At 37.5% G+C, this 72,089-nt stretch overlaps 2 protein-coding genes across 4 annotated transcripts; one reads left to right on the plus strand and one right to left on the minus strand.

Annotated features, from left to right (window-relative positions):
• The first annotated feature begins 431 nt into the window (after positions 1–431).
• Positions 432–26,725, plus strand: DZIP1L (DAZ interacting zinc finger protein 1 like). Of its 2 annotated transcripts, none has more exons than XM_025170345.2 (16): positions 432–666; positions 5,707–6,285; positions 8,887–8,971; positions 10,231–10,343; positions 12,241–12,402; positions 13,393–13,530; positions 14,348–14,410; positions 15,124–15,264; positions 16,402–16,432; positions 17,738–17,788; positions 18,313–18,446; positions 20,056–20,242; positions 21,553–21,775; positions 23,327–23,544; positions 24,007–24,146; positions 25,625–26,725. In XM_025170345.2, exons 1-16 carry the CDS (start codon positions 508–510, stop codon positions 25,799–25,801), a joined length of 2,601 nt encoding a protein of 866 aa, XP_025026113.1. In that variant the 5' UTR covers positions 432–507; the 3' UTR covers positions 25,802–26,725. The 2 variants fall into 2 exon arrangements, with proteins under 2 accessions (XP_025026113.1, XP_087988200.1); XM_088132074.1 differs by having other exon boundaries at positions 23,327–23,457.
• Positions 26,726–44,438: 17,713 nt separating this feature from the next.
• Positions 44,439–70,302, minus strand: CLDN18 (claudin 18). Of its 2 annotated transcripts, none has more exons than XM_088132146.1 (5): positions 70,002–70,302; positions 50,133–50,297; positions 48,213–48,324; positions 46,423–46,533; positions 44,439–45,019 (listed from the first exon to the last, which is right to left on the minus strand). In XM_088132146.1, exons 1-5 carry the CDS (start codon positions 70,219–70,221, stop codon positions 44,878–44,880), a joined length of 750 nt encoding a protein of 249 aa, XP_087988272.1. In that variant the 5' UTR covers positions 70,222–70,302; the 3' UTR covers positions 44,439–44,877. The 2 variants fall into 2 exon arrangements, with proteins under 2 accessions (XP_087988272.1, XP_007434027.1); XM_007433965.3 differs by lacking the exon at positions 70,002–70,302 and adding an exon at positions 54,723–55,005.
• Between the last annotated feature and the right edge of the window lie 1,787 nt (positions 70,303–72,089).

Below are 72,089 nucleotides of genomic sequence, written 5' to 3' on the forward strand. Positions count from 1 at the left end.
CAAATTAAGGGACCTCTTTTTCCCCCCATTCATGGGCATTTTGCTTGTTTAACACGGCACACAGATACAGCTGAAGGCCCCAGTAGAAAGCAGCTCCAATCTTTGGAACTGTGTCCTCTCTGCTGCCGCGTGTTGAGACACCAAACCAGCAACCAAGAGACAGCTTTGTTATTCAACAAGCGAGGCCTTAATAGACCTCTGAGGGCCAATATTTTAATCGACTATGATTGCCCCATCCTCCCCCGTTCCACACTGTGGACAGATTGCAGCCAGAGTGAAGCTAAACAAGCAAGAGGAAGCAATCAGGTGCCGTGTTTTCATAAATTACTACAGCAACAGCTTGGCTTGGGGGACGGTTTACCAGCTGTTTTCAGCCCTCCTGGGAAAAGCTGCGGAGGCGCAGCAGAGCCACGGAATTGCTTTCAGGCTTCCCCTCTGACGTTGCAAATTTCGGGCAGAGAAAGTGATCCGTTGCTGTGGAGAACCGGCGCTGGGATCCTGGCCTGAATGGTATTGAATTTCCTGGGTGGGAGGGGAGAGACAGGATTTCAGCGCCGAGTTTCGTCCCCGAGCCGCGCTGTTCGGATCGGCCTTTTTGCGCGCGTGTGCAGACACACATTCACACACATACCGCTCTGCTTTACCAAATATGCCTTCTGCGGGCAGGTAAGGATTTGCTTTGTTGGAAATATAGTCTTGTATTTTAGAATCAAAAAAGCTGGAGAGGCGAGAAGGAGGGGGGAGGAGGAGGAGGAGGAGGGACTATGTCTCGCTCAAGCCAGTTCCCTCTTCTCATGCATATTTGCATCGCTGTCTCGGTTAACCATTACTAGCTTGTTCATTGTTGAACCTCTGGCATATCTGAACAATAATATGGGTTACTGAACAGTGAACGAAAGGATCTCCCTCTGCGATCCATTTTCGCCAACCCAACTTTTCTTTAAAAGCCGTTTCATTTGCAACCTCCTTAGGCCCAGAGAATCCGAGGCCCCTGGAGAGTACGTGGCTTATAGCTGGAAGGGGGGTGAAGGGAAAGCGAGGCAGCGCGTCGGGTACGGTTTAGTAACAAAGCAGCCGTCTGGGTCCCCGAATGACGCTTCTTGCCCGGTCTGAAGCCGCGTGTTGTAGACTCGTGGCCTCGGGAAGTTCAATAACTTGGAAGATGCTTGGAAAGACAGTAAGGCCCCGATGCCTTCCTGTATCCTTCTTTGTTGAGGCTTCAGCGCTTCTGAAAGTCCAGAAAGTGGGCCCGCGTTTCTAACTGGAAAGGAAAGGCTGATCAAAAGCTGGTTCTTTTTTATGGGGGCCAGCGAGAGACCCCATAAATTGAGTTGGGCAGACTGTGGCCTCCACCCAGAGATGGAGATGCACAGATCCTAGCATCTTGTGAGCCAAATACCTAATCCTCATGGGTTGCATACTAGTATTTTCAGGTTGGTGAGTAGTCAGGTCAAAACCATAGCTACTATATCTCATCAGTGATCTAAGGGATCAGGGCATGTATATTTTTCCACACCCCGAAACACACTTTTAGTCACACCTACCACAGTGTGCCTGTCCTGTTTTCTCCCAAAAATGATGATGTTGAGTTGGAGTTTTGTCATCTTTTAATTGTGTTGGGAATCCTGTCAATTTAAGCATGAAAAACTAATTGCTTTCCAAACCAGGCAGAATTGGCATAAGCCAGTGTGATCAAAAGGAGTATTAGGATTGCCAAGGTTGTCTAGTGAAAATGTCAACTGAAAGCCTGGGAAAGGAATAGTTTTTAGTAAGTTTGATTCAGAAGTGCTTCAGACCTGCATGAGCATGGGTACTTTAAAAATCACATTGGTGTTAATGAGGTAGCCTGAAAAAAAAAGGGTTGCTTTAATGAGTAGCAGAGAGATGTCATCCTCATGTGAGGTTCCAAAGCAGCTCTGAATCATTTTCAAAGCAAGCCTAGCCCTTACATCTGTATCCCACCTGTTTGTGTGAATATTTGAACTATGAAGTACTTTAGGTTCAATTTCCAAAAGGCATTTTTGGAGCACACAGAAGTATTTACATAGCACTTATCTACATCATTTCAAAAGTTGTGTCTTCTTTTCTGTTGCATAGCTGTTGTGGAATCCTAGAAAGAGTCTAGGCTGCCCTAAGGTGTTGCAGGCAAGTGCTACATTTCTGCCCCCACCCCCACTTCAGTTTTGCTGATTGTGGTGCATAGCCCTGGCTGCACAGGAAGATCTCTCCCAGTTGGAGAGATTCCAACAAGATAGTCACTCTTAAATGAGAGGAGAAGTAGTAGTTTTATTGAACATATCTTATCCATCAATCAACAAATGAGGATTCAGCAATACCTTGTGATGGGGACCGCTTCACGGAAAACCATGTCTGCTGTGGAGCTCTTGGATGAATCCCATGTCCCATACATTGAAGTAGGATTTTATAGGTTAATCATACAAAGTGTGCATGACCCAAAACCATGCTTCTTGCTTACAATTACTGTTTAGAAGACATAATTAACACATGCAGGCTTTGTGAAGGTCATGCATGGTTTTGTCATAGGTACAAATAGTTTGCTTCCAATCACCCCAAAAATCAGCTATTTCCCCTTCTCAATGATGGGGTTTAGGATGATCGTTAGGTAAACTGAATGACACATACAGAATCCCTACTAAATTTTTGTATGCAGTGTGTTCTGGGTAATTCCCTAAAATACAGTACAACCTCCAGTAAGTGGGCGACGTTCACACCTATGAGAAAAGTAAAGCACTACACCTGCCATTATAGTAAGGAGATGGCCAGTTCACCTTGACTTGACACAGCTCAGCCCTCATCAGTGACATCAGGTAAGTGGCATCAGTGGCATGCCACACTACCAGGAGACCCTGCAATACACAGATGCTGCATTTACCCAGCTTGTCCATCATTTTGCTTTGTGTTATTGTGCTTTGCTTTGTGTTATTTTTTTTATTTTTTAAAAAAACTAGCATCCATGATTCCATCATGCTGAGCATGATGTAAGAGCAGAATTTAGCTCACAGAGATCTAGGTGGGAGGAAGCAGGGTATTTAATTACAGAAGGCTTGATTCTCACTTGCCCAGGTTAAAGGTGTGAAAATAAATCTACACTCTTCTATTTATTTGTGATATTTTCCCAGTATTAAAAGTAATGGAAAAAGAAACATTTTTGTTTTTTGTGATGTATGCTGAACCCATGGTAGACCTGGCTTCTCAATTATCTGGCTCCCTTTACCTGTAGCAATAATAAGTAGATTTAGCAATTCCAGTTTATACAAGGCTAACAGATGCAGGTTATTTTAGGATTTCCCGTTAATGATTATTTTGACTGTTCATTATTTTATTGCAATAAAAAAATAGAATTGAGCTTTATGATACAAATACAAGCATCCATAACTCAGATTACCCAAGTACCCAGATGTACTAATGGATTCCTAGCAGAAAAGATGCTAGAAATCAGTGGGCCTTCTGCTGAACATTTTTCCATTGTTAAATGGCTTAGCATCTTTTCATTTGTGGCTCTACTCCTGGATAGTATTTTAATTAAATAAATGGTTTTTCCAAAACACTTCGAACACAATCACACAATGTAAAGAATGACTCTTTGACCACTGAGAGAGCATTCCATTGGACCATAGTATATTTGTGCTGCTATGGGCAGAACGTTGGAGTCTTGTTACCATCACATAAGACACACCTGGTAACTCACTGTTACTCAACACAACTGTCCACTGTAGATAAGGAACAGAACCAAGTTGATCAGAACAGCTATTCTGTACTGAAATCATGGTATGTATCATTTTGCAAACCATTTATCCCTCTTTTGACTGAATCCTACAGACAGTTATCTCACAGTAAATGTCCCTGAGTATAGCAAAATTTTCTTCTTTGTTAGCATTTAGGGTTGGTACGGTTTCAGTCCTGTGTAGACTTATGTGGACACTACTTCCATTGAATTTACTGAAGTAAATTAAATACCTTTAATTGTGCTGTAAAAGATAGCATAAGGAAGTTAATGAAATATTTACAAGCATTGTCAGATGTCCTTGTTTAAATTATTTTTAGATGTTACGAAACATTTTTTTATTAACATCATCTCAAAATTTACTGAGTGATAAACATTACTTGAAATTACTGAAGTCTTCATACCCAGACCTCAAAGTATCTAGCATTAGCCCTGGCTGATTATATACAGAAAAACAAATAAGATATACTTTTTAATTTTAAATATGGTAATATCACTGTAAAGTAATAGAAAGTCCCCATTTTATTCTATGGTGAACAGAGAATATTACTAGTGTTAATGTGATGGACTGGAATGGAGGAAGGGGGGTGAAAATGGTGCTCTCGTCTCCAGAGCAACGCTCTGGAGATAAGCGGAGAAAGCTGGCGCATCCCTAAACATTCCAGAAGATAGTAGAGAGTTGTGCCTGGGAACTGCTGGTCAGTCTGAAAAGATTCTGTAAATAAGCGCTAGCTAATAAACCTTGCTGATTGAACCTACACGGTCTCCAGGAGTTCCTTGGGCTAGGCCTGACAGTTAAATTATGTTTGTGTTTTAACAAACTATAACTCTCCCATACATTAAGACAACATGCTCTTTGTAGTCTAAACTTCTCATGTAATATTGAATGGACATGTTAGTGTTTCCCACTGGGGCAGTATCTTTGAAATGATCCCTTCTAAGTCGCATTCACAGTTCTGAAGTGTTTACATGCCTACATAGTCAATAGAGCTGCTTTTTGAATGTTATGGAAATTTTCATCATCAAGCTTATGGTGTGTCAACGTGTGTATACTTTGATTTTTCAGTATGCAGAGTTCAGTAGTGTTCATATTTTCTAACTGTGGATAGAAATATATATGGGACCCAAATATGTGCATTTCTGTAGCCATTTGAATGTCTGAGAGAACTATGTATAAATTTCTGGATAATATCTGTATGCCATTCAGCATCTAGATATGTATTTGTACCTTTTCAGTGTGAAAGCTGAAACATTTATCTTGATAACTAGTGTTAAATTTGAATGAATAATTAGAAAATGAATTATGTACATTAATTCACATACTTATCTTACACTTTTATTAATTGAGTTACAGTTGACTTTTGAGTTTACAATTGTGTTATCACATAAGTTAACATACAAGTCCTGGTAGATTCAGTGTTTGAATATTGGTATGGAATGAAAGCAAAAGTCAGTTTTGTAAAGTTCAGTACAGTATATACATATCAACTACAAGTAGTCCTTGCTTAACAATGGCAATTGGGACCAGAATTTCCATCGCTAAGTGATGCGCTCATAAAGCATGACATCATGTGACTGCACCTCATAATGATGGCAGTTCTGGTAGTCCCCAGTTACCGTTGTTAAGTGAGGACCACACATGACCATGACTTTTGACTTTCGACTTTCTGCCAGCTTTCCCATTGACTTTGCTTGTGGGAAGCCGGTAGGGAAGGTCACGATCATGTGACTGCGAGACACTGAGATGGTCAGAAATCCAGGCCAGTTGCTGAGCACCTGGATCATGATCATGTGACCACAGGGGTGTTGCACCAGCCGGAACTTCAAGGACTGGTTGTATCTACCACTTGTTCAGCACCACTGCAAGTTTGAATGGTGGACCACTTGTATATCTTCAAGTAAATATGTTATTGTTAGTTTGTTTCAGCTCTGATTCATCTGTATCCTCTTGTTTTTCCTAGCCTTTTGCTTCTAATATTTATTACCCATTTCCACTGCCTGCATCTCGACATTATTGGACAGATATGCCGGGTTCCACATTTCCTGTGAACTTCCAGCGCAACAGTGATCTTTTTGGCAACATGCTAGCCAGCCCTTCTGTAATTCCAGCCTTTAAATTCCAGTTGCGGCGAGAAACTATTGACTGGAGGCGATTCAGCGCCATTGATGTGGAACGCGTAGCTCGTGAGCTAGATCTTGCCACTCTTCAGGAAAATATCAGTAGTATCACCTTTTGTAACCTTGATGCAGAGAAGTGCCCCTATTGTCAGCAGCCAATAGATCCTGTTCTCCTGAAGGTTCTTAAGATGGCCCAGCTGACCATCGAATATTTGTTGCACTCCCAGGAGTACTTAAGCATGAACTTGGCACTCCAAGAGGAACAGCACCAGGCAGCCCTTGAAGACTGCAGGCGTATCAAGTATGATTTAGATAAGCAAGCAGAAGAATTGAAGGGGGTGAAGGAAGAAAGCAGGAGACGGAAAAAGATGATTGCCACCCAACAGTTGCTCTTACAAGCTGGGGCCAATAACTACCACAAGGTGAGGTTTAGGTGCAGGAGAAATTTATTAATTCTGCATTTTAACCCAAAATGTGCCTATTTTTTCAAAACCCACAGAAATTTGATAATTTTTCTTAAGTTCTCAATTCTTCCAGTGGAGAAAAAACTCTATACAAAAATGTATACATTAGTAAAAATGTACTCCATTATGGGGTACCACAGAGGTTGATTCTTTCCTGTATCCTGTTTAGCATCTACATGAAGCCCCTGAGAAAGGTCATTCACCATTTTACAATGAGGTATCATCAATATGTTGAAGATACTCAGGCTCACCCAAACAAAACAGAATGGCTATTCATTCAAATCCCTGTTAATTCTGGATAAGTACCAACTTTGGTTCTGATGGGATAGTGCTGTCCCACAGAGAGCAAGCTAAAAGCTTGGGGATATTTCTGAAGTTAGAGCTTCTCTAAAAGAGCAAGTGAGAGCCATGGCAAGGAAGGCTTTTGCCCAGCTCTGACTGGTGCAGCAGTGGCATTACCTAGAACAGGAAGCACTGAAGGTCACTGATTCATTTGTCATCTTTGCCTGGATTACTGTAATTCACTTTATATGAAGTTTCTCTTGAAGACTACCCACAAACTTCAACTGGTATAAAATGCAGTGGCCCATATGCTTAAGGGACAGTCATGTTACAACCATGTGTCACTACTGCTATAGGAGCTCCATTGGCTAATAGTGTGTTGCCAACTGAAATTGAAGAATGTTTGTTACTTATAAAAGTCGGTATGGCTCAAGGACTGGGTATCTGTGAGACTGCCTTTGCCAGATAGATTCTGCCTGCCCAATCAAAGCAAACAGAGTCTGTCTACTGAAAGTCCTCACTATTGTGTGGTACAACAGGAGGAGTCATGGAAGCAGGCATTCTCTGTGCAATTCCCTCTTTTGGAACAGCTTTCCCCTAGAAGCAAGGGAATCCCCACTCTTAATGGCTTCTGAATGTCATAAGAGCCCCTATTTTCACAGCCTTATAAAGGACTTTGGAGATTTATTACCATTGGTACTGAATGTGGGCTGTTTTAATACAAATTGTTATTTGTATATTATATATTTAGTGTATTGTTTTTAATATTTATATTAGTAAGTTGTTACTGTTGCTCTGATGTACATTGCTTAGAGCTGTTTAAATTGAAGTAATATATAAATCTTACAATAAAAACAAAGTAAACTTATTGATGTTCACTGGATAACCACTACACCTGATAGATATGTCCCTGCCTTTTATTAGGTCATTGCTGAGCACCTATTTAGTGATACCCTTTTTTGATTATCACTGCTACGTCATTCTTTTGTATGGACTCATGCTCGGACTAATGTATTATATAACCATCAAGTTAAAGTGGTCTACTTGGTCCACTTAAGTTCACCTGTATCTAAGACATTCAGTTTAATACGGTGTTCCTCAGCCTTCGCAACTTTAAGATATGTGGACTTCAACTCCCAGAATTCCCCAATCAGCCATGCACATATCTTAAAGTTGCGAAGGTTGAGGAACGCTGATTTAATACATTCTATCACACAAGTTTTCCTTGGTTCACGCTTCTCACAACCATTTTTCAATTCCATGTGTTCTGGTAAAGTGAGGAACTTTAATACTGTCACCATCAGTGATGACATGGCTTTGGACTGGCCATGTCATCATTTCCGGATCTACCTGTAGAAATTCTTCCCCAGTAATCAGAGCAGTGCCATTTGACTTGAGGGTCTCATCCTCTGGTACCCAAATTCATCTAAACATTGCAGCTATATGTATACAAGTTTCTTTGCAACCATACATAAATGGTTTACCATTGCCTTCTTCCAGACTGATGCTGGAATTCCTTATATAGTAAGTTCGTTTCCTTTATACCTGCAGAGTCCTTTCTAATCTTATCCTTCATGTGGATTAGTTCTTAGTTTCCTGCTCCTCTTTCAATCTTACGTTTTCAGCGTATCCAAGTACAGTTATTTGCACCTTTCAGCAGTTCATAGATGTAAATAAAGACACATTTAGACCCATTTAGCACCCTGTTTTCACAGCAAAGATTGTGCTGAAGTACACGTGCTTCTGACCACAATTATTCAGTGCTGAATGCATGTAGTCTTTGAACACATAAGCCAGTGTTTACCATTTGAGCAGTTATTGATAGAACAAACATTTTTAAAATTCTTTTTAAAGTAACCATAAAAAATAAACTTGAGGCAGTAGTTTATTAGGGCTTGACACCTGAAAAATAAGGACTGTCCTAAATAACAATTACATCTAAAACAAATGCAGTTGCATCATTTCAGGAAATATAAAAAATCTTTGCTTTTGTTCAAGTGCTTCAGAGGTTGGGGATATCAGTTTGGATAAAAGGCTTCAAATTATCTAGATGCTAATCTATCCAAGATTCAGAACTATATTAATTGCATAGAAAAGATGATCTGGGGTTAAGATTGGAATTGAACCAAATAGACTTTTGTCCCCTGTGTGTCTTACGGCCCTAGGAAAGGTAGATAAATGGGCAGAGAATGAACCACTTGGAGGAATTCTGCTACCCTTGGACTAGATGCTTAATCTGTCTATAGGTGACTTTTCATCCTTCTGTTTATTTCTTAGTGCCAGCTCTGTGACAAGACCTTCATGAATTATTCCTTTCTACAAGGCCACATGGAGCGTAGGCATCCTGAGGCCACTGCAGTCGGTAAGCACTAGGATTGCCTGAATATTTCTCCTATGGAAGGAGTTCCAAAGGGTCAAGTTTAGGGAGAGAGAGGAATTTTTATAAAGTTCACATATTAACTCAGACATTCAGAGGGTTGTTTATATCCACTTCCAGAATAAAGAGAGAAGAAGTGTTGCATGAGGTTAAATTAAGGCACATTTTAATATAACAAAGCATTTGCAATGAATCTGATACTGCCATAACGTCTGAACCACTATGTATCTATCTTTATACCAGGTTAGAGTGAACACGATGTGGCTCTGAGTTGGAAGTAATTGTGAACTTTCTGAGTCACTATACCCTCATCACATTTTTTATTTGTGATTTAAAATCTAAATAAAATTTTGGAAATGTAGACAAATGTTATCTGTTTCCAGCTTCTTGTCACCTTCTGTGTCGAATTTTATACTGCAAGCATCTTGGAGTACAAATATCCTCTTATATTTCCCACCCAGTCAGAGAGGGCATGTTGCAGACCCCATCAGCGAGAGAATGTTGGCTGGTGGGACCTAGGAGGAGAGCCTTCTCTGCTTTTGCCCCCGCCCTTTGGAATATTCTCCCCCCAGAGGTGTGGTGGACCCCTACCCTCCCGGTTTTCCAGAAAGGACAAGACCTGGCTCTGCCAGTTTGCATGGGGCGATAAAAGTTTTAATCAATCCTGGGGGTGGCTGGTACCCTGATATCACTCCTGAGTTATTCGCCAATTCCATCATTCTTGGAATTTATTATTTTTAAGATTATTTTTATATTGTATTTTAATTTATTTTACATCCCTTATAAACCACCCAGAGTCGCTTTTCAATGAGATGGGCAGTGACAAATTTGATACATACATACATACATACATACATACATACATACATACATACAAACATACATACTTTATAAATGCCATGAATATTCTTTTAATTTCAGTGGTTACATTGTTTCCCTCCCTCTTTTGTCTTGAAATAGGAAATGTCAATGGATTTTTGAAAAAAAGTGAAAGCGATTAAAAGTTAAAATTTATCTTGATTTTCCCTATATTGTGAATGAAGATGAATAAAAGTTTTCAACCTTTCACACAAAATATATCTCCATTCTTCAGAAATAATTTAGTGTATAAATCTAGTAAGAATTAGCATAAAAATCTAGTAAGAATGCAGGCAATACGTTCCTATATCAACTTCTATATACAGCTATACAGTTTGTGGTTCAGGCCATCACTAACAATGCCTCTTTTTGAATCAACTTGATAGAGAAATTGAAGAAGAAACAGGTGCAGCAAATGGAAAGTGAGATTGAAGAACTGAAGGTCAAGTTGAAGGAGACCCATGTCCAGCTGGAGGCTGAGAGTCAGCAAAGGGCTCAGGTATGAATTGATAAGAGTATGAATAAAAAGGAAAGCATAAAAGTCAAATGCCTTTTGTCAAGGTGAAAACTAATTATCTATATGTAGACAAAATGGGAATAATTCATGCTGTGTCAAAAATGTCAGCAATGCTACACCAACAGGCCAATCTTGTCTGGGCTCAGAAGCGAAGTGGGATCATTCTTAATTAGTAATTTAACAGAAGATCTCCAAGGAATATCAGGACTGTAGATTAAACTGGTAAATTGAAAAAAAAATCTAGAAGAGACAGCAGCAAAACGCTTCTGTAGTACTGGCTGTCAGCTACGTGGATGCATTCATGAATTCACCAGGAATTGAACTTGATTTAAAGGGGATGCCCCTTCATCTACAGTGATGGCCAGTTTATTTGCACAGATAAAACAAAATCAAATGATAACTTAGATAAGTTTATTACTATAGAATGGTTATTATCAGAGCTGTTTCTTCTTCGGATGCTATTACAAAACACAAGGGGGTTTTCTAGTTGTAACTTTCGAGCCTTTTTATTTCAATGTGCTTTTAGTTCAATTTATAGGGCAATTCCATGTATGTCAACCCTAAAATAAATCTCATTAAGTTCAATGGTGTAGGGTTGCAAACTTCACTCTCCTCCCTCCCCTACGGTGATGTTAATATCTTCCTGTCATTTTGAGTAAAGTTCTTGTAATTGTTTTTTTAATGGTGCCTTCTTTTAACTTATTCATGTAGGCTGTCTTGAGTAGCTAAAACACATACATAAAAAAAGAAAAATTATATTGAAAAATTATATCTATTGAAATCCCAGTAATACCCCATGAACTTCCCATTATTCTGTCTGTAGTGTGAAATGGTATCCATAAAGAGGAGCAGAACCATGAGGTTTCCACTCAGTTGTTCCTATAGTTCTGCTGGAATCGGTCTTTCATAGAATTGCCTGAACAGTACTGATGCAAGACCCAACATTTCCCTTCAGAACTAATACAATTTATTAGAGGTTTATTTTCTAACCAGTGCAAAAAAAATAAAATAAAAATCCACCAATGATCTACCCGTAAGCACATGAAGTTAGTTAGTACGTGAGACAGAAATTAGGAACCTATAACGTAAAGAGGCAACCAACGAAGTACTAGAATACACTGAAATTTTAATTATCATGTTAGAGAACAACTTTGCTGGAATATCTTCTCTAGAATGGGGTGGCCAGAATGCCAGTAGAATCTCTCTCTGTAGATAATGTTATTACAAATAACCTTTTCCAACATGATGCCATACAGATGTATTGGATTACTAGTCCCAGAATTCCCAGTCAGATTTAGAGGACACACTAATCCAGAATCTAAATAAGTATTGTCTATCTCAAACAAGGTCAGAAAACAACTGATCTTTGAGATGTAACTGTCCAGTGTCATCTCTTGGCTAAATTATATAACAACAATGTCATTCTCCTACTCTCAAATATCTACAGGCAGGTCAAAATGGCAAACAGTTGTCTGTACAATAACCAGGAGTCAAACTTGGCTTGATGGTGTTGGGCTAGTAACTCTGCATCTGCAAGACTGAAATGAAATCACAATGAGTTTAGTGGGACATAGACATGCATAGGATTGCACTGCAAATATCAGTGATAGAATAAACTGTATTTGCAAATTTTTATCATTCAATTTATCCCTTGCTCCAAGTCATTGATTAATGCAATTTTGAACATTCATCTGAAACTAGCTTGTCAAGGTCTGGGCCAGAGTCCTAATCCAATTTTTAATTCAGAATATATTTTGTTTAGTTTGATCACCTGCTGAAACTTCTAAAAATGTTTCAGTTTCCGGTATCTAGTCTTAGCTTTTTTTTTCTTTCCATAACCCCTTTATTTTCCATTTTGGGATTATTCTTTCCTTGATAGGAAGCAGAGCATGTTCGCCAAAGGGAAGAGGAAGAAAGGAAGAAATTTGAAAGATGGAAGGAAGAGGAGAGGACAAAGTTTCATAAAGAAATGGAAGAACTCAGACAACTTTTCCTCACAGAAATCAAGGACTTTTCCAACAAAAATTCTGCCTTGGAAGGAGTAAGGAAAATACATAGCTTAATTTTCCTGTTTTTTTGAATACTCAGCATATTTGCCATCATTAATTCAGCACTGACACATCACTATTCCTGGAATTAAGACATGAATCTGATAATAAGTATTGCTGCCTTATTTATACATGAAAGTGTCTGCAACAGGGATAAAAATCTCCTAATTCTTAGAAAGATGTTGGAAAATGGAGCAGAGTACATTGCATGACCTATACTGAATGCCCTAAACAAACCTGCTGGCTCAGGGGTGATGGAGGATGCTATTCCCCCAACTACTAATCCCATCATTTTTTTTTAACATAAAATAATGAGATGTACATTCTTCTTTCCTGCAGATAGCAAAATGGGTAGGGCCAGTCCTGGCTAAGAGTAGGAAAACAGTTATTCTGACTGAGGGGAGCTTACCCAAAATATTTGAAGCCTTATGAAAACCTTTCCAATATTACAAGAATAATAGAAGGCCATGCAGCTTCTTGGTGTGATGGAGAAATCTAGGCAATAAACATTTCATATCAAAGGTTGTATTTCAGTTTCCTCCATCATATTATTTTCTGGGGTTCAAGGGCATGTGCTCCTCTGTTCTTCCTATCATATGTAGATGGATCACTGACAGACCCAAGGAAGGATGAACAGCTGTATTATATGTGAGAAAGAGCAAAGCAACAGCAGGAAGCCTTGCAAAGATCTTTTTCTCTATTCTTTCCAGCATTGTTCATATGGCAGGAAGTAGATGTAAGTGATTGTGATAATATTTAGGCCAGTATTTTCCCAATCAAGATAAAACTTTGCTCAGAGACTTAAAGCAAGATGCAATCAGGAATTGTGACTCTCCTTACATATAGTCATGCCTCTATAAGGATGGTCTGTGTCATATGTAAGATGGTATATGTTACCTAGAGAAATATCTTAATTTAATTTTCTGGCAGCTGCAGCCTGCTTGAAGTGACACTTTGTCATAGATCACATATTCCTTCTGCAGAAACTTCAGGAACTGCAAGTCAAGAATGCAATAGCCTCACATCTTGGGACATTGCAAGATGATGATTCTTTTGAGAAACAACAGTGGACTAAGACTCAGAAAGAACTACAAGGGGTGAAGACAAAGATTGAACAACAGGTGGGGGGACCTAAAGGAACGGTGCAGCCTTCTCCAGTCTATTCTCCTTCAGTTGTATTGAGACAACAGCTCCAAGAATTTCCAACCAACTCAGCCATGACCATACTGACTCATTCTTCTGGAAATTGTAATTTTGATATATGGTGTTACATAACTAGATAGGAGACAACCATTTAAGACTAGTATCTTTTGTTTGTAGTCCTTTGAATTCGGTAGTTAATTTGAGCTGTGTAACTGTTGAAGCATCATCAGAACTACAGCGGACAGATTGTTCTGAAGTCATTTATACTGATGTTTCTGAGACAATAATACTTTCTAATCAGTAAAGTTATACAAGCTGCAATTTAAAATCATACATAAAAAGAAATGCTACTGAATTCAGTAGCATATTAACATGGGTAAGATTACAAAGAAAAATGCTTCTATTGCTGAATCCTGCAAAACTCACTTTTTAATAATTTGGTAGTTATGCAACTTCGAATCAGGTATTGTCCAGATATCTTTACTATGACTTCCAGCGTTCCTAACCACAATGATTCTATACCTAGGAATAGTCACCAGGAGGGCATCAGGTTGGGAAAGACTATTATGCACTAAAATGGGTTTACAGATCCCTCAGTGAAACATGAGGCCATTGTAGGACTGAATGCAATTCCCCATTCTTGCTAATTGGCACTCTGAATCAGGTGCATCAGAAAATGTGAAGACTGGCACTTTTGTAATCCTAACTAACTGCTAAATACTCTTAAGCAACTTGTGATAAAGAATGGCAAGAGGACTGTCAATAAGGCTGGGTACTTTTTCCAATATTTATCAGAAAACCGAGTGGGAGTGGAAACTCAGGAAACTTCAGAAGGAGAACCAGAAGGAGAAAGAAAATGTGAGTACACTGAATATTTGTGCAACTTTCTCTCCTAGTAGAAGAGTAAGCATAGTGTATTCTTATATAATTAATGCCAGCCAAGCCTATTCATTTAGGGCAGAGGGAGCAGGAGGAACCCCAGTGGAGAAGAAATTAATATCTTTATCATCCATCATGGACAAGGAGATTAATTGATGGCACACTGCAGAGATACCAGCATCTCCACTCCACCATGGTATTAGGAGGATCCTAGTAGCCATAGCAAGACTGAAGGCCCTATCTTTGGTATAGTATGTGTAGATGCCCTAAATATAGATGTTGCACATATATTATGCTAAATGCTCGTGAAGGAGAACAAATCTACAGATATAATCACATTCCCTCCACGCTTGCACTTTAATTGTATTTCAATGCAATGCATTATTGCTTTATTGTATGACTAAGCAATCAGATCCAGAACAATGCAGCCCACACTTGAAAAAAGCCCTCATTTTGCCATAACATCTGCCATTAATTTCTGCTATATCTCAGATAGAATCCTAAAAGAGAGAATATCAAGAAAAATTTAGAAAGTACTGTGTATATATATTTGAAATTGCATGCTTTCATTACAAGTAAGCCCCATTTAGTTGCAGCCTATATAGTTGCATTTCTGACCATTCTTCTCTACTAAAGAAGTGTTTAATTGAGTAGAACAGTCTTTATACCCAAATGTTATTTTTCTGTCTCAGCTAAAGAATGAGAATGAAAGACTAAGGGCTTCCTTGTCTTCTGATCAATGGAAGATGGCCGAATATAACAAGAAACAACTTGCCTCCCTTACTACACAACTCAGAGAGCAAGCTAGTATCATCCAATCTCAGGAGAATACAGTAAGCCGAATATGATCTGCCTACAGTCTTGTGAGAAGCTCTTTATTTCCTTCATGTGACACAAATTTAGACAGGAATTTGTGCTTGTTTTCAAACCAGAATAACTATAGCCATACCGTTAGTTCCAGAAATGCTGCCTCATGAGATTTACGATTGCCATTTCATAACTTGCATGGAAACTGCATGTCTGAATGTTCTCTTATAGTAACACTTAATCAGTTGGGATATGCGTGATCCTGAATTAAAGGACAAAATGCAATTTGGAGCATGTGTGGACAAGTGTATTATGACTGTTGAGAATACCTGAAATCAAAGGCATTGTCCCTGGATTATGTATCAGCTGTGGAGGCAGCCACTTAAACCCTGAAAAAGATGTAGCTGTTTTAAGGTAATCCCTGCAGTTGCTACCTGTGGACCACACATGTTCCAAATCACAATTTGTCCTTTGAATCCAGGTTGCTGCACAGCCCTGTTATTTAAATAATCAAAGTGCTTTGATGGTAAGGAACTTTCATGCTATAACAAGGTTTACACCAGAATGCAGTTTTGAAGTTTTGACTTTAAACCCCCAAAATGGCTTGATATATTAAAAACAAATGACAGGTCATGCACTCAGGCATACAGACTAAAATGACAGTGCACACAAAGGAAGGGGAGATGAGGATAAATAATAAATTATTATTAGTCAATGGCAGAATAAAATGTTGAACTTTAAGATGGTATTAATATCCATTTGGGATCATGTTGATCCTCCCTCAGTTGTGTTCCTGCCTGAATAATGGTTTGTGGTCTTGGCCCCTGGATTAAGGGAATGAGGCAAAAATGTGCTTTCCTTTAAGTCTCCAGTCAGAGTAGTAACTGAGTCTTGTATCTGAGAGAGAGCAGCAGAGAAAGTCCTCTGTAGCTGCTCCTTTTCTGGCCAGCGTAGCATGCCTGGTAAGCATCCCGCTTGCTATAGTGTTCCTTTTTTGGTGGTAGAAGATATAATAGAACATATGGAAATCATTTTACTTTGAACTGTGAGTGGTAAGTTTGTGAACTGATTAACATTATTATGTACCAGTCATATCAGGTAAGTACTTACTAAACCTTGTAAATAATAGCTGACTTATTTTGCAAACTTACGTTACCTTTCAGATTAAGCTTCTGACTTCCAGCAAACCTAGAGGTAATGACCAATCCCTATATTGAATAATCATCCATAGTTATAGTAGATTTTCTTTCTCTTTTAACAAAAGTATAGAATTCTCTAATAGCCATGTTTCTTCATTCAGAAGCATAAAGGCATGGTCACATGGCCTATCCAGCAGAGTCAGGGCAGACATCTCTAGGGTCTAGGGTTGTTGTAAATGTGCCAGTTTTGATGCTTAAAAAAAAAAGATTTCTCAGACATTTCATTAATTTAGAAAGTAAATACAACTCCATTCTGCTTCAACCATGGATTTTTTTCTCCAGGGAAAGTTTCAGATAGCTAGTCCTTTTTCTAGATCACATTTGTCCATCATGGATCCTTTATTACTAAAATATTAGTGATGCCCTGTAGGATCCACTGCAGAACACTATTTAATCTTTACTGAAGACTAAGGGGTTTTTTTAGGCAAAGTATAAATTGTATATCAAGGATTAATTATTACGATAGTAGCTGTAAGGATGCCAAAGCCTTGCTGGTGTAAAAGGCAAAATTTAAAGCATTTCTGTGTGTGGAGAGATGTGAGTTTCTATACTCAATCTTCATAATGCTACTGTGAGGGCAGAAATCTTGTTTCTAGAGATTTAATAGCCAATAACAACACTGTGCTATTAAAGTCCTTCTGAACTTCCTTTACACTGATCAGTGTGCAAGCATTGAAGCTTTTAATGTTGTTTTGTTATTGTTGCTGTTATTCTTATGTCTGCTAAGCATTTTACAAAGCTCAAGAAGACAGATCCTTGTGGTGAGGAGCATAAAATACAACATTCCACAGGACAACAAAAGAAGGCAAGAGAAAGGGAGAAGCAGGGAAAGAATATACAAATATTTCAGTTGCCATGCTGAGGCTTGCTTAACAACAGGTTGTAATAGGGTATGGTAATGCTTTTTAAACCTGTACCAAAACTTAATGTTCATTTACATGCTAATATTTCTTTCTCTCCCCCATTTTGTGCATCCAGATGAGACATTTATCACACAATATAAAATGCAGATTCATGAGTTTTGCAGCGAGTCCAAGTGATAGTATTTTCCATTGGCACATTCTTATTTTTTCCCTATCAGTTCTCTTACTGGGATAGTTCCATTGTGCTATTTGCTTCAAAATGCTTTTTCTTTCTTTTTAAAAGAGCTGGGCTGGACCCAGATTAAGGTTTACTTAGCTCCCATTAAAATAATGGCTAACTCATCATGTTAATGCCATGAGAATGTCTAAGGTGTGAATTGTGTTTTGGAATATGAATATAGTCTTTTTTTAAAAAAATACATGTTTTTAATTTCCAGAAATCCAGCAGGTACCCAAGACAGAAAAACTAGAAGAATCTAGTGAAGAAGGTATTTTTTATAAATTTCACCTGCCATTGTTCTTATATGCTAAATATTACTATTGCTGAGACAGATTCTAACCACTCCGAAGTGGTCTCTAAGATGCTGAGAAACTCCTATGGTTTTTCTAGGTCAGGAAAAGACAGTGGCTGGTCACTTAGTTTGGATTTCAGAAGAATTTCATAACTAATTCCAAAGAATGCCAGTGCTGAAATTGATAGTTATAGAGTTCTAGTTATGGTAACTCCTGATTACCACTACATTAAATCAAGTATATACTATATTTTTATTGGGCTGTCTCTGCAGTCCTGGGATGAATGAAGATGTTAGGACTACTTTCCTGCATTTTACAGAACCCCTCTCCTTCAGTGGCAGATTAAGTGAAGATGTTAGGATTCCATCTGATGAAGTCTGATGAAGAAGTTTTTTGGTTGCCTAAAACAGATGTTTAAGTGACAGTTTTGGGGTAGGGTATAAAATTTAAAGATTCCAGAAATAGGATTTTTAACCATCCTGTCCCTTGGTTTCTGTAGAACTAGATGATACTTTGGATAGGAAGAATAGAGTTCTGGAAACACTGCGGAAGGACCCAAATTTGTTGAAGCAATTCCGGCCAATTCTGGAAGAAACACTTGAAGATAAACTAGAGGCCATGGGAGTAAAGCGGGTAAGTCTCATGAGAAGAAAAAAGTAGAAAAGGAACATTCTTCCTTTTTTTATCCACTGGAGTTACTTTGAATTCCAACTCGATGCTATTCTGAAAATTGCAATGTATATTAATTTGTCTGGCAATAAAAAGTGACATAAAATTATACACATCTTTGAACACATCTTCAACACGTTCATATCCTTGACAGAAAATTGAAGACCACCTGAGCTTCCCATTCTTCTCCTCCTCCTCTAAAACTTTATTGAGGAAAATGGTTTGCCAAAGGAATTATGCTTTTTCTCTTGCCTCCAAAAATCATGGAGTACCAATTAAAGAATCTTCTTTAAGATTCGTTCTTGAGTTCTTTGTCTCAGTATATTGCAACAATCCAGTAAAAGACAAGGGAAGTATGAGACAAGTATATTTGGAAGAAATGCATTCTTGCTTGGCATATGACCTTATGCAATATAGCCATCACAGGTAGTGTGGAAATTCTCAGATTCAGACAGTCATAATCACAGTAGACACTAACCATGTCATGAACTAATTCAACATTTCCCTTTAACCATAATATTGCAAGATTTTTTTTAAAAAAACCCTCTGGATTGTCTGACAGTTACACTTTCACAGCTAGATAGATCTGTAACTGACATGCAACTAAAGCAAATAACCAGATCTTCAGGTCCCCCTCTTTTCTCTTGACTTAACTGCCATAGAAAGGTTAGAATGCAGTATAAATAATAGAATACTTTATAACTTGAATGGTCTGCTGTTCAGTAAATAACTATTTCCCTGTTGCAAAGTAATGCTTCCTTTGAAACCAGTGGGCCAAAATTACTGATATTTGCATAGCCATATCAAATTCCCTTTAGAGTTAATAAGTGGCTTTACATTAACTTAGCTGGTAACCTCTCATAGCACAATAGTGACATTCAGACCCTCTTCTTTCTTTGGAATTCTGAACAAGTTAGGCTCATCCGTCAAAGCATGGTCCTCCTCAGTCTTCAATAATCTTCCTCCACCCAGGGACCTTCTTCAGTGGTCTTCAGTCCATCTAGAACTGGCATATCTTTGGCAGCCAAAACTGCCTGAATCCCATTGGTTTGCCAGCCATCTTTTCTCCCTCTGAGTCCACCCACAGCTCCCTTTCTGCTAGCCACTTAGTCTATTTCAACTTCCTTCCCACTCTGCATGACAGTCCCTCTTTCTGTGTGAAAACCTTATCTGTTTCATTCCCAGATATTTTCTCAGCCTTGGTTTATCAACTCTGGACATAGCTCATATATCTGGGAGGTCACATGATAATTATGTCCCTTTTGTAATGGACATAAGGTTGGAATTTTAAGTTGCACAGCAACTTAATCCTCCTTGTTTCCATCCTTTCTAGTTGAGCAGCAAGTCTTGAAAAGAGTTGAACTAAGTTTTCCACCTGAATAGAGGCTTCCACTGTTCACATTCAGCCTAACATGGGATGAAGCCCCCTTTAGAATTGCCTGTTGTACCTGAAGAGGTTGAGATCTCAGGAGCTTACTCTCTGTATGAATGGTGGGTGCAGGGCTCACGCAGACATCTTTATGCTGATTAGAAACAATTGCCCCAATACTTGAATTGGTTTTATGTTTTATAGGGTACAAAAGGTATCCCTACTCAAACCTATACACATTTGAGAGCTTTGATAAAAAAGCAGCAGCAGCAGAAGGCTAAATCATTTCCACATCTGCTAACCTTGAGAAATAAACTTGAAAAAGAAGTTCAAAAGAAAGTGGTTCAGAAGGATGAAGGGAATGTGTCCTTGCCATTTTCTCCAATCTTAGGTAAGATGCTCAATTATATTATTTACAAATATAACATTTATTTTTATTTGATTAATATTTTATCATTTTATATAAAAACAGCAACAGTCTTAAAATATCTTAAAGACTAACAAATTTAGTGCTTAAATTGCACTGTGATCCCTGACTCTCATGTTATTATATTTTTTGTGTTTAAGGTTTACAATTTTTTCAAGATAAGATGAAATTAATCTAGAAGCTAATTTGTAAATTGGAATTTAAACACGTAAATGAATGAAAATTATTCACTACTACTTTTGCAGCAGATGGACTATATGAGTCCATAAGTATTCTTCCTATAGACTTTGATCATTCAGATTATGAAAGCACCAAAGTTCAGTAGCACAGCACATGTACTGTATCAGGTATAAAAGGGTTAGGTGCAAACTCCAACATCTCCAGTTATTAAGGAAATCCTAACCCATCTGAAATCCTTGGTTAGCAAGTTACAGTGAGTCACTGGTTTTCTGCTGTTAGGAGTGAACAGCACCAAAAACTGGCCAACCAAGTTCTTATATAGCGTTACAGATATTAAAGATAAGCACATGTAGACATTTTACCATTGACAAAAGATTGGTTTTCAACTGAAAAGGGGTACACAGGAATTTGGAGAGAGAACACTTTGTAGTGCAGGGTATTTAGTCTCCAAAAACTGGGAATGCCAACATGCTGGTTATTATTCTAACAGTTTGACTTTGCATCTTATTTTGAATGGGGAGAATTGTATGCATACTCATCAGTATCCTTGAAAATGTTGCAAATTATGGAAACACAAAGTTTGTGTATTCATTGATGCAAAAAACATTACAACTCCAGGAGGAAGTAGTCATGGCAGGTATATGGGGAGGATGGTTTCGCAAGTAAGGCTACATTGACTTTTACATTAAACAACAAGAAAAGGTAGATATATTCAGGAACCATCAGTGAGCCAGGTATGAGCATGTAGGAGACACATAGACCAATAAAAATTCTGTGCAGTGTTTGAGTCAGCTGGCCAAGTCATTAGTGGGATTTTTACTTAGGCTTCTTGCTTCATTTGGTTTCTGAGGCAAATATAAAACTTTTGTCATGTTTGAATTGCAAATCCTGCTTTTGTACTTACATTAATGCTATTCGTGGTTGTTTATGAAGCACAGGAGATATAAACCTTGCATTTTAAAACGTTATGAACTGCTCTGTGTTTTAGTTGTAATTGTTTTGATGTGGAACTCTTTTTAACAGTATTTTGTGAGTCCCCAAGTAGATACCAGTCAGGATGTTTTTTATCAAATGTTTTCAATTTTCTCCTTCAGGAAAAAACCAAAAAGCCCAGCATTCTCCACTCCAGGTTACACCTTCTAAGATTGGAATGCACCCAGTGGAAGTACCACATTATGCCCTCCAGACACCCAAACCAGCTCCTCGGAGCAAAGTTAGTTCCATGACTAGTTCACTAGAGATTCCAAAGGTACCATCTCCAAATCAAATTAGAAGCAGCTCACCTTCTCTTCAACAGTCTGCTGTTCACTTCCCCAGGTGAGTTCTGGATTATAGTTCTATATCACGGCTTTGATGTAGAATTGTTTTAACCTGTCTTTGATCTTATTATATGACATTTATTTATTTTATCCATGTATTCATTTATTTATTTATTGAATTTATGTAGCCACATCTCACTTGCATGTGACTTAGGAAGCTTAAGTAGTAGTTGTGAACTTTGACATTCACAGAGCCAGCCCATTTGAAGTACAGGCACATAGAATCCACATTCAGGAATTCAATGTGACACTGTCATGTACAAAGTGAGATTACTGCATCTCCCTTCTCTGCTAGAAATAGCACAATTTTAAAATTTCCTTTTAAAAATAAAGGAAGGAAGTTTCTGGATTGAGGCTGGAAAAGAGAGAAATTTAACATAGCTCTTGAACAGCCTCTAGTTAAAGTGGAATCTCCACAGAATTCTGGAGGAAGCCTCGCTAAATAAAGCAGAAGAATTTTTGCTGTGGGACATTGGTGATTTGGGTAAAAATAGGTAGCTGACTAGAAGGAATTTGCTTTAGATTTTTTTCTTTTTTCTCTGCGTTACGTAGCCAAGTTGAATTTCTATATTTCTCTGTGCAAGCTAGTGAATTCTGTATAATTCCAACCTTTATCCATTCTTCGTGTAGAATATGACAGTTTTAGTTGTTCTTGTGGTCTCTGAGAGAAAAAGTCCCTGTAGCATCTCTCAGAAGATGCTACCAGAAAACTTTCTATTTCTGTTCTATTTTGTAGCCATCTTATGGTATGCCTGAAGGACTATGCTTCCCTTTCCTACCTTCAGAACAACTTTTGTAATTTGTCCTCTTCATCATTGACTATTTTGCATTTTAATATTTAAATTCAATATCTTTTCCTCTTTTAAAATAAGGTTGATTTTGTTATCCATGGTGAGATTGGTCTATCTCCCAAGAAAGGGAGGAAGCTTCGGCTGAATCATCTAATCAAATGCCTCAATGCTACATACCCACAAGGTTTCATTTTACTATGTAATTGCCAGAAACACAAGACAGGTTATGATGGCATTTTCTTTCACACACTTAGGAAGATGATGCCAGAAGTGGCACCTCTTGGAAGATAAGTGGTGTTAGCAAGAATTACCAAGCACTTCTCCATAGTAGGAAATGGGGCTTCTGGGAGAGGAGGTTTGAGACCACCCATCTTCTACCCTACAAACTCAGTCAGTCTGTTACACTGATTTTTGTGCGCTATTTTCGTGTTTGTTTTGTAAGCTGTGTGAGTTTATCTTTGAAAGAAAAGTGGGGCATATTTTTAAGAATAGGTCATTGATATCTTGGCTACCCTGAAAGTACTTCAGATCCTATCAGAAAATTTGTAAACTTTCAGCATTCTTAGAATCTCACAAAGCAATCTCTCTATAATAATAGTTTATTTATTTTATTCAGTTTGGGCACCTCCTGTCTCCAGGTCGATTCTGGGCGGCTCACAACATAATGAAACAAATAAAATAGAATAAGATACAATATAAAATGGTTCACAATATTTATTCTTTTCCATTTTTCCTTCTATTGTGTTTCTCTTCTTCAGCACTTCACCTTTCAGCTCTGAGGCTGAAGAGTCTGAAGAAGGAACAAGCATTAGCTCTCCAAAAGTCACATCCCTCAGGACAGAACCAAAGGAGAGCAAAGCTGTTCCCAGAGTAGCACAGATGGAAGAGAGTGAGTGGGATTCATCTGACACAGATTTTTCTAAAGAGAACGTTGGTACAGGAAAGAGTTCTTCAGTTGTGGCGGGAACTCATTCAGGTGACTGTCAATTAATTGGTTTATTATTGCCACAACTTGTAGAAATGTAATTGTAAAAAAAAGCAAAACCACACATCCAAATACTAAAATATGTATGAACAATTGCAGCAATCAAATGACTCGTGTGAGCTGGGACAACATTTAACTTGTTATACATTGTTTATGGGCTTTGATGGCAGATAACTGAAATTTGGTAGTTGCTACTTTAATACCAGTGTTTATAGCTGTATTAAATACTGCTACAGAGATTTGCCACGGTGTGTTGCTATAATACAAGCTATAAAACCTGCATGTTTATTTCTATAAAATTCAGTAAGAAGACATGAATTAATAATTGTTTAGGCTAAATAACTTTTCAAATAAAATAAGCATCTCCTAGGAGACCCAGCAATATGCTGATAGGCTAGTACAACCACATGTCACCACTAATTCTGATCCTAACTGACGCCCTGCTTCATTTAGAAACGCTAGTGCAGTCAATGGCTAAAAGTCTGGAGAAGAAACTGAACGTACCTGGAAGGAAGCCTCCAGGTGGCGTGAAGCTCTTTGCCATCCAGAGCAAAGAAGATGCTAAAACCAATCACTCCACAAAAAAGCTTCAGGTATTTACATTAAATTCAAAACTTAAGACAGTAAGTAGTATTCTCTTAATTTTGTTTCTTGACAGTACAGTTCTTGTTCATGATTGATTTACTAGCAGCATAATCTCTGCATGTTTCTAAGAAAATTACATTGTATTCTATAGGCCTTACTAGTAAATGGGTTTAAGATTATATAAATTGTAAAGCGTCAAGATAGCCAGTATTTCAAAAATAAAAGTAGTCAATATGTTGTTATTGAAAGGATTGCACATTGTGTTAAGTCATAATGTGGTTTGGTTGCCTAAAGGTTATGAGTTCTACCAGATCTCAGCTGCAAAAAAACAGAGGGCCAACCCATGGCAGGAAAGTGATATAGAAGACTTTTTGATACTATCTACTTTTGAACTATTTTCTGGACTTCTGTAGCCTGGAACTAGTAGCCCCATTTTATAAGATCCCAGACATTAAAACGTTGTGTGTTATGCAAGCCAGTCAATTGTAGTTTATTGTAAAAAATATTAAGCTTAGTGTGATATCTGAACAATATGTTTCTAGAACCCATATTAACTTTATGTGACATTGATTATTATTTATCAAACACTTACATGCACACTCAATAGCAGACATCCTAAACCTAGGGCCTTCCATAACATTGGAAATACAACTTCTAGATTTCCAGGCATCAAGGCTCCTTAGATTGCCAACACAGATAGAGAACATCAGAAAGAGAAGGACTGCTGCAGATAATCTGAGAATATACTAAGGGACGATAAGCATGGACAAGATCTATCTATGTGGTCGCTAAGAGTCAGCAATGACTTAATGGCAAGTAATCAATCAAAGGTAGACCCTTTCAGTAGCTAGAGACTGCACTTATTTTTATTTTTTACATGAAAGGTCAGTGACAGCATGGGGCAGGGAAATGATGTGAAGCGCTAGGACTACATCAGCCATCCAAGCGGAACAGAGATTTTCATCCAGGGGCTGTGCTAGGCCTGTAGGCTTACAATGCAGTTTCATTTGTTTCTTACCTCAACATCATGGGAAACCATAAGTTGGTGGTAAATATGGAGGCGGCTCATGGGACTACAAGAAAGGGTTAGGGTTAGGGTTAGGGTTAGAGGCTGTCCGCCTTTGTATGATAGCTGGCTAAATTGTGTGAATGTTGTATGAATTCATTCATAAGTTATTCTTTCTTGTTTATACATTCGTGTGCAATGTAAAAACAGCATAAAAATTGCTTAGCAATACTTTTTAGAAATATATTTTAACAAGCTTTTACAAACACTCATCTAAGTAAAAAGTGTTATATTTAAATGTATGTTTCTAAATCTGTATTTTACAACATTCAGTGAAACATAAAATCTGAAGGGTAATTGCAAATCAAATATTTTTTTATTCACAAGTATCAAATTCTTCACGCATCTGTTGGTCATCCAGTCTTTGCAAGCTCTCCATCACTTGTTCTCTTTTTGTTTTCTTTCTTCTCTCTGATGTAGTTTGCCTATGAGGAGGATAGTGACTTGGAGATTTCTTCCTTGGAGGAAATCACCCAGCACCTGGACACTGAAACCAAGATAAAGAAGCAGCAAGGGGCCAGAGGTAGTGGGGACTCCACTGGATCACGGGGCACCAGTATCTGGACTTCTAGCAGCACAAAGGCTGGGGCGTGGTGATTCTCATGGTTATATAAGCTGTGTAGAGCACAGAATCCAGATGAGATAGAACAGCATGCCATGGCAGAGCAATCAGATTAAATTTGATACTCACAAAGAAAGAACAAGACAGCACCAAATACTGGAAGTATCACATTCAAGGTTCTAGGTTCTATGCATAGTTTCAAAACAAACATTTAATTAAAATGAGTTCTTCCACTGCCCTTCAGAGGAAGGAAAAGACCGATTTATTCTTTTGCTGAAACACTATCTTGACATTTAAAAATAATTTTGTCAAGAAGACACAGGCCTGGTTCTCACATCATGCACAGCCATAATGTGGTGCACTTGGGTCTAACTTTTAATTTTTCCTTTCTAATACTGTGATGGATGTAACTCAGTTTGTGAATAGCCATAAAAATAAATCAAATGGGGGCTTCAAACATTTTGTATCCCATATGCCTCCAATTTCATTCCAAGTCTTAGCTTGATTGCACTTCAACGTACGGTATTTCCAAGGTGCAGACTACTTATTTAACTCTGAAATACTTTCAAAGTACAGTAGAGTCTCGTTTAACCAACCTTCGCTTATCCGACATTCCGTCTTATCCGACAGCCCTAAAAAAAACACAACAACACGCATAAATCGGCGACAAGAAAAGTGTGCCGCTTGTTTGCGAGCGTGAGTGTACTCTTTCTTGTTGCTTCTGATGGTGTGGCGCCGCAACGCAAAAATTGATTGCAACAGGTGCAGCAGGCGCACACGTCTAGCCTATGGCTCATGTGTCAGTCATGTCTCACCTTTCCTAATGGTCGCTCAGTGCAGTTATTGTATGCGGATTGGGTTTTGTTTTTTTTTTAACCGTACTCAATTGTTACTGTGTGTTATCCGACATTTTCGCTTATCCAACATTCTGCCGGCCCGTTTATGTCAGATAAGCGAGACTCTACTGTATTTTTCTATTATGTTTAGTTAGAATCACAGTATATTTGTGAGAGAATATAAATCTGGCCTTGGGAAGGGGGAAGACAGCAATGAATCAATAAGGGAGAAGAAAAAAACAATTCAGTCTGCAGAAAATGGAAACTCATAATAACCCCACCTCAGTTTCGTTTGATATAAGGTGGGGCAGAGAGAAATTCTGGCAGGTTTTCAAGATTCTATTATTCTACCCTACAACAATAATGAGCATTCCTAGAATCCTTGGTGCTTCTGTTTCATGACCTTGCCTACCTCGAAGGGTTGACAATATCATGAACCACGTATGATTCACGGACTGCAACTTAAGATGTTAGAGATAAGTGACAGCCACTTAGGGATAATAGTTAAGTGGTTGGAGTAGGACTGAAGGGATCCAGATTCAAGTCCAACCTCAGTCATGAGAGCTCACTGGGTGGTTCTAGGCCAGCCGTATCTCTTAAGCCTGACCTAACCCACAAAATGGTTGTAGTGAAGATAAATGAAAGATGGAAATGCTGTGACTGCCACCTTCAGCACCAGGAAGAAGAGTGAGATATAATACATTTATCCCATAGTCATTTCCCAGTTGGACTGATGCAAAGCACTCTATGTGGGGCTGCCCTTGAAAAACACTCAGAAGCTTAAATTGGTCCAGAATGCAGCTGTTGAAATAGTATGATTGCATATTATTTTGGATGTACCAAGGTTCAACCAGATTACATTATTGTTGCACAAGTTTCACCTCCTGCCAGTATACTTCCAAGTACAATTCAAGGTGCTAGTTTTCATCTTTAAAGTCTTGCACAGTACAGGAAAAGGTTACTTGCAGGACTGCCTCTTCCCAAGGGTTTTTGCCCATCCCACCAGATCTGACAGGGTGAGCACACTCCAAATTGCCTTTATCAAACAGCGTTATCTGGTGGGCCCTAGAAAATGTGCCTTCTCTGTTCTACCACCTGCCCTATCTAGCACCTGCCCTGTGGAACAGCCTCCCCACTGAGATCCGGGAAGCCCCAGCTCTCTTGGTCTTCCAGAGGCTGTGAAGACCTGGCTCTTCCCCCAGGAACTGGCTGGGAGGTTTGTTGAGCCCAATATAGGTGCAATTGTTTTGACGGTTTTGTTATGATTCCTTAGTTGATAATATGATGGTTGTTTATAGATTTTTTTTTAAAAAAATGTATTTTCTGGAGTTTGTTGTGAACTACCCAGAATTATGTATTTAAGATGGGCAGCCATATAAATTGTATATATAATGTTTTATAAACATGCAGAAATCCTGTATGCTTTCCCAAGCAAGAGAAAGGGTGAACCATCTCTCCCAACTATTGTTCTCCTGAGCCACTTCTAATAGGAATTGATTTACAGTTGCATTGGCTTCCAATAATGCCTTCTTTATTCAATAGTCAGTCCTCCATGTTGTGGAAAGTGAAATGAATGAGAGTGAGTTGGATTACCTAAAGAAGCCTCTTATTATCCCAGGGAAGACACTGGGAGGGACACTGTCATCTTGTCTGATCATGATCATTCCTGGTCAATTGCTGCAATGCAATTGGTTGTTCCCTACCCTCTCCCTCATCCCAAGAAGATTCCTGCTAATCTGACTGTTCAGCAGGCAAATAAATGCTCCTCTGCTGACTCTGGACTTTTTGCCAGCCTGACAAATCTCCATTCCTGGGGAGTTAGGGAATGAGATATCCTCTGAGTAAGTCACGCTGCTCTGAAAATTAAGTTCTTCAGGGGTCCCCATTTGTGCAGATATTTTTATGGCTTCTATTCTTCTTAAAATCTGGACCCTTCAAGAATCTCAGTCAAGCTGGCCCATAAGTTACAACTTATTTGAGGAGCTCTAGAAAATATATTTGAAACTGAAAAGTTGCTGGATATTGCCACTTGATGGCACTATGTCTGAAGAAACACAGTATTTTTCTTGAGGCTTTGCAAATGCCATTTGTAATGAGAAAAAGTTTTTTTTCCCCCAAAACAAAGCATTTAGAACACCAAGAGGAATAATAGTAAATGAAACATCCTATACATGTGTCTAAATTGAAAATCACAGAAACAAAACTTTAGCTTGATTATATTTCCTCCCATCCTTACTGTGCTTTTTCCCCTTACTGAGACCAATGTTACAGAAATTTGCTCAATATTTCCCAGGAAGATTGCATTTGAATACCAGCAAATCTTAACCACATCTAGACTTCTCAAAATTGTTGAACAGAAAAAAAAATGGGGAAAAATAAAATTGCACATAGAGATCTTTGGGAAATGTTCGATGGCTGTATTTGAAGTAGTGCCAATGAGTGTAAAGTATTTGTTGGTTTTCCTCTAAATTTTTTTTTTTTTTTTGTCTGCGCTCAGTCATTGCTGACCCTGAAGTGACTGCTTGGACGAGTCCTTGCAGTTTTCAAGGCAATTGTTTTTCGGAAGTGGTTTGCCAGAGCCTCCTTCCTAGGGCAGAGCCCAGCTGGTGAGCGCAGGAGGCGGGGTTTCCGTTGCTTCACGCCCTTTTCGGGCACACGTGGTTTTTCGCGCTTACTGGCAACTGCTCCCAACTCCTTTTTGCAAGACGCCGCCAGCATTTTTCCTCCCACCGGAGTGAGAGTACCCATTTATCTACTCATGTGAGTTTTCGACCTGTTGGGTTGACAGGAACTGGGGAGGAAACAGGAGCTCACCCTGTTTAACGCGAAGGCTGGACTCGAACCGCTGAAGCGTCGACCATTTCTGGCCGGCAACTTTCAGCGTCATTAAGCCACTGCGCCACCGCGTCCCCCTTTTTTCCTCTAAATACTATAATGTAAATCAAAAATGCTCATCCTATGACATGAAGCACCAAATGTCTTATGCATGACTACAACTTATCCTTTTGGGGGGGGGGGAGAAAATGAGACCATGATTGTACCCTAAAGAGATACTAATATTTTTCAGCCACAGAGCTTTGTATATGAGTAAATACTTATAAATTATTCAGACCATAAAGCATCAGACAATGTTGGGATTTTCTGAGTATAGGGAGGGAGGAATGATATCATCTATCTTTCTACGATGTTTGCTTCCCCCCCCCCCCCAATGTAAAATTTGGTTACAGGGATATTCAATTTTTTGAATATTTTTAATGGAGGAAGAGGCAGGGTGAAAAATTACAAGTCATCTGCATATGTGGTATATTTCTGGTTTCATCCCATTACAAAATGAATTATGGATTCAGTTTTCATGGTGAGGTAATGTTTGGATTATAATATTAATACAAAATGTATACACAGTGCTGCATAAACTGTTCTAATTTATATTTGTGAATCCACGCAACTGCAGAAAAGTTATATTTATATGAAAGATTAAAACTATATTTGTATCATCAGGCATATTTGTCATGCCATAAATAAAATGAGGGAATAGAGTATAAAGTAAAAGTGTTTCTAGTCATGTAAATATCTGGAGATTTTGTCGCGCGGGGAGGAGGGTTTTTTGTTTGTTTTATTTACTGAAGTTTTCTTACTCTCTGTTCTTCATCTATCGTAAGACCTGGATGTGGCCAGTGTTCTGAAGGCCAGCTGATTTTTATTTTTCTCAATCTGGTGCCTTCCTGATACACTGTGAGTGGAAATCACAAAAGTCACACAGACCAAGAATTCTTGGTGTTGCAGCCTCAACCTCCTGGAGAGCAGGAGGTTGAGAGAGGCTGGAACAGACAATTTTAGCATGACTTCTCTTTGCATCACCATTAACCTCTGCTGGCATTGGATGAGGGCCAAGGAACTTGCAGAAGGTGGTCTCCACTAGCTCTAAACAATGCTCATCTTTTGTTGCAAAGAAAGAATGTGGGAATCATGAATTTTACCCAGTACTATGAATGGCGAAATTGAATTTAAAAAATCATTTTAACATAGTTTTGATCATTATCAAGTGTAGATATTGGAACGTTATTCCATTTTCCGCTTTTTAAAAATCGAAGATATGGCATTTTTAATACAAGAGAACAAACACAACTTCTGAAAAACTGCTATCCACAGCCTTTTGTTAAATGGCAATACGTAGTGTCCAAATGATCAGAACTGAGGAAATGTAACAGTGTATTTTTTTAAAAAGGGCTGGGATTTTATACAATATATTTTCAGATAGCTTCATGTCCTTATCAAATTAAATAGAATTTATTTTCAAACAGTTCCTCAAACCAGCAAAATATAAAACAAGCAAACCAATCCACCAGCATAATCAATCTGGAAACAGAAATATTAAACAACTACAAAAAAGAATAATACATAATATGAACCATTTAAAACAAAGTATCATTAAATAATATATTATACAGTAGAAGAATTAAGAGCAAAGCAAGATTTTGAATCTGCCACAAGATGGTGCTTTTTAGCCAATTAGATATACAGTGAAAAAATAACACAGACAACCAGTATGGCTCAGTAGTTCTATGCAAGGGCATTTCCCATCTACTTTTACAAGATGCTTTTCATTTAGGATATCTTTATGAGCCTGTATCACCTTTCCCTGACTTGTCCCTGCAATCTTGAGAATTCCAGCCAACAAGGTCACTGACTGCTAGATAAGACGTTGGGATCGGTACCCCCAATACATTTGGAGAGCAGCAGGGGTGCATTGTGCTTTGGAAATATTAGTACTTCTCCATGGTTAGTGAGATGTGTAATAGATAATAATGTGAAGTCTGTTCATAAATTCATAATGTATGGGGCACTAATGAACAATACCAAAACTAGATTTTTTTTCCCCACAGTGACTTAAACATTTGTGCAGCTTTCCTTCTTTATATGAACAAAGCTGAAGGAGAGTTGAATAATGTGATGGAATCTTTGCTATGGACATGAATAGCCCCACAATTTAATCATCTCTTCTAACCTGGCTTATTAAAGAGCTTGGGGAAAGGCCGCTTTGCTCTTTGTGTCTTACAGTTCTAGAAGAATTAGTTTGGGCAGGGTTTTTTTGGATGCTAATTTTTTTTTTAAATATGCTCTTTGTTTTGACTTCTGCATTTCCCCAAATTATGTGCTTTATCCTTACATTTAACTCTCAATATAATTGACCAGCCTTTTTATTGCTACTTGTCTGTCTCTATTTGTCTTGTGAGTCTTCTTCATTTTGTGAGTGGATCTGAAATAGTATGCTTCCTGTTAGACTATTGTATATAATGTAACAACATTTCCTTATATATCATACATATTTTTAGACATGTTAAAGTTAGACCCAGTTTGGTATAGTGCTTAGGGTTCTGGCCTAGAAAGCAGGAGACTGGGAGTTCTAGTCCTGCCAGCTGGGTGATTTTGGGCCAGTCACTCTCTCTCAGCCCAACCTTCCTCACAGGGTTGTTGATGTGGGGAAAATAGGAGAGAGGAGCATTATGTACTATACATGACTTTCAGTTTTACAAAATAAAGATGGGGTATAAATCTAATAATGAATTAAAACTTAAGTTCTCAGATATTAAAAAACATGCTGCACCAACAGCATGTAAAGTGTCATTCCCAGAAGAGGTGACTTGCCCTGAGCAACGCAACCAGCCCATCAGCCAGAAAAGTAGGTGATCAGATGAAGGACAATAGTCCTATATACAATTACCATAAAACAGCAGCTGACCAGCATTTAAGAATGTGTTCTCTTTTCTATAGAACCTACCACTTTAATACAGCTACCTTGGTTCCTAGAAGTTCTATCCAGCGTCAAGCAAGCAGAACTTTCTTCTGCAACAGGAATAGATTTATGGGTTGGAAGGAAGGTTAAGGAGGAGCAGGAATATGTTCTATCCAACACTGTTCATCCTCTTGGCTGGCAGATACAATTGGATTTCACACAAATCCTATGTCCTGCCAGGATACTGCTAACATCTAGTTTTAACAAGTTGGGAATGTTCTTAAGTTTGTAGCTTAGTTAATATTCTACAGCCAATTATTAAAGCTGCAAAAGCTCCACTTTTATTACAAGATACAAGATTATATCCATTTTTCATAGTACAGTACAATGGCAAAGTCACCATTTTTCTACAAATCTATGTGGCCTATGTTTTGGTTTGATACATCAGTCACCTGGCATGCAACCCCTGAAAGCCTTAGAAATGACTACAATTCAACCATTACTATTGAATTGTAATTCTAGATTGAACAGAAGGGGAAAATTACAAATATAATAATCATAAGAATTATATATGTAATTCTGTGTAATTCTAATTATTTAAATTTAATTTTTTGTCTCAGCCTTCCTTGCTTTTTGCATGCCATCAACAGGCGAGTGTGACTTGGCCTGAAACCTGTTACAAGAATGCTTAGTAGTTGATAAGATTATTCCACATTAGCTTTATTAACTTCACAAATAGATGAATACTTGTTGTCGTCGTCATTGAATAATGTCCCCACTTTGGAAGCATGAATGAGACTCTGATTCAAAAATTATGAATCTCTAAAATTCATAATTGGAGAGTGGATGGCTATATTAAATAATAATAATAATAATAATAATAATAATAATAATAATAATAATAATACAATCACATCTACAACCCATTCTTTCATATACAGATTTTCCAGGGACTGTGGCACTGCATTAATTAAATGCCACTAAGGGTTGCAATATCCATCCCTTCAGATCAAAACAAATAAGCGTGACACCTCTGAACACTAATTTCCAAAGCAGAAAACAATACATAACAGATGTTAAAGAGATTGTGCTACACTACAGCTGATTAGAGAAAAAGCCAGATATCATCACTGGCTATCTCTCCTACAACGGATGAACAAGATATGTTTTGACTAAGAAGCAACTCAATACATGTCAGTCTTTCTGAGTTTCATAGTTAGATGCAACATAGTGATGAATGAATATAAGTAACCCAGATACATTTATTGGTACTTAACAAGATAAATCCAGAATACTGAATAAGCATTGATCATCTCTGGAATGGCTTGCTTCAGCTCTCAAGTTCAGTCTTCCTCAATATGAAATATGTAGGCAACCTGGAGGACCCAGCTCCAGTCCGGCAGCCTCCAGTCCCTCCAAGAATGTGCTGCCAAAATTCAGTGATAAATTACTATTGGATAGCAATTTTTTATGGGTTTTAAATGGAGGAGATAAAGGAAATTGCAACCAACTACAGGTAGTCCCCAGTTTAAGAACGTTCCCAAAGTCTGTCCTTAAGTTGAATTTGTATGTAAGCTGGAACAGTATTATTGTATAATACTGTATAAGTAGTATTGTGTAATTAAACCACTGTGTATTTAACTTGAATTGTTGTGTATTTAACTTGAATTTGCTACAATAGGCTCCATTCTTAACTATGGGTCGTCTGTAAATTGAGCATTCTTAACCTAGGGACTACCTGTACCAACCATTATTACAATAGGATTTTAAAAATTCATATTTACCCTCTTGATATCACTGTGTGGCTGGCCATGCCTTCTATGTCCCTTGAAGGCTGAAAAAACTAAAACGAAGTGCCACCTTTGAGGAGAAAATATTGGAGGTTATTATCCCCATGCATATAAGCTTTCATTTGTTCATTTAAACTGTATGATACTGAATCCATATAGGAACATTTTCTAAAGCAGGCGTCAAGAATGTAGTGAAAATTCTGGCAACCCAAAGATTTTTCACACTCATATACTGCCTGCTTTTTCAAATTAAGAAGCAACAAGCCAGCCTGGGATTTTTGGTCTGTCAGATTGCATATACAATTTGTACAGAAGCAAGTAAAGATCAAAAATCATGGTGAAATAACTGAACCTCTTGTCCCTGTACGATTCTGCAAATAGACCTTCCAGACAATCTGGCTTCTGACACCACCTCTAACTCTTGCCAGTACCCTTCCCTCCTGATTTTCCTTTGCATTATTAGAGAAGGGCCGCAAAGAGGAAGTATCTACCCAGCGTGCTATTCAGCTTGTGGTGTGCTGAGATGATTCTTCATTCACCTCATCAAATGCTGAACAGCACTAAGGCCAGTAATGCCATGTGAAATCTCTTCAATTGCGTGCTCATCGGCAACACAAGAGTCCACTCAAACCTTCTTGATTGGTAGGAAGTTCCAGGTACAACAACCGTTTCAGTTTCTTTGTGAGAAGAGAGGCTTGAAGCTGGGGGAGGGGGGGGGGATGTAGCCTTTTTATCTGAAGATGCACATGTATAACTGATACAACTAGTAGGTTTCAGGCAAGCATAATTTATTGCATGCCCTTGTAACTCCCTAAGTCGTCTTCTCAGCAACAAGCTTGCCAAACTCATTCTGTATCTTGTCTGCAGGTTTTTAATTATGGGTATTTGAGTCATCCCCCCCCCCCCCCCCACTTTCCAGGCCTAATGTGTGGATGAGAATACAGCTGTTCAAGGCTAAGTGCCTAATTATGCACTTTTATACTTTGAGAGAAAACACTCCTTTTACCAGAGGGGCATCATATTGAAATGCATCATTTGGTCAGAATTCACATATCTCTTGTGAAATGATGTCTATCTCAGTATTTGTTATTTTAAAAAGATTTAAAACCATAGATTACTGAGACAATGGAACAGAACTGAAAGTATGTGAAAGTAACACCTTACCTAAACAGACCAATGAAAACATTCCAATCTTCTTTGCCCTACCAATGGCAGAGTGTACCTTCATAGTACACTCTGGCAAATGGGTGTTATCTGCATTATAGCATTAATAGACTCCCTTTAAGTATCTCTGCTTTACATTAGGGATGCAACCTCTCTTAGAATAGTTGGCCTTTAAGCTCACAGAAAGGGACAGGATCAGGAAGAAACCAAAATGTGATTGAGTTTACTTAAACTAAAGGCAACTATTATGATCATTTGTGTGTGTTTAATAACTTCACCATTCTATTTCTGTTGCCTTCTGAACTGAACTGAGTACTGTTTATGATTGAAAATTCAATACCGCAGCTTTTCTTTAATACATTAAAATTATTTCATGTTCTTAGTGCCTTGCATGTTCATAATACATTGGAGAAAAGGAAGGAAAGCAAAGAGATTACAGAATTCAAGAGCACTATAAATGTGTAAATCCATTGCAATGTTTTTTTAAAGTTCACATTAAAGGGAGGGAACTTATTTTTTAATCAAGTTTAAATTGAGAAACAGGTGCCCTGATAATTCTTTGACACAAAGATTTGTTTGTAATGACATGAGAAAACAAATTTAGCTTTCCCACAAGGGAAATAGAAAGGAACAAAAGCTTAATCCAAAATGATTTTTTTTTTTTTTTGCAAAGATGAGACTTGAAAACAACCACAAGACAATGAAATCCTATTACCAGCACATGCCACTGGGATTAGGTAGGTCTGTGCCCAATGTGAAAATGCATTTTATGCAAATTGAGGCTGTTAATATATGGTGTGACTTGAACAAATCCTTTATTCAACAATGTTCCAAAACAAAGTTCAGAAAACTGTTCTCTGGCATCTTTGGGTCTGATCTTTGTATGGTATAAACTGGCAAACCTCCAATATCCATGAATGCAGTAAGTCAAAACAACACTGGCACGCTGATTCTCTTTCTGAACAGGACAGAGAGGAAGAGGATGCTAAAAAAAAAATGGAACCCTACAAAATTCCAAGCAAATTAGGAAACTCTATTCCCACAGTATTACAGAAAAAGGCAGAATGACTCTACATGTTCACTGCTGGTTCAAGCAGTGTTCATTAAGTCTTGGGAAAGAAAACAAGTTATATTTGCATTAAGGATGTGAAACAGGTTTTATCTGATTTCATCACTCTTGTGTTTTGGGGTGCTTATTATTTTACTTCAGCGTTTTACAATATCTTTGAATTATTATTTTTTCTTACTATATACAGTAAATTGATGCAAGACTTTTGGCTGTCAGAACAAAAAATAAGATGACAGTCACTCTCATTATATGTACAGAAGTTGACCAGGCTGGCAGAAGAAACTTCCTTCAATAATGGGAATGAAGCAACATTTTCCAACATATTTAGGGCAGAATGCTAATTTAGGAAATACAAGGTAGATCAAATAACATGCACAACACTGTCCTTATCGCCACACATTCTACGATGACCTAACTGAAGAAGTGGCTTCACTTTGCCTAATGATAATGCATTTTCAAATGGTAACCTCTCAAAAGAAAATTGAAATGTATAGGATAGTTGTGAAAATTATGACTGATGTTCAGATTGATGCAAGAATTTCAGTCTTATTCAAGGCTATCATTTCTCTGAATCACTGCTTCTTCCTTCCTATATTTCTTCCTGATTTAGCAGTCTTAATTTACCCAAAGCAATCAGATTATCACAATGAAATCAAATCCATGGTAACTAAATGTAACCAACTATGGACGTCCCTGGAGACAAATAAAATGAGAAATTAAAAAATATTTGCCAGATTACTCACATATAAGATAATCACAAATCATGTACTAAGTGGAATGATGTCACTATACTAAACACACAGTTAACTAATGACTGTGTCACTGAGAACAAACAGAATCAACTGAGAGAACAAGAGCAGATAATATCAAAGAACATTTTACATACAAACATGTATATCTCATGTTTGAAAAATTGAGTAATTACTTTCAATTAGGCTGGATATTTATTTTCAGTAATGTTTTAATGACTGCTAATAGAAAAGGAAGATGTCAGCTCTGGTGTTTAGGAGGAGAGTAATACCTCACTAACATTTCAGAGTTAGAGATGGCTTTCAAGCAGCAATACCAAACCAATGGAAAGAATTCCCATTCTTGATTTTCATCGCTTTTTGCTAAATGGCTATTAACGCATGGCAAAGATGTCACTAAAACAACTGTGACACACTGTAATGTTCTACTGTCTTTTGGAGCTCAGATGTTCAAACTTCCTTAAAATCCAGTTTTGATGTGGCTTTGTTTTGATTTTGTTTTGATGTGGCTTCATTTTTCAACTAAGGCACTGAGGATGTAATTACATCACTCATAAGTGTTTACTGCATCACCCATAACTAATCATGTTAAAGAAGGTCACAATCTGTTTTTGGAGAAAAGACGTCTTGGCTGTAATAATAGGTCTCCTTCCACCTTAGATAAGTATGTATTTTATTATCCACTTAGAATTGCCTACAGTAGATCTTGCTATATTGGCTTAAGCTGCTAAATTACATTCTCAGTATCTGTTCTTCCTAATTAATACTCTCTTTCCCTGCGTGTCTTTCTCTAACACATACATACACATGTGTACAGATATTAGTATGAACAAAGTCACAAACTTCTTCATAAATGGGAGGAATGTTCAAAATTCAGATAGTGAAAAACAAAATTGACAGATTTCATCTTCTAGATAAAGAGTTTCAAATGCTTAGTTCTTAAAGGTCTAGTTTTCAGCCACTGCATATTCCACCATATTTGAGATGCTGAATTACTGTAGATTAGCATCTGGTATTCTCATTTTTAAAAGCTACATAACAACCTGGTCATCTCCATGCTGAAAATTGTGATATGTGTTTGTCAGCCCTTCCAGGTAGCCCAGATCAGGAAACAGACTCCACAAGGACTACTGGAACTCTACTTTATTGTTGAAAGGTATAATAACAGACATCCCCAAGTCTTGTGCTGCCTCATCTTGGGATGGGCTGGGGCGGGGCTGTTCCTGGGAGCTCACAATAATCAAAAGAAAGAAATTACAATAAAATTAATAAAAGGGGGGGGGGAAGGTAAAAGATGGCAAGAATGATAGACTCAGTGGAATGAAGCAAGGGGTCTAACTCTCCCTCATCAAAGGCCTGGGTAAAGAGCCAGGTCTGCATGGCTCTTCTAAACAACATCAGAGTGGGGGCCATCCAGATCTTGGGGGAAATCTCATTCCAGAAGGCCGGCACTGCTATAGAGAAAGCACACTTCTGAGGACCTGACAGATGATGTTATTTAATCAGAGGAAGCAAACTGGCAACCAATGCAACTTGCAAAGCAGAGGTTACATGGGCATACCAAGGCATGCCCATCACTGACCACACCACTGCATTCTGGACCAGTTGAAGCTTCTGGGTGATCTTCAAGGGCAGCCCCATTTAGAGTGTGTTGCAGTAGTCAAGACACAAGGTGACTAAGGCATGAGTTACTGTTAGGAGGGCCCCCAATCTAGGAAAGGGAACATTTGGTGAATCAGATGAAGTTATGCAAAGGCTTTCCTGGCCACAGCTGCCATCTGCTCTTCAAGCAGGAGCTACAAGTCCAGAAAGACCCTCAGATTACACAACCACCTTAAAAGGGGAAATGCATTCCCATCCAAGGTCAAAGATGGAATACCACTGGATCTGGGGGGCCCAAAAACCCATAGCCACTCAGTCTTGGTAGCATTGAGTTGGTTTTTCCCCATTGAAACCCACACAGCTTCCAGGCACTGGGCCAGAAATTGAGACCCTCATTTGTCTGGCCTGGAGTCAAAAGATATAATTGGGTATCATCAGCATACTGATAATATACCCAAAACCGGTGGATGACCTCACCCAGCATCTTCATGTAGATGTTGAAAAGGAGGGGATGTATCAGAATAAGATCAGAACAGCGGAATGATATTCCCTATGACACTCTATGGAACCAGAACGTGGACTTTGAAGAAGCTGAATAAAAAAGAGTATTGATGCTTTTGAACTCTGGTGTTGGAGAGAATTGTCTTATCTTATAAAGTTCCAACACTAGAGAGAAATGTATGGATCTAAAGATGTTCAAAATGGCTGCTGCTAAATCGCTACTATAGATTTAGGCAGGCCCAGCTGAAAACTATTATGAACCAGTTTCTCCTGCTTTAAATTGGCATAAGATGGTATTCAAGGCTAATTACAGTCATGATTTGTAGACAGTATGTGAATCTGTCTGACTCTTTTACACTATTTTTTCATGCATTTTATTTTCCCTGTTGACATTTCTGTCTGTTTAAATGTAAGGCCAGGTCTACCAATAAAATCCTTATAGAAAATTTAAATAACGGTAGCAATTAAGAAGTAATCAAATGGCACCAGCATCTACCTCTGAAAATAGAAGAAAACTAACCAAAAAATGCAGACCCAGAAAAATAAAGGAAAACAGAAATATTAAGTTTGTTCAGCTGGAATATCTCACCAAGAGAGCTTAGCTCAAATAACATTTGGGCCAGAACCATGTCATAAATTTTAAGACTATTAATCCAAAGTCTCATTCATCTCCTTTCAGCTACAGAAGAGCAATAACCTGGTTGCTACAGAAAGGGAGACAGAAGCTTTTAATTGTGTAGATTATAGAATAGTTTTTATTTTATAGTCGAATCTGTAACTACAAGAATTTGCAGTTCTTTGCTTTCCTAGGTCAAAGTCACTATGGCTACTTGTTTAAATCACTCCATAATTTATAAACGCTTGGGCAGTCTGCATCCTTGTTGAAAAAAAACTGATACGTTTCATTTTCTTGCAGATCAGCCATGTGATAATCTGAATTGTTTCCTTCTAGTCCAAACCTAAGATCACTTTTTGCTGTAGTGCTACATTCAAAAGTTAATACCGATCCAGTGAAGGTATAATCATACAACATGGAAATAGTGTTGTTTTATTCAAGAATTGTACAACAACCACCCCAAAATAAGAGAGAACCCAATCTTTTTTGGCTTAGTGTGTTGTGGATGGTTTCCATGATGAGCATGGACAGTCATGAAAGTGTCCTTTATCAGATAAAGAACCTGCTAAGTACCAGACCATCTAACATTACCATCCCAGATTTCTTCCACTGCAATTCAGCTTTGTCATTTTTCTTGGCTGGTGGATATACTTCCATTCTTGTCATGTTGTACAGTAATACAATATGACAAGAATCATCCATTTATATTAACTAAACTACCTGTGAGATTCGTGTGAAGTTATACCAGATGCATTTTTGAAAATAAAGATTATGTTGGGGGTTGGTGCTTTGCTTTATAGCTTGCTAGCTACCCTTTCTTCATATTAAAATAATCTTCCCAAAGTTAGATGGGGCTAGTGGGTATCTATCACTCTGTGCCCAAGAGCACTTGGTAGGGGAATCTCTCTTTAAGTGCATTTTAAGGTTCTATGGCAAATACCAGGAAGAATTCTGAAATGGAAATGGATTCCTTTGTGGCAGATGCTGGATATAGCATAAAAATCCTCTGCCCTTGCTCTGTTCAGATTTCTGTGTAATTATAAGGTTCATTGTAGAAGTCTTGCTAAGTAGCTGTTTCTCAGTCTGCCCTTGGGGAGACTACAGCATTAAGAAACGCTTTTCTTTATTAAGTGTTTGCCTTCCATGGCTGCTTTGTTGGGTGCAACAACACAGACTTTCTATTATCTGTTCAATATTTTGTGAAAGTGTACTTTCTGCTGGATTCACCCATCACCACAGTATGATTTATTTGAATTTTGCTCTATGAAAACAACCATTGTAAGCAATTATTTATGGATTGCGGTGACATATGAATCCAAGTATAATTGTGGGTTGGTTAACAAACCATAATTAAACAAAAATGGCTTAGTGTAGTATGTGCCCTAAGTGTCTGTTTTAGAACATGTTCTGTATATGGCTGTGCAATTCTTCCAATTGTCCAGCTGTGAAAATATTCTTCTGTTGTACCTGTTATATCAAGGTTGGCAAGCTACACAACAGAGCCAGTTTGGTATAGACTATGAGTTCTAGTCCCACCTTAGGCACAAAGCCAGCTGGGTGACTTTGGGCCAGTCACTCTCTCTCAACCTGAGGAAGAAGGCAAAGGCAAAACACTTCTAAAAATCTTGCCAAGAAAACTGCAGGGACTAGTCCAGGCAGTTGAGAGAGACTCAAAGGCATCAAAAAAAAAAGAAAAGAAAAGAAAAAGAAACCCACACTAGACAAGCTAGAGGTTCCATTTAACTATTGGAAAGCCTTTCAGTCAACCTTGAGGAGAAGAAATTGACATATTTCTCAGAATCCAGATCATTACTGGCAGCTAGCTAGTAGGTCTGAGATTATCTCATATGGTGCAGTGGTGATTCTGTAGTGCCCTAGACAAAAATTTAAGCATGTTATCTCTTTTGTAAGGTCCTAGTGGCAGTGGGAGGAATGTGCATAGTGTAACTGGCTGAGTGAGTACTCAATCAGATTCTCAGTAGGCTACAATTTAGAGCTGCCTAAATGGGGAACAAAACAGCCAAGTATTAGTACTGTATCTTAGAGGGTTATTACTGTATGTCAAGATGCAGCAGAAGCATTCCCATTGTTCAACTTGAAACTGTTTCAGACCCTTCAGATAAACTATGGAAAAACAGAGGCTTGGAAAATCACATTTCTACTGTTATCAACATATTTGTTTCCTTGTGGGATCAAGAATCCTCAGCTTTTTGATTGATACTATCAAGTGCACTCGGATAAACAATGGATGCCAATATTTGGAGTGTCATTATCTGCACTGTATAAAGAACTTTACAGTAATTTCAATGGAAGACATGAAAAAGAAAACCCCATTTTCTTTCCTTTCTACTGGAGTAGAAAATGCAATGACTATAACAATAATCACAATCACAAAAATCACAAAATGTGCTGGTTGTAGCCCAGAAAGAAGAAACATTAATATAAATTCTTAAAGTAATTTAATAAGCAAACATTCAATATTTTGAACATGCAAAAGACACATATACAATCCGATTCCAGTTTTGTGGAAATTAGTCAATATGAGTTCAATGAATAAAATAATAACAGAGCTTGTCAGCATAGGTCACTTGACTAAAAAACATTAAATGACTGCCAACATAGATTCACACAAAATTATATAACACTAAACCATTACATTAGGCTAAATGCATGAGTTGGAAGGACCATAAGCATGCTTTGGACTCCCTAGATGGTTAGGTAGACTCAGCAAGAACATACTATTACTTTCCCTATTTGTCCTTATTCTTTATAAAGGTCAGTTTAAAACAAAATAAGCAAATTAACTCAATTTTATAATTCATGAAGTTGGATTGCTTTGAAGTTACAGTAAATAGATAATTCATGACAAACCATGATTTCTGCTTTATTTAATACAATAAGCTAAGATTAAGGGAAAGTGAAACTGAACAGCAGTTACCCTAGCTATGCGGGTAGAAGAAAGGGTGTTTCTTTAACTAATGGATGCTAAAAGAGACGTTCAGAAAGTATACCTATGTTGTTCTATTTTAATATGATTTGTGTTGGTTAATCCATGGGTTATAGAAATTGTTTTGTTCCTTCAATCCAAAGTTCTTCCTTCTTGATGGCCTTTGTGGCCATCAAGTGTTCACATTCCTTGTTCTCCCTTGATAACCTTGGATGTAATGTAACTTCTATGGAGTCACATAGACCCCTCTCACATCATTCCTTCAAAAATCAGCATAATGGAATAGATGTTGGACACTCAAATTTTTAACACCTTATAGAAGCTATTGTAAAGCCTGCTTCATACTATGAAAATGATCAAGCTATACAATTTTCAGGCAAAAGTATTAACTTTAAATACAACAGGTGGTAGGCAGTCTTTTGAAATGCAGGCAATAATAAAGTTTTCTTTAACAGGAATTGGACAGCAAGACAGTAGCTTTAATGTTTGTCAAATTAATAACTATTAAGGTAATATCTATCAAAAGAATTATAACTGGCTTACAATTCTATGCATATTAGAGAACCCACTGAACTCAGTAGATTTATCCCTAATGTATTATTTTGTCTTTACACTTGACATGCATTGTTATTCTGTTATACTAGGAACTGCTAGCTATGAAAGACAGTTGGTATTCATTAGGAAAGAGTGAGAAATATGGCCTATCAGAATTTTTTAATGATTGTATAGATCTTGAACCCACAGAAAATACAGAGGAACCCACGTGTACGCTTAATCCAGTTTTAAAATTAAGTCATTTAAAACAATGTTTAAAAGTGTATATTAGAGGAAACATACTCACAAAATATATTTTATTTTAAAAATGCCTCCAAAATTGTATGCACAAGGAAAAGTGTGCACTGAAAAACATAATCATGAAAACAAGTCTCTAGATTTCTTTGAAGTTTTTCTGCTTATTATAAACATTTGAAATTCAGTTCCAAAGAAAAATTCAGCAAAATTCAGCAAAAAATAACCCTCCCATCCCCACACCCTAAAACAAAACAAAACTTTAATAAGGGACAAGAAATGATCTAAGAGAATTTGCTGTTCTACATCTACAGCATCCTAAACAAGACAATAAAGGCCTAAGATGGCTCAGACCAAGAAAATATGGTACAATATTAATGTTGCAAATTTATTTTGTCCGCAGAGTATTCAAAACTGAAGTGTAAGAATGACAAGATAGTCTGTTCCATGATACAAGATGCACCATGGCTGAAAGTGTCTTCAAAAGTAAAGGAAATATTTGCTATAAGCAAACTAGAACAACTGACATATTTCTATTATGTCAGGGGTTTTTTTTTAAGAGTGGATGAATATAATGAAATAAGAAGAAAGCACAGTACGACTTAATTTCCTCTGAAACAGAGGAAGTGTATTGGTTTTAGCAATTAATCCTAATTCATGTTCATCTTAATTAATTCTAATGTTTACATATTATTTTTAGAAATTAAAATAAAATAGTTTTCTTAACTGGGATTTGAATTCTGAGTAATTTAAAGAAAACTCCATAGTAGATTATCAAGTATGCCCAATACCATAAAGCAGTGTTTTTCAAACTTGACAACTTTAAGATGTGTGGACTTCATCTCCCAGAATTCCCCAGCCATTTGGCTGGGGAATTCTGGGAGATGAAGTCCACACATCTTAAAGTTGCCAAGTTTGAAAAACACAGCTGTAAAGTCTCAAAGCATGAACCTGAAATGGATTCAACATTTTACACTGCAATGATGTTCCAGTTTTTACTATATAGTTACATTTATTTAAAATATAATAAATTGTCTGAGAAGTGTCTTCAATTCTCCTTTGAACAAGAAGCTATTCTTTGCAGGGGGGAAAACTCAATTCATTTCAAGCTTACTATGATATCAGGATCTATTTACAGTCATATAAAGTGAACATTTATAAACATCTGGAGAAGAGATTTCCAGCATCATAAGGGCAAACCCAAGAATAATTCAAAGATAGATGAGAAGTGCCATTAGCACTTTGCTCTTGGTTTGGACTAAAGCTAAAGTTTTAGTAAGTAGAGTGTGGAACTATATCATATCTGGACAGTTTCTATACATAGTCATATTTTGAAGGGTAGGAACGTCTTCCTTCATCACTTTTGACAGTATTATTATCCATTACTGGAATCTTCTTGGTTTCATAAGCAGTTCCAGATTTATATCCAGCAGACTTGTAGGAGACTGCCTTGTAACTGAAAGAGAAGTAAATCAAGATGTCATTTAGTGGAAGTGGGAAGTAACAGGCTATGCTGGAGTTATCTGCACTGTTCTTTTCGTAGAATGAACGCAATATAGTTCTTTACACTTTATAAATATCTACTGTCTACGTAAGTAATATAACATTAATGGCTCTCTGTTGGCCTCACGGGGCAAACCAGATAGGAATCATGACCAGATGAGCTAATTCTACTTTATTGTAAAGCTACCTTGACAGAATCTTGCAGGTCTGAAAGTACATTTCTCCTTCTGTCTCCTTTACAGCCCAACAAACTAGGGAGAGTCTCTTCTGAGCTTCTTGCCCCACCCAGTATCCAGTTGCAGGCTATGCTGTCTCTTATCTGACCATTCCTTTGGCAGCGTCTCTTTGCTCAGTCTCTCAACGTCTTTCCCACATACTGTACTATTACACTCTCTCAACCACAATGAATTGATACTATTTATGCATTGTGTACCCATTTAGAACTAGCCAATCATTTCCAGACTCCAAATACAATAATGTCACAGTTTGTCCCACCCTTGATCACAGGCTTGGGCAACAATGGTAGGGCCAGGAATTTACCTATTACTTTTATTTCTCACATTGCCCCATTTGCCTAACATAATAATGGTCCAAGCATTACAGGAAAATGAAAGAAGCCAGTGGAAATAACAAAATGTTCCACGCCACCAAGATGATAAATAATCAGCTGGGAAAAAGGGTAGAGAATGTCTCTTTGGAGCTTTGCAGGTATCACAGGGAATGGATGGGTAGTCACATAAAGTCCAGCTTCATCACTAAAATTCTGGTCTTACTATGATATTATTAGGGGAAGGAATCTGCATGCCCGAAACTGCATTTCTACAAACAAGCACATTGCCCACATGATAATTCAGGAATACAGTAGGTCATCTGCCTGAATTACATTTGAATACATATCAATAATCTATTCTAGTTCCCACACTAAGAGTGGCTTTCTCGGAGTTTGAATTACAAGTGTTTCTATTAGTACTATTATGATACATAACTACTACTATGCTATATAATGGTGTACCTTTTAATGTAAAAAAAAAATAGTAGTTTTACAATTTGGTCTTTACTGAATATTTACTCAAGAAATCAGCTAGAAGGAAGTGGGTAATATTATACAAACAGCTAATGAAGAAACAAACTTATATGCCATATTTTTTCCAGAACTGTCATTTCAGTACTGTCCTGCTTCTGACTTTAAATGTTGTCTGGTCACTGTTACTGCTGAGATTTACTTTTCCTCCTCTTTCTAGAGAGGTAGCTCATAATTGTTTTAAAAAGGTAGAATAATTGAACGGCATCTGAAGAAAAGGTCTTCCATGATCTTTCCTCATAAAATATTGTTCACTTGTAAGAATAGGCACTCACTGGGTCTCTTCAGGTACCAGGCCTCTGCAAGCAATGCACATCATGATGCCTCCCACGAAGGCCAGGCCTCCAGCAACCCATCCCACAAACAGAGCAGCACCAAATGTGTATCTGCAAAATGAAGAGAAAAGGTAGTACTTAATTTTCTGAAGAAACTGGGCCAGACTAAATTAGTCCTGGATTAATTCCACTGGAATTGGATGGGCTTCAATCTGTGATACTTTATTTGCCCCACTGGTTACAATATGAGTAAAGCAAAAATGCACAGCCTCAACACCCAGGATTGTATGCAGCTCCTGATGAACTTGGATGTGGCTCCCAGAATCTCCCTCCAAAATGCTACCAAATTATCATTTCTAGCATAAGAGGATAGGAAAATTATTACATATATTAATCATATTAATGGGATCTAATTAATTCAATTTTAACTTATTTATTAAAAGATAATATAACAGATTTATGGGACTGCCCAAGTCAAACACTGACTCTGGTCAGCATAAAGGAAAAACAGATAATGAACAGGAAAAAAATAACCATAGAACATTAAAAAAAACAACCCAATATATAAAATATAAAATGGTGACCAAAAGGAACTGTGCTCAGCTGGATCTAAATGCATGGGAAAAAAGCCAGGTCTTAGCAGCTTTTCTAAAGGCAAACAGAGTTGGGGGTCTATCGTATACTGGGGGGGGGGGAGGGATATTACACATCTATGATTTGACATGGACCCAAACCCTTATCTGTCCTTGTCCTATCTGTTGGACTGTGATTCCTACCCCACTAATTAAAGCCTTTGGCCACAAAAAAGTTACATATCCATGGACTAAACAAATATATTTTGCAACAAACCTAGTATGTTTAAGAGTTTTTAAAGCTACATCTAAAATATAATTAAAAAATAGAACACTTCTGTCCTTCCTAACTTAGAGACAATCTTTACTCTGAATTCAACAGAGCTACATCAGTTTATTAACAATTACCACTCTGAAATAAAGAATTGGTGAATTTAATTTTGTTGATATTCTCTGTTTCTATATCCTTGTAGATATTAGTTGCTCTGTTACATTGCTAACCTTGATTATTTTAATAACACTTTAAAGGATTTGCTAAGATGTTCAGAAAAGGTGGTAGAAAACACATTCTTGACATTATGAAAGAACTGTCACATTTAGAAAACTAGTCTACAAAGTAAATTATCTTTATACTGGTTTAATTTATCTTGAATCAAAGAATTGTGGGATTCTATGCTCATAATAACCTCTAGATTCACCTAGAGACCCATACTGAGAAATCCAAATTGAGAGAGAGGGAGAGGGAGAGGGAGAGAGAGAGAGAGAGAGAGAGAGAGAGAGAGAGTGGAATCCATTTTGAGACATCCTTTTGCAGAACTGTAACTTCCAAACTTCCCTGGGGAGTGTCAGCCCTTCAAGGTAGACCAGACTAGGAAACCAAAATTATGAATACCAATACTACTTTTATTATAGAGTTACAGTAGCAGAATCTTGCAAGTCTGAAAGCACCTCCCCACTCCCTGCCTTCATCTACAAGAAAACTAGGGAGGGTCAACTCTGGTCAAGTCTGAGATGTTTTCTCAAATTATATTTCTGCTGTGGAGTCAGATTTCTTTTATCTGACTGTTGTCCTGGTTGCAGCTCTTCCTCCTCAAGGTTATTCTCACAGCCCAGTACATGGAGAGAGAAAAGATTATTAAAACGAGCTTACTGTTTCAGTGCTGATATTAGCAAACCAGTGGTAACCTTCTCCTTCTAAGCACTGCGGGCTGAAATTACCTTACTTGGAGCGACTGCATCATTCCTGGCTGGTACATATTAGCTGTTGACATCCAGTAGTCTGTGACAAGCATGTTGGCAAAAACAGATACTCCACAGATAGCACAGAGACCTATCAGAGAGAATAGAGATTCTTAGTCTCAGGCACAATGAAATTGTAGTTTGTCAGAGCTTTTTTTTTTTTTTTTTTTACACTCTATGCAATCAAAATAGGACAATATTATGACCACACAACTGTTTTATTACCTCCACCAGGTTAGATATAAGCTATATTTGTCAGGAAATGTGCTCACACAATTTCTTTTTGGTAAGTTTACTTCATTGTAAAGTTCATGCAATTTAAGAATATCCATGGCTACTAGTCATGTAGTCTATCCCCAAACCTCTGATCATCCACTGCTGGGAAGGAACAGTGACCTATTATCTTCATGGTCTGTTTATGGAAGTCCCATGGGCTTTTGCTTATCCATTGCTGAATACGATACTGAAATATAGACAAGCTGTAGATCTGATCCAGCAAAGAAAGTCTTTTATCATCCAACAACATGAGTGAATGAAAAGCTGCCTGGTTTGCTAGATGTCTAATTGTACACTGTACACTGAAGTACTATATATGAGCAAATGGAGGTGTCCTTGAATCACATTAGTAGCATTACCCTGAGCTTTGCCAGAAACCAAGCATTAAGTTATTATTCCTGTCTATTCTGCATTGGTCAGACTGGACCTAGGATATATCATTTTAGGAAGGACATTGACAACTGGAGTGTGTCTAGAGGACAGCAACTAAGAAGAATTCAAGGAGACATTATACCTATCTTCACATACTGAAGGACCATCATGCACAAGGTGGGCAGAATTGTTCAGCTGTTCCAAAAGGGGGTGGGGACTAGAAACAATGGGCTTACATTAAAAAAGAAGTAGATTTTGGCTGGACATCAGGGCATCTTGTTTCTTAAGAAGAGCTGTTCAATAGTGAAACATACTGCCGTGGGAGGTGATAGATTCATCTTCAGCAGGGGCATTTAAACAGAATCTGAATGGCCATCTGTTTGGGATGCTGTAATAGTGGATTTCTGTACTCAGCAGGCGGTTGAACTAGATGATTTTCAAGGTCCCTTCCAACCCTAACCTTCTATGATTCTGTGTTGCACTTCGGCCAGTGTTTCTCAGCCTTGGCAACTTTAAGATGGGTGGACTTAGACTCCCAGAATGCCCCAGCCAGCATCGAAGTCCACCCATCTTAAAGTTGCCAAGGCTGAGAAACATTGACTTAGAACATCCAGGAGAGTTCTCTTTCATGGTAACACCACGTCATGCAGGAGTAATTTGTCAGTTATGTTCTCAATTAATGCTGTTAAAAGTTAATCCATGTGAAATTTATTGCTTGATCAATGAGTACAGAATGGAATAAATCGTTATGAGCAAGGTAAGTGACATTTTATGAAATAGGCAGACAACAATCCTCTCCACCCCCCCACCCCCCACCCTGAAATCTGCCTATGGAAATGGACTAGCAGTGGATGGAGTCTGAGATGATAGTAGCTTGGTCAATTTTTGCACTTGAATGGGGAGGATGGTGCATGTAGTAACCTTTTCAACACAAAACCTCTTCATCACAGTTCTCTTCAGCCTCAAATAAGAGAATGTGGCTCAGATGTGATCTTATGATATTGGGCCTTATAAGACCAATCAGAGCATCATTACTAAGGCTGTAAAAACTGGTTTGGAATCAATATAAGAAAGGTAGCTTGCTGAGGTTAGTTCATTAGAACTGTATGCAATTTTAGTGATTGAGAAGTGGGAGGAAATCTAGTCAACTAACAGTCCTTGAAACTTGCAACTTTTTACAATGTTCTCCACCCTTCAATTCCAATCATCTTTTTAAGAATAGATGGCATCCCAATATAAACCCTAACTCACCAGCCACAATGGTCATGACTCCAGCAGCCAAAGTCATGCTTGCTTTTGAAGAGTCTTCCATGTTGCCTATCCGTAAACATTTCAGGGAAAAAGTAGCTACCAGGAGACCAAAAGCACCCAGCACAATGCCTACAATCATCAGTGCTCTTACGGCCTGGAGCATTGCTGGAAAAAGAGGGGGGAAAAAATAGGAGAGGAAAAGATGGAGGAGAAAGTCCAAGTGAATGAATATATAAAAACATTGTTCACATCTGTGTATATAACAATGAAGTAATCTGGTTCTCAGTCACAGTTCTTTCACCATACTGGTACAAATTACTGGAAAAAAAGCTGAATGATCAGTTTGCTAACACAAGGTATGATAATGGACATTAGTGTTAAGGGATTTCACAGGAGAGAGTAGATAAACTCAGGAGAACCATTCACCATTATAAATCTTCAGAGGCCTTTTCTCAATGAAGGCCAGCTGATGGTACGCCACCAGCAGAATCTCTGCTGCCTTGAACTATCTGGCAGTAGGTTTCCTAGAAGTATCTGTTTGTTGGTTTCCTGGAAGTATCTGGCAGTGTCTAGCCACGATGGCCAGCAGTAGGGTGCTGGTTAGACTGAACTTTAGGCAAGGCTAGTATAGGATATTCATAGGAAAGAAGGAAACGGCTGTTGGCTTATAAAGCAAATGCTTGAAGTCCCTTTCAAAAAAGTCCACATTCATAGCCTCTTCCATGTGTACTCATTCTTCCTGGTAGAACAACAGTTAGATTGTAAGCCTGTGCGTGTCTCTCTTATCTTCTTTATGTTTGCATGTAGCACCTAGCCCCTGAAAAGTCCCTTGGTTTTTGTTATTGTTCTTTTCCAATTTGTAGAAACCTGGCATAACCAAATTCTGATCCTTATATCCATATCAGCCTTACAATGCTGGTCTCCTCCAAAGAAATATATTATTTGGTGATTAAATAATCATTTATATAGTCATTAACTTAATAATTAAGTACTGACAGGTATCAAAAATTTCAGAGCAAGAACATGTTCTGTAACAAGAAATTTGTTACAATCTATAAAGATTCTGTTAGTGAGCATTTATAATAGTTTCTTAAATATAAAGTATTCTGGATGTTGTCTACAAGTAAGGTATAATGTACCTGTGAGCAAAATGCAGCTGGAAATTGTGGTTTTACCAGGATTTGGGATGGTATTTTCCATATAGGATTCATTTACTATATCATAGCATTCAAGCTATAGTATCCTTATTACATGTATCATAATTATACCTAATGAACACAGTACCCAATAATTCACATCAAAAACAAGTGTGTTCCTAACAAAGCAGGTCGGGCAAATAAACCACCAAACCCTTTTGGAAACATTAGATTTTAGTGCATCTGTCTTGGAATTTCTGGCCATGTATTCCTGTCCAATACGCTCAAATCAACTAGGAACTCTCCTTTGAGTAGAATTTGGCATCAACCCTATCCTACATTTTAGAGAATTGTACTCTATTAAACATTAAAAAACTAGGAAGAAGTTCCATTTCCCCAGATTAGACCAATTAATTCAATCAACCACATCAGCTCTAAAGTTGGATAACTCCCCATTTGTCAAGGTACAACTCCCCATTTTGTGCTAGGTACAACTATAAAAGTCTGTCATTCTCTCAGCATAGTCTTCCCAAGCAAACACGAGTTTACATAAATATTTTATTGCAAAGAATTAAAATGACTAACTGGCTTACTTACTTACTTAGTTGGCTTATAAACCACTCCAGTCAGAACCAACTTTGAGTGTGCAAACTCAGTTTAAAATAAAAACATACTATGTAATCCATATAAATCCATAACATTACATATATAGGACCATGAATACACTGCAATCAAATTAATCAGAATTAAAACTCCTTTCATTGCTAGAGGGACTATACACGAGTTCAACCCCCAAACCTATTAGAACAACCAAATCTTGATAAAACCTTCTAAAAGCCACAAGGGCAGGGGCCATTCAGTTCACAGAAAGTCATGCTTCTGTGGCCCCTGCAAAGAGCAGTCCCTGTTACCAGGTAAGCAGAAGTTATTGGCAGAAGGCAGTCCTGCAGATATCCAGGGCTGGAACCATGAAGTGCTCTAAAGGTGTTAACCAACACCTTGAATTCTACCCAGAAGCCAATTAATAACCAGTACAGATCTCAAATGAAAATGTTCTGTATCTAGCAGCACATAGGAAACCTGTGGCAGGTACAAATCCTGTGCATCTTCCTCCCACATTTTCAAATTAACAGGTATTTGGCTGCTCTTTTCCTGACCTTGGAAGTCTTGGACATTAGTCCCTTATTTATAAAATCTTTCTCCCTCTGGCATAAAAATCAGCGGTTCATACCTCACCAGCTTCAGCCCTTGCACCATTACTACTAATATGAAAAACACAAAACAAAACATATCTGCCAGATAAAAAGCATTTTCTGACCTATTGCTTCCACAGACTCAGAAAGAAGCAAAAAATCCACTGGTGTGGGTCTTCCGGGCTGTGTGGCTGTGTTCTGGAAGTTTTGTTTCCTAACGTTTCGCCAGCACCTGTGACCAGCATCTTCAGAGTGCAGGAGCACAGACAGGAGAGAGAACTGCTCCTGTCTGTGCTCCTGCACTCTGAAGATGCCGGTCACAGGTGCTGCCGAAACGTTAGGAAACAAAACTTCCAGAACACGGCCACACAGCTCGGAAGACCCACACCAGTCATCGTATGCCAGCCGTGAAAGCCTTCGACAATACAAAAAATCCACTGTTTTGCCACTCTTCTAACCCAATGTAAGACTGATCTGCCAGACTATAATCCTGTATATACTTAATTGGGGGGAAATCCCATAATAAGTATTGGATCCTACATCAGTAAAGACATGTATAACACAGGACTGTAAATTCAGAAAAAAATATCCAGACAAAAACTGAAAAAAGTTTACTGGCATTCTTTGTCTAGTCAAGCCGCATGTTTATATGCTATTTTTTTTTCAAAATGATATTGTGCAAATTGTTTGTTATGGACAGAATTTAATTCAGTTTGGGATGACTTCCTTCTTTCTTTCCTATTGCTCTAGTAACAATTCAATGTTTTAAATTAATAAAAGGCCAGAGATAGATTTCCATATCTTGGAAATGTTGAGAAGATGACTCTAGTAATTCTAGAAGGCATATTTATCAAGATCTCACATTACTTCTGCTCTTCCCAGCATGACCAGATGAAAGATCTTCACTACTGATATAATTGTACCAAGACACTGAGGAAAAATATATCACTCATTTGCTACAGATAACTTCTAACTTCTCAGTGCCTAATAGTTTATTTCCTTTTAATGATTACTGTAAGACACTGAATAATGTTGTTACTTTTTAAATGGAATTAGATAAGAAACATACTATATTTTGTACAGATTATGTAATTGTTTGATAATTATAATTTAGAAATATATTTGGAACCAAAATGATAAAGAACTTCATCAGGAAAGTATGCAAAATTTATTAGTAAATCACTAACATTAAAATATTTAATAGAATCTCAGTCTAGCTCAGAACTAGTTTATTCATCTTACTATTGTCCAATAATTCCAACCACACAATAACTTTGATGATAAAACAAATACATCCATCAAAAAAATAAATAAAAATTTTAGTTAATATGAAACAAAGTATGTCATAATAAACTAAGACCAAACCACACTGATTTTATGTTAGCGCTTAAATATGACCACTAGAAGCTTTACTGTAAATTAGATTTGTAATTTAAATCTCAAATTCAAATTCCTAACATGAGATGTACAGTATAACTAATGAAATTGAGTTATTTATAAATACATATATTTATGCATCCCATCTACTGTGGGTACTTTGCACTATAAAAAGCTAGAACAATAAAATAAAAGAACAAAGAGATATCCATCCATAGAAGGAAAAACCATGCCAAACAAAACCAAAATTATTAGCATATTAGATGTGTTTCACTGAACTTTTTCTAAAAGTCAATCTCAGAGTTGTTTTATAATTTTCAGTATATTTGTCTACTCAAATATTAGATCAAGTTCTTTTTTCATAACAGATATGTGTCTACACCTAACTTTCGTCAAGTACATACCCTCGTGAGTTAGGCACAACATTAATACTGTGGAAAGTTCTGATAAAACTCCAGAAGTGATACGAAATTAAAATGACATTTTATTATTCTCTAATATTTTAAGGCCAGCAATCTACTTTTCACGGTGGAAAATATCAGACTGTCTTGTGGAGAAGAAAGCGGATGCATTTTATTCAAATATGTAGACAATGAATAAGTATATATTAAATTAGTCTTAATATAACAAAAACTAGTGCCAGGAAGAAACCTAACAACCGTACACCAATTTTGATTTCTTTCTTTGTAATAGTAACTAAATTTAAACATTAGTACTTCCTATGCACCAGTTTTTTCAATGACAACAATATACTTATAAGTACATGTATCTACTCATTGTAGTCAATATAATCCCCATTTATATAAGCAAACTGTTTAAAATATATTTGCCAGTCTACAAAAAGCTTTTGTTCTCATGTATCTCTGGGATAGCTTTAGCCATACCTGGAAGCCCAAGAATTGTATAATAAGGCCGACATTCAGTTAGACCTGAACTCTGACTCACACAAGTCCTCCAAAGCCCCTGATAGAGGAATAACGATGTCACCGGGTTATTGTATAAATCCTGGGTACTCCATGGATCCATCGCTGTAGCCACAATGCAGCCAGCAAACCCAAGGGCTGAGACACAAAAGCCCATCACTTGACAAATTGTGGTAGACATGATATTTCCTTCTGCTAGCAAAGCTTAAGGTAACACCGAAGTCCCCTTCACTGTACCAGCAATTTGTGGCAGTTCTTATCAAATGGTTTCCATTAATACGTTTTGTTTGCTCAACCTGTTTTTACAAGATAAAGCAGTTTCAGTCCTGATGAAAGTGTTGAATGCTTCAGGCTGGTGGCACTAGACTAGAAACTAGAACTTTTCTTCCTGGTTGGTCCAATAGTCCATCTAGATCAACTGACAGGCAACTTTCTCTGATAAACTGTACTGTAGAATCATCATACATGCACATACTGAATTATCTGGTTTAGTTCTGCATACACCATGAGCCTGACATATCACAAATTAGATTATTATGAAAAAAAGAGAAAAGAACTATATATTTATGTTCATTTTCCCCATAATGATCTTTCTCAATAACATTATCAAAACCTAGTTTTGTTTTGCCTTATTTTATTTTACTTTTGCAAATCACTGTAATTTAACATTATTTCTACATTATTATTAATTGAGCAAAGTGTGGTGCTTCATTTTAATATTCGCAATGTTCTAAATAGGTAGCGCTTCCGGTCTAACACTGTGCAGTTAGATGTTTGGGGAGACTTTTGGAGCGTACATTTGCTGTATAATGCATCTATTACAATTTAGAATTAAAGGTAGAATCATAGGATTTAAAGTAGTAATTTTGTGGGATTTGTAATTTAGAGAGTATTTTCCAGTTTAAAGTTAAGTTCAAAATTAATAATAATTTTGGTATCTATAGAACTATGACACAGTTCTACCTGTTAATCAGTGCACTGAATTAATAATGAGTAAATGTTTTCCAGAAGGTTGCTCCCCTAGAGTACATCCCCCCCCCGCTTAATTAATCTCTAGCATTTTGCATTCCTTTTGTAATGTTACATTAATCTGGTAACGTGTTCATGAAAGTGAAAAAGAACTTTTGGTCTGCATGCTATGTTTGTTTTTGAGTCTTTCCTATTTAAAGAATTTTGGAAGGGTACAGAAAAAAAAAGTTTCAGAGTTATTGTAACATTTGTTAGTGAAATGTAAAGCATTTTAATAAATGGTTATTAATAGGCAAAATCTTAATGACTGAAAGGAAAGTTTTGGTTTAAATAGGCTATGATTTACTATTTTCATGCCAAAAAGCTATTAGCCATGAATTTGATACTTAATATTACAATTTCATGGATTTTTGTTGTACTTCATATTAAATGAAACTTTGTTCTACAACCATAAATAAAATTTACTTTACTATGTACAAAGAACAAAATTGCAGAATAAATATTTATGTTTGGAGAAACATGCATAAAAACACACACATTTTAATTTTATTTTTTTTTTAAAAAGCCCTCAGATTAATTACAAGAATGGAACAAACCAAACATATGAAATGAGAATTGAAAGAAACCAAAATAGAGAATTTCACCCATCTCTAAATTAGCCTATAGATTTCTGAATTACACTGGTGCAGAATTATTATAAAATGTTAAGGCAACTTGTCTTAAAGCAATATCAGTGCTACATGAGGGTTTGCAGGGGATAGAGTTTACAAACAAAAGACGCGGGTCTTACATAACTATACAAACCACAGCCATAGTTTTAGAGTCCCTAGTGAAATAACCTGTAATCCACATTAAAGAAATTAGGCAATCTAGGATCTTGGGAATTATTCTGAAATCAGAGTGGTATAACTACTTTGAGGTGACCTTGAAAAAAGAAAAAAAAATGAGGTTTAATTTTATTGATGTATTTCTAAGAATTATATGGCCATCCATATTATGAACCACAGCCCTGGGTAGCTCACAAAATGATAAAAACATGAAAAACAAACAAACAACCCCAATAAAAATAATCCCAACAAGATGGAGGTATTATGTGTAGGGTAACTAGCTATGCTAAAGTTTACAACTTATCTCAAATAAGGATAGTGATCTTTCTAACAAACCAGTTGCACCTTTTAAGAGCTCCCCTGACCTTATTCACAAACTTCCCACCCATAGGGCACTACTATGTTGAAAGGACTACAGCAGTGTTTCTCAACCTTGGCACCTTTAAGACGAGTGGACTTCAACTCCCAGAATTCCCCAGCCAGCATGGGGTGGCTGGGGAATTCTGGGAGTTGAAGTCCACTCGTCTTAAAGGTGCCAAGGTTGAGAAACACTGGACTACAGCCATGCTTTTATTCTTCACCCTGGCATCACATCGCCAACATTTGATATGCAGATTCTGAAAATAAACATTAATGTGTGAGCAGCTGTTCTTACATTGGTGTGCTAAACAGTTAAGACATTTGGTTGTAGGAGTATCCCAACGAGGACTGACATTACTATTAGGCACAATAGGCACAGTGTCTAGGGCCCACACCGATGCTTTAATTTGTTTAAATCAGAAAGAATAAAAATGAAGTAGAAGCTATTTAATTTCATGGCTTGCCTTTTGGCCTTGAAAATCTACACAATAAATAGACTACAAATACACAAAATACTAATAAATATACATACAATTCAAATGAAAAGCTCAGTCATATATTAAATGCCACCAACAAAATATTGAAAATCATAGGAAATTTTAATATTATTATTATTTTTATGGAGGGAGAGACCCATGAAGGCAAAAGTGCTGAGGGCCCACGAAAGTCACAATGCAGCCCCAACCCCAATCCCATAATTCCTGCAACTGATCTCATTCAGTAAGTTCATGTTGCATAACAGGGGTGGCTGAGAGGCATCCTAAATCATTATAATGCTGTCTCTATTTTTCACCCAGAAAAATAGTCAGAAGTACTTTCCACCAGCTACAATTAGTTATCTGACTGTAGCCCTGTCTGTACAGAACTTGCCTCATCTTAGTCATCAATATACTCATAGCATTCAGGCTGAACCATGACATAGTCACTTCGGAAATTTTAGCTTGATGCAAAATGCACCCAACAGATACTAGTGAGCAATCATGTGATTGGTCATGTGATTGACCTTCCATGCATGACTGTTTAAAATGCTGGGATTAATTTTAAATAAATTACTTTAAAGACTATTTTCTCCCATATTTTAGTCACTACTTTACTAGTTTACTCACATTTTGAAACCAGCATCTAAAACCCTACTAACCTTCCTTCCTCATGAAAGAAACTTGGCTGGTCAGCCTGATGGCAATTTTATAGCAAAGATATAGAAGCCTCATTAACTAATTGCTTTTAAGTAAGTTGTAAATCGTTTATTTTCCAAGGTGTTCTCTTAAACAATGTTCAACTTTACTACTGAATTTATGAAACAATCTGCAACTGTATGCTAGACTTCAGCACTTTTATCAAACTCAATATATTTTCAATGTTCCCTGCTGTTTTTTATTCATGTCCTTCCCTAATATTGTGTGCATGGTTAGAATCACTTTGAAAGGGTTTTCACTCCAAAGTGTAACCTTGTAACCATTCGAAAATAAATTAAATTATCAAGACAAGTACATAAGATAGGGGCGGCACTAACTTTGTGCATTCCTAAAAATTAATAGTAGAAACAATTGGTGTAGGAGGGTGTACCTTTGAGTTAGTGTTGACTTCTGGCAACTGCCTGGATAAGTCCCTACAATTTTCTTGGCAAGATTTGTTGAAACTGGTTTGCTGTTGCCTTCTTCCTAGGGCTGAGCAAGAGTAGCTATCCCAAGGTCACCCAGCTGGTTTTATACGTCACAATCTCCCAGTTTCTACCTTGATGCCTTAACTGCTACACCAAACTGGCTCTTCAGAAACAATGGTATCTATTGATTAATTGGTTGATTCAAGTGGGACAGTACCTTATCCCAAACTAGCTTTCTTCCAGATGTGTTTGATTCTATACAAAGCACTCCCTCTTCCAATTTTTTCCCACAACAACAACCCTCTAAGTAACTTGGGCTGACAAACAGTGACTGGTCCCAAGTCACCCAACCAGCTTTCATGGCAAAGAGTTAACTTGAAATGGGTCTTTGTGATCCCGGCTGAAGAAATCTAATGTATAAGATCATCAGAGAATTGCCATAGTTGCTCAGCCTTAATCGAGCATATTATGATTGTGTTCAGACCACATGTTCATAAACTACGGTTTATAGCGCAATGGGGAATGACCATGATCGCATGTTCCTTCCTGCCTCCTGCATTTCTCTCTATTTTACTTTATTTTTGTCTTGTGTGATGCTTTTAAGAAAGATCTTAGAATCCTCTTTCTATCCAGCCAGGGGAATTCTCACATGGATTTCTATGCCAAAGTCATGTAATTGGGGGAGGAATGAAAGATATGCATGACTGTAGTATTCATCCACATTCCATAAATATAGGTCTATGAAACCATAGATAAATGTACAGGCACATCATATGTCATTGACTTGAATGAGAAATTCTCTCACATGTATTGAGGGAGAATAACTTTTTATAAAGACATCTTCAGAAAGACATAAAGACTATGGGAATTAGGACATGACCCCTATTTCTTCTCTTTAGTGAGTAGCTCTTCAGAGTGACATAAATTTGCCAAGCTGCTTTGAGGTGAGTTAAAGGGGCCCCCTGGATTTCAGATCATCAGTTCTCTGATATAATACACTGCTAGTACTTCAACTCTGACCTAGAAACAAATCCAGCTTTTATCCAAATACAATACCTTTATTTGCAGCAGACACAGTCAATACAATATTTTTGTTGTGAACTGAATGAAAGCTATGATTAGGATGGGTGATTTACAGGGAATTTATTATGCATAGGCCATTGCATAAACATGCTGCATGAATAAGGGCAGGGCACCCCAGTAATGCATGAAATTGAAGAGGTTGAGTGTTCATAATTGTGATACATAAATGCACTATGGATTATCTTAGCACAGTATTAAACAGCCAGGGTGGTGGTGAAGAGGTAGGACTAGATTTTTATATGTAAGTTTGTATACTTGTTTTAACTTGTTTTATTGGGCTGTTGTTTTCAACTTTTGTGAGCCGCCCAGAGTCACGTAGGTGAGATAGGCAGTCATACAAACTGAATAAATGGATGGATGTAGTGAAATAGCGCTGGATCCTCTTATTATTTCCAAATAAACCATTGTCAGATCTTAAACTTTTCTTGCATCTGTTTCAGATCAGATACCTATCTAGCCACATGTAAGAGGAATGCTGGACCCACCACCACCACCACATGGTTCTTAATCTTGTCCCACTAAAGAACAAGATCTGAAGTATGGCACATGAATTTCTGGTGGTGGGCAGGACTAAGCTCCTGTGCCTTGCAGATCTTCTGCATTCTTTCCAAGTTTGTGGGCATGCATATCCCCTGACAAGAAAAACCTCTATAGCACCTCATATAATCTCCAACATGGTATTTTACCACTGAAGCTTCAAAATGTTAAAGCATGTAAAAATCAATTATTCTTGGTAAAAAGGCTAAAATAACTTCTAAGAGGGGAACCCAATACAGTACATGTGTAATGTACACATATAGCCATCTTTTAAGGTAGAGGTAGGCAAGTTTTAGGCTATTTGAAATTTTGACAGTATGTGCTGGGTACATTTACAAAATGGAGGCCAGTCAGCATAGTCACTGAAAAAACATACATTTATCAGAAGACAATTTTAATCTTTATGAATGCTCTCTGTGAATCGCTATTTTTTATGAAATAACATAAATTACAAGAAAGGCAGTCCAAAAGCTTAAATAAAACCTAATTGTGATGAAGTTGATGAATAAAACCATATGAAAACTAATCAATGTGGAATTCAGTTATGGGGAAACACAGAGCTCTAAAATAATGTAATGCATTGTGCTAACACCAGTAACAATGGGTGGGTGACTAGCACTGTCATCCCAATGAGATATGGTCAAACATTTTTGTGTAAACTATAAACATTTTTCAGTAGACAATCCTGGTGTTCAAACATCTGCTGCCAAGCAGTAGACTCTCTCTCTCTGTCTCTTGTTGGAAGGAAGCAGAAACAGAAACAATTTGTCCTTTCTATTTTGAAGGTGGAACAGATTCATCTTAACTTTTAATGTTTACATTAAACAATACTTTCTGTTATTGAAATCTGGTGAAAAACTGCAAATAGTGTTATACACAGTGCGGACTGTGAAATGGACTTGGAAATGAACTTGAAAACTTGGAAAGAGGCTGTGGAACAGCTGCTGCCTGCCTTATAACAGGATCACAGGAGGAAGATGTGCAGTTAGGTGATGCTCAGTTGATATCTAATTGTTGATATCGTTTTGCTGAGACAATTATATTTCATGGTCTCGGTGGTCAGATTTGATATAAAATTGTTTCCTATGCCAAACAGGCATTCCGTACAGTTAAACACAGTATCTGTTAAAACTCTTATTAGAAGACAATGAGAATTAAGTTACAAGCTACTCTTCATCCTGAGTTCCAGTTAAAATATAGGAAGAGTGATGGTGGAAGAGTCTCATTATGAAGTCACCCTTGCAGATAGGAATTGTTCTGTATCCTTCAACAATTACTGTGCTGTACATTCAAATTCATACAGCATGTCCTTTGTCAGAAAAACACACCCTAATCCCAGTTTCAGCAATACACACCTTTTTTATCAGCCCATTTCTCAGACAAACATGTCTTTGATACTAATCACTGCACCCACTGGAACATTTGAATGTTATCATTGCTGCTCCTAGAAAATTACCTGTTAACTCATGTTGACTTTATTTTTAGCAAATACAGCATACTCCCACAGGGTGACATCCAGCCAGTTCCACCTCGAAAAAAATAAGTCTTCCCCACCCTCCTGAAGAGTGAAATATGACTAATTACAACCCCCGAGGTAATCTGATGTTTTAAAAGAAAAATGTGGAATAATTCCTTAAATATGAAGAATTGTCAGGGTCCACTTAGAAGTTAATTCTGAGTGCAGATCTAATCATCATACTCCACATGTATAGGAGTATTAATTTGCATTGGTCCCACATGTATCCGAATCGGTCACTGTATATTCTATTAAAATACAGCAAAACAGTATAAGAATGGTACTAATATTGAAGGATACCTCAAGCTGGAATGATTTGCTGTACTTATAGAATGACGAGTTTGGATTCCGTTAACAAACTCTATCAAGGATGGACCGTGGTCCTGCAAATATTCTTGATTACCAACTCCCTCTATTCTTAGCAAGTACACCCAGTGATGAAGGATGATGAAAGCTGGAGTTTAATAATGTCTGAATATCCACTGTATATATCTGTACATATATCCACTGTATATATCTGTACACTGTATATAAATGTAATTTAACATTTCTGATATGTACAGTAAAAGCAGCATGAATTATTTTTAATTTGAATTGCCATGATATTTCAAATGAGTGGCATATTCAGCAACTACAATTTTAGACATCTTTTATGGACTGAATAATATTTTTCTTTACACTAAATCATAACTAAGTATTGCAGTTGGGAGTCTGACTCTTTAAATTAATGATCATCATTGTGACCATTTTCTCACCACAAAATAATACCATGCCAATGTTTATAAGAACCTAACTATAAGAAAGAATATTGGGGAAGGGTGCCTGTGAAGATCAACAATGGTAAATATATATCAATATCTATATCTATATATATAGATATAGATATAGAATACCATGAAAGATAAAGAAAGAAATCTGGAAATGATTTTGTGACATTTATAAACTGGGATCAAAGACGAATTTGCAGAAATATCTGCAAATATAATATCTGGTTCATAAAAATGGTTGATCAGGAATCCACAGCATGTTGCAAAGTGGGTAGGTAGGCTTATAGGGAAGCATAGTTGTATTAAACAACATTATGTTAATTTTGATATGATTGGTAACACTTACTGATGTAAGTATCTTTATTGATAGATTTTTTTTATCCTTTTGTTGTTTACATTGCTTTTTGTTTAGATAACACCGTATGTCAGATAATAGGTCTTTGACAACTGCCATACTTCGGGATTCATTTGGGAAGGAAAAGTACACTACAAATACTGAAAGACAAATTAAATAATTTTTAATAGTGTTGGTTCAGTCAGTCTTGAACTTCATGGAAGAACTTATGGAAACACCCAACATGAAGTAAATATTATCATTACCTTAACAAAATAGCTTATAGAACTCAAAGCAAAATCCTCACTGAAGAAATTTAGGAGCAATGTTAAGGTCTGTGAATATGTGTCACAATTCATTTTTGGCACCATCCATCCATTGTAGGTTTTACAGAAGCGTTCTAACTCTCTTTAAATCCATTGGGATTTGTATGTTGAATTTTGTCTTTTTACTCATTGTTCCTATAGTACTTCTTTCTACTTTATAGTCCTAATTCTAATTTATTCACTGCATTATTTTCCAATTAGGTGCCTCCAATACGACACATAATATATAAAAAGAATAAGAAGTAGAAGCAAAATAAATTAAAGGCAAGAGATAAGAGAAAAGGAATATTAACCAAATCTAAGTTTACAGCAACACCATTTAATATAACTCTTCATGCCTTTCTACCCTTGCAAACCATTTTTATTTCCACTACATCTGTACACTGCTTCAAATACTGCTTTTTGTTCTTTAAATGTTTCTCTTCTTTTGAGAATCTCATCAGCCCCATCCAGCTATGACTTTCTCAGTCTTCCTCTTCCTTTCCAATTATTTATTTAGTGTCAATACACTGCATGCACTGCAAGTTTGTCCTAGGTGGTGGGATGCAGGCAACAGTTTGTTAATTTGCAAGGTAGACTCTAAATTAAAGATTCTAGCTTGCATAGATATCATGAACATGCTTGCAGTAAAATTGGGTTTGATTGCACTTCTGGAAGATTAGCCAGGTTATGCCAAAACTGATTGGTATTATGCCCTTACCATGAGCAGGGAATGTTGTATAAGGTGTGGCCCCAACTAAGGCTAATAACATTTTTCTTTATGTGATGAAAAAAAGTATTACATCAATACCAGTGTGCAGCAGATTCCATAGTAGGAATCATTAGGAATGGGACTGAAAACAAAACATCTAACATAGTTATGCTATTATATAAATCTATAGTACATTAACATCTGGAATAGTGTATACAGTTCTGCTCACCACACTAGAGAAAGGATATAAGACACCTGGAAAGAAGTTCAGACAACCAAAATAAATGGGAGATCACACATTTTTGCTATGAAAGAAGCTAGAGCATTTGGGATTCTTTAGTTTGTTACAAAAAAAAAAAGACAGTGGAGAAGGACATGGTCTATGGCATGGAGAAAGTAGGTAGGGAGAATTTTTTTTCACCCTCTTTCAGGGTGAATTTCAGACATTCAGTAAAGCTGACTGGGAGAAAATTAAGAAAAGAAAAAAGGAAGCACTTCTTCACACAGCCCAATATCAACCTATAAGATTGATTACCATAGAATGGGGTCATGGCACTAATTTGAATGGTTTTGAAAAGGGAAATGGATAAATTCATGGAGTTCTACCAATCGCCATTTTCAAGATTCAATACTATCTTCAGACTGGAGGTAGCATATCAAGGGATACTGTATCAGGGCTGTAAAAATATTATATTTCTTTGCTTCCACTTGTGGTCAACATAAACACAAACATTCCTCCTGATAAAACAAGGTTCCCTAAGCGAAATTCTACCTTCATGCAAGTAAATATACAGTGGGGCAAAAAAGTATTTAGTCAGCCACCAATTGTGCAAGTTCTCCCACTTAAAAAGATGAGAGAGGCCTGTAATTTTCATCATACTGTAGGTATACCTCAACTATGAGAGACAAAATGGGGGGGAAAATCCAGAAAATCACATTGTCTGATTTTTAAAGAATTTATTTGCAAATCATGGTGGAAAATAAGTATTTGGTCAATATCAAAAGTTCATCTCAATACTTTGTTATATATCCTTTGTTGGCAATGACAGAGGTCAAGCGTTTTCTGTAAGTCTTCACAAGGTTTTCACACACTGTTGCTGGTATTTTGGCCCATTCCTCCATGCAGATCTCCTCTAGAGCAGTGATGTTTTGGGGCTGTCGCTGGGCAACACGGACTTTCAACTCCCTCCAAAGGTTTTCCATGGGGTTGAGATCTGGAGACTGGCTAGGCCACTCCAGGACCTTGAAATGCTTCTTACGAAGCCACTCCTTTGTTGCCCGGGCGGTGTGTTTGGGATCATTGTCATGCTGAAAGACCCAGCCACGTTTCATCTTCAATGCCCTTGCTGATGGAAGGAGGTGTTCACTCAAAATCTCACGATACATGGCCCCATTCATTCTTTCCTTTACACGGATCAGTCGTCCTGGTCCCTTTGCAGAAAAACAGCCCCAAAGCATGATGTTTCCACCCCCATGCTTCACAGTAGGTATGGTGTTCTTTGGGTGCAACTCAGCATTCTCTCTCCTCCAAACACAACAAGTTGAGTTTAGACCAAAACATTCTACTTTGGTTTCATCTGACCATATGACATTCTCCCAATCCTCTTCTGGATCATCCAAATGCTCTCTAGCAAACTTCAGATGGGCCCAGACATGTACTGGCTTAAGCAGGGGGACACATCTGGCACTGCAGGATTTGAGTCCCTGGCAATATAGTGTGTTACTAATGGTAGCCTTTGTTACTTTGGTCCCAGCTCTCTGCAGGTCATTCACTAGGTCCCCCCGTGTGGTTCTGGGATTTTTGCTCACCGTTCTTGTGAACATTTTGACCCCACAGGGTAAGATCTTGTGTGGAGCCCCAGATTGAGGGAGATTATCAGTGGTCTTGTATGTCTTCCATTTTCTAATTATTGCTCCCACAGTTGATTTCTTCACACCAAGCTGCTTGCCTATTGCAGATTCAGTCTTCCCAGCCTGGTGCAGGTCTACAATTTTGTTTCTGGTGTCCTTCAACAGCTCTTTGGTCTTGGCCATACTGGAGTTTGGAGTTTGACTGTTTGAGCTTGTGGACAGGTGTCTTTTATACTGATAACAAGGTCAAACAGGTGCCATTACTACAGGTAACGAGTGGAGGACAGAGGAGCCTCTTAAAGAAGTAGTTACAGGTCTGTGAGAGCCAGACATCTTGCTTGTTTGTAGGTGACCAAATACTTATTTTCCACCATGATTTGCAAATAAATTCTTTAAAAATCAGACAATGTGATTTTCTGGATTTTCCCCCCATTTTGTCTCTCATAGTTGAGGTATACCTATGATGAAAATTACAGGCCTCTCTCATCTTTTTAAGTGGGAGAACTTGCACAATTGGTGGCTGACTAAATACTTTTTTGCCCCACTGTAAGTAGAACTCTGCTATTTGGCATAGCAAGGTGGAATACACTGACAGTAGGGGCAACAATTACAATCCCATGACCCTTCTTTGATTTGAAATATCCTACTGAAATTCCTGCAGATTTCTATACATATTTATCAGGATATAAGACATCTTGTGAGATTTACTTTAAAGTAGATGAATTCTGAATAACCAGTTAATGGCAGATTACACTACCTGGGCCAGGGGTGTGGTGAGAGAGGGAACCAGAACTAGCAAACTTGAAGGTTTGGGGTAAATTAATACCTGCTTAGCTAAACATGTATTGGTTTGGGGTATAATCCTCAGGGCGCAGATGTGACTACTGAATATTCTACTGTAGTATAAATGGCTTGAGGATTGTGATACTAAAAAGGTACATTTCCCCTCTTTAAATATATTTTTCACTATGTGTGTGTGTGTGTGTGTATATATATATATATATATATATATAGTAAACTACTAATAATATAGAAAAGTACAGTCTTTCAAAAAAAACCAAAGATGTTTTTGTTTGAAAATAGGAACTGTACAGTGGGTGGGGGTTGTATAGGAAGATAATACAGAAACCAAATGCAGTTAGGTTGCCTGGCTACTCTACTCCAGCCTTACTGTTTTTATTCAGTATGACACTATTGTTCATAATATAAATTGCCATTGTCAGAATAATAAATAGGGCTTCATAATAGAAATACTGGCAGACCCATTAACTATGTCCAAGTGAGTGAAGTAGCTCTAATACAGAAATGGGTGGGACTCAGTTAACGCAAGTCTATTCTTCTGAATTGTGGATTTTATAGTGCTACAGCAATGATCATTGTTATAATTTGATTATTTATCCTTATTTGCTTTTGTTCTCCATTATTTGTTCTAGATGGTGGAAAAGACATCTCTATCATAGCCCAAACCCCACTTACTCTTCTCACTAAAAATGGAGCTACACCATTGGAAAGACTATTATTTTGTGTCTATACTCAAGAGATTAGAAATAACACACAATAATACAAGAGGAAAGAATTTCTGTTTCTTTATCCCTTCAAAAATTAGAATGTCCTCAAATACACAGACAAATTTAAATATAAATATAATGTATATGCATAGATACATGGACAGATATACTCCCTTTATCCTAAGAGTTATGCTTATGAAGTAGAAATAAACATGAAAACAAGAATGTATGGAAACACACACACAGACATACAGAAAAAGTATACAAAAGGTTTCCCCATTTCCATGGGTGAGGAATTTACATGCTAATTGATTTTGTCTGTAAAGACTTTAGGATGACAAGTTAATTAAAAAGATGTACATGGTGCTGAATCTTGCAAAAATAAACACTCCTGGCTTGCGGACTGATGTTACTTTAGCCAAAGAATCTGTGATAGCTTTGTCTCTTATGTCTCTCAATACAAGGTCTATTCCCAAGTGGTTCTTTCTTACTTTAAGAGCCTGGGGGAATGAGGAACAGTACACATTTCATATTTTACCTTGCAGCCGCCTTTGTTCTGTTGTTTTGAATGTTAAACATTGTGTACTAAAAATGGATTTCCCTTCAGCCAATGAATGAACAGATAATCACATCACCTATACATTAAAACATTCTCATTCCACAGCCACCCTAAAAAATCACTCAGGGGCATTTGTTCAGGGAGATATAAAGTGGCTAAGAAGAGAGATTTCATCCAGTTTTCCACTGGAACTCTGAGTCCCCTTGATTTTACTAGGACAGATGTGGTTGAGTTGTTCTGACGTGCTCAGATCTACCCACAAAGGTGAAATCACACACTCACTTCCTATATTACCATGGCCTGTTTTATGCTTCAACCACCTGCCTGTTGCTGCCGTCATCCCAGTCTCTTTGGCTTATGGCAAGTTTGTTTCCTTGACTGGCACATCATCAAGCCATGGCTAATGACTTGGACCAAACTGATGTTGCTTTCTGATCATAAGCTGACGGTTCAAAATAATTACAGCATTTTAGATCAGCGGATTATGGCTTATTTATTCTTGGTTTTGTCTCACTGTTATTAGGACAGCTCATTATAATTGTTTTAATGTAGGCTTTGCAAACTACCTAATATCATGGGGGGGAGGGGGACTGGAGAGGATAAAAGGCAATGTAAAAACATTGTACAAAGGTGTGTGTGTGTCTACAATTACATCTACGTCATATCTCTATCAGTAATGGACATACAACTGTGTTCTTTAAATCTCTAAGCCTGGCTGGGCACTGTGCATTTCATTCATCTAAGCTCATTATCCAGGTTGCAATTTATTTTTTATTATGATAATGAGGACAAATAATCAAGCACTATCTCATTTCTGCCCACCCAGCATGTTCGGGCAGAGTGGGCTTGATCCAAATCCCCTCAGTTAAACGTCGTAGAAGCCTGCCTTCTCTGTTGCTGCCTCTGCCCTCTGGGGCAGCATCCCCCAAGACGCAGAAGGCGCCCACTCTCCCGGGGTTCCAGAAAGCCCTTAAGGCCTGGGAACAGAGTGCGCCTGTGGAGCCCCTATCATGTTTAGCATATTTTTATTGTTTTTACTAATACGGTGGTTTTAGCCTGGGCTGCCTAATCTTGCTTTGTGTGGTTTTTAATTAAATAAATTTTAAAAATTGGTTTTCATTGCTCTCACTTGCTTTTGTTTCTAACAAGTTATTTAGCCATTTACTGTGCCTATGATATTTAAAATATCACATTTCCCACTTCCTCTCTTTCCAAGACAACATACCACATTTCACTGAACGACATGAATAGAACACAACTATCAGTTTTTAATTTAAATCTGTCCAAGGGAAGAAACCTAAGGAGGATCTTTATCCTGAGCAATGTTCGGCATCCCCAGTCACTTCCCCCATATGCTATCCCAATTTAGCTTCTATCTCCCTTGATTTCCTCCAGTGTCCCTGCAATCTCTGCAGCCAATGTAATGCCCTGATCTGGAACTCCTCTCCAATAGACAAGATATACTTCTGCCTCATCCTACTTGGCCCCACCACAGCTGCTTTTTGAAGGTGATAGGAACTTCATATATCAAGGTTTGTATAATTATGTAACTTTAGATAATAGAACTGATTTAGGAAGCACAAATATAGAAAATTTATTTGGAAAAAAAAAAGAAATTCTATAAATTTCGTATGTCTGAGAGAATACAAAAAGTATCTTCAAAAACAAATCTCCTTAGTGAAGATGATATTATTATTATTATTAATATTATTATTATATGACATTAAGCTGCAGACTGTTTTCCAATTATTCACTAAAAGACAGGAGAATAAAGTACATAGAAAATTTTTTTCATGATCTAGACATCAAGGACAAAACTGAGAATGCCTATGAAGTGACTCCAATCAATAAAATAACAGACATAAACCAACATTAATGACAGACTTTAAGTAATGCTACTTTAAGATAAGTAGGTTATATATCTTTCATTTTCCATGTCTCCACTTTGTTTTCCCCCTTTTGATAACAATGAGATAGCAAAAATTGTAGCTTCTGCTCCTACTTGGTGAATCCTGCATTCATATATTCAACTTTTTGGCCCCAAATCAATGCACCAGAAAAAAAAAATCCTTTTTTTTTAAAATTACAACAGATTTGTTCAAATTTTAATGCAGAAGTTCTTAAATGTACAGAAAAGAATCAGCATAACTAGCCCAGATGGATCTGCTTGGAAATGCAGATCTCAGAGTATATAGCAACAAGAGCAAGCTGAGCAGGAAAGAAGGAAAAGCCTTGGTAGGATCCAGGGCACCAGCATTGTCATTTCATTCCTGAAGTTCTTTTGAACTACGTTGAGAGGCATTTCCTACCTGGTAGTCCAAGGATGGTCAAATATGGGCGGCATTCTGTAAGACCAGAGCTCTCCCTGGCACAGGTACGCCATAGCCCCTGGTAAGTATAGACCGACGTGACAGGCATGTTCAAAAGATCTTGTGTGCTCCACTGGTTCATGCAAGTAGATGCAATAATTCCAGCAACCCCTACCAGGCATACCAGAAAGCCCAAGTTTTGGCACATGGTCACAGGCATGCTAGAGGCTTCCTTTGAAAATGGGCTTTGCAAGGTACAATAGTAGGCCTGGGATCTCCTCTGCCTACCTGTCAAACAGAAAGGGGCTTTTACTGACAGGTGGCTGCACACGTCACTAATGGGATGGGAAATCTGCCCTGTGCCATACAGACTCGCCCTGTTCTCTTTATCTGTTTCAGTTAGATTAGTTGCCTCCATCGGTACCAAGGGCCATTTGTTACCCTTCCTGCCAATGCCTTGCTCTCTATTTACTTTTTGAGGGTAGTTTTCATGACTAATTCACAGGGTTGGCATTAGTTGAGCTTTCAGGCACTGTCTAGAAAGAAAAGCTGGTTGTACTGTTAAAATAGAATTATTTAGCATAAAAACAATGACAGGTACTACTCTTCTTTTGATTAGAATGTAGCTTCCTGGTGAATGCTACCAATTAGCATTCAGGCAATGTCACAAAGGACACTATAAAGTCTTTGATTTTAGCCATATCCTACATGCTCCAGTAGCCTGTTAATACTGAAAATATTTTCTACTGAAATCCTCAAGATGATGAAAAGTAGAGCTATAAAATAACAGAATTACCTTCATTTTAAATATGCATTGCTAAAAAGTAATACGACATATATATTTCTGATAGTCCTGTAAGCTTTAATCAGGATTAAAAAGAAGGGCAATTGTTCTTTTTTTAATTTTTAAAATTATGTTTGTCCTGTTTTTCTTTGAAAAAAAAAAGCATCCAAAAGAGCAGGGCATCAGAATTTTTTCAGCTAGAAACTGAGTAAGAAGGAGCTTGGGAAAATATTTACTGCCAGGAAATCTGTGTTTCACATGTCCAGCCACCCTACCTCTGATGCAGGGCTCTGATTAAGGTAATACTACAACATTAATCAGCCAGTGACTGAATTTCATCCTGCTTTCATTGATACTGAAAATTATTTGATCTAGAACACACCTCTTGTATTAGCTGATGAATACAGTGTGAATGTTGGCATTTTATGTTTTAGGGGGGGAAACTTAACTTTTGGAGGGGTTAAGAATTATATTTCCTCATTGGCTGTCTTGGCAAAGATAAAAAAGTTGTCATGTCAAGAATAAAAACTAAACTTAATAGTAATCAAATGCAATTTACTATAAATAATCTGATCACTTTCTATGAATTTATACTTTTGCTCTCCTGTCACATTGCAATGCAGCAATAGTCTCTGAAAGACAGAGTCCCATCCAAGAATTTTGGAAGAAGCAAACTATGTGGCTTTTATCTAGGGCTAAGGAACCAACTCAGTAATGTAATATTCTTTAAGAATCTTAAGGCAAAAATATAATGAAAGTTTTCCTTCCATCTATTCTGTTCCTCTGTTCCTCAAACAAAAGCTATAATGTTTGCATATATACAAGCATACTTACCAACTATCCCAGATTGGCCAGAAGACATACAAGGTTTTGAGAGGGTCATCCCCCCTGTGAATTGTGGCTACTTAGATCATCGTGGAGAAGTGTGCTCCAGCAGCTTGCCCCAGAATGATTATGGGCCACTGATGATTTCTCGAGGGCAGGAACCCTCAACATTACCATTTTCCCACACTCACTCCACTGCTGCTGGTAATGTTCCCTGATTTCTCCCAGCTCAAGACATATGTCCATTCCATCATCCCCTGTTACATTTTTTAATTTTTTTTTGTTTTTTACAAGTTCACCAGCAAAAGGTCCTTTTTTTCTCTACAAGCTCCTTAATGAAAAACAAAAAGAGCTTGCCTGCCTGCCTGCCTGCCTGCCTGCCTGCCTGCCTTCTTTCACAAGTTAATTGATGGAAGAACAGAACAGTGAAACAATGGACCTGAAGTTGTTTTATTTCCTTTAACCAGGTGAAATTGATG

Source organism: Python bivittatus, unplaced genomic scaffold (assembly GCF_059951505.1).
Source record: "Python bivittatus isolate LINGU-HERP-01145 unplaced genomic scaffold, Pbiv_v1 ctg000980_np1212, whole genome shotgun sequence".
NCBI lineage: Eukaryota > Metazoa > Chordata > Lepidosauria > Squamata > Pythonidae > Python > Python bivittatus.

What these genes read in the sequence shown, in the direction of transcription:
- CLDN18 (XM_088132146.1), bottom strand. Translation starts at nt 70,221, where the DNA reads ATGCCTGTGACCATGTGCCAAAACTTGGGCTTTCTGGTATGCCTGGTA. An exon ending in GACCATCCTTGGACTACCAG is followed by an intron (nt 50,298 to 70,001) that starts GTAGGAAATGCC and finishes CTCTTTTTCCAG; the next exon opens with CAATGCTCCAGGCCGTAAGA. An exon ending in CTGGTACCTGAAGAGACCCA is followed by an intron (nt 45,020 to 46,422) that starts GTGAGTGCCTAT and finishes CTTCTCTTTCAG; the next exon opens with TTACAAGGCAGTCTCCTACA.
- DZIP1L (XM_025170345.2), top strand. Translation starts at nt 508, where the DNA reads ATGGTATTGAATTTCCTGGGTGGGAGGGGAGAGACAGGATTTCAGCGC. An exon ending in AATATGCCTTCTGCGGGCAG is followed by an intron (nt 667 to 5,706) that starts GTAAGGATTTGC and finishes TGTTTTTCCTAG; the next exon opens with CCTTTTGCTTCTAATATTTA. An exon ending in AGAAGAATCTAGTGAAGAAG is followed by an intron (nt 17,789 to 18,312) that starts GTATTTTTTATA and finishes TGGTTTCTGTAG; the next exon opens with AACTAGATGATACTTTGGAT.